This window comes from Haliotis cracherodii, unplaced genomic scaffold (assembly GCF_022045235.1).
Source record: "Haliotis cracherodii isolate W230 unplaced genomic scaffold, xgHalCrac1.p SCAF_7, whole genome shotgun sequence".
In the NCBI taxonomy this organism is placed as follows: Eukaryota; Metazoa; Mollusca; class Gastropoda; order Lepetellida; family Haliotidae; genus Haliotis; species Haliotis cracherodii.
Window position 1 is genome coordinate 58,639,583 of NW_027266330.1, and position 62,601 is coordinate 58,702,183.

The 62,601-nt window shown below is 41.7% G+C and overlaps 1 protein-coding gene across 1 annotated transcript; it reads right to left on the bottom strand.

Moving 5' to 3' along the window:
• Positions 1-5,609: 5,609 nt before the first annotated feature.
• LOC139447142 (importin-5-like) lies at positions 5,610-56,174 on the bottom strand. The gene is made up of 28 exons (XM_071228325.1): positions 56,065-56,174; positions 53,366-53,446; positions 52,039-52,231; positions 50,637-50,739; positions 49,038-49,134; positions 47,790-47,894; positions 43,055-43,180; positions 42,482-42,602; positions 41,801-41,891; positions 40,346-40,452; positions 39,998-40,122; positions 39,297-39,386; positions 38,038-38,211; positions 36,679-36,779; positions 34,846-34,963; positions 33,202-33,285; positions 32,153-32,285; positions 31,847-31,908; positions 30,550-30,706; positions 28,765-28,937; positions 25,231-25,342; positions 22,508-22,563; positions 21,150-21,272; positions 20,051-20,125; positions 18,102-18,246; positions 12,800-13,028; positions 12,232-12,373; positions 5,610-10,043 (listed from the first exon to the last, which is right to left on the bottom strand). Exons 1-28 carry the CDS (start codon positions 56,143-56,145, stop codon positions 9,957-9,959), a joined length of 3,291 nt encoding a protein of 1,096 aa, XP_071084426.1. The 5' UTR covers positions 56,146-56,174; the 3' UTR covers positions 5,610-9,956.
• Positions 56,175-62,601: the final 6,427 nt, after the last annotated feature.

Sequence of the window (62,601 nt, forward strand, 5' to 3'; positions counted from 1 at the left end):
ATCAATTCAAGTGAGTGAGTATTGTTTTACGCTGCTTTTAGCAACATTCCAGCAATATCACGGCAGGGGACACCAGAAATGGGCTTCAGACATTGTACCCATGTCGGGAATCAAACCTGGGTCTTCGGCGTGACGAGCGAACGCTTTAACCACTAGGCTACCCGCCCGCCCCTAGATCAAGTCTTACCCGGATCTTCACCAGTTTATATTTTGTGAGGGACTAAGAACAACAAGGAGTGAGTGAGTGAGTCTGGTTTAACGCCGCTTTTAACAGTATTCCAGTTATATCGCGGCGTGTCAGCTTAATGTGGGAGGAAAGCCAGAAGTGATGCAGGTCTCGGACGTTTACCACTTCGGTGAAAACCACGAGCACGGGTATGGTGCTGACAAACCTAGAAACATAATCCCGGTGAACCGGGGTTCGAACCCGCAATCATAGGTTTCTGGCGTGCCTAAGGGACGCAACTCTGCACAGTGAATGGCGGCGCCTTGGACGACCGGGCCCCCCGTGCCCCCAACCACTCCCCCCCCCCCCCCCCCCCCCCTCCCAACAAGGAGTGAACGGGAGCACCACGGTGAAAGGTTTGTGACTCGCCTAAGGGATGCAACTCTGCAAAGAATTGCGTTTTGTTCCTTATCAGATTGGGCGTTCGCGTAACGACAGTGGAGACCAGTTTGAGTTTTGCCCTTTGAAATCAGCTTGTTATACACGTGGCTTCTTGTTCAAGAAGACGAGAACGTCAAACTCAAGTGAGTGAGTGAGTGAGTTGGGTTTAACGCTGCTTTTTACAGTACTCCAGTTATATCTCGGCGTGTCAGCTTAATGTGGGAGGAAAGTGAAACAGGTCACCGACGTTTACCACTTCGGTGAAACCCACGAGCACGGGTATAGTGCTGACAAACCTAGCGAGTGATTGAGTTGGGTTTTATCGCCGCTTTTAACAGTATTCCAGTTATATCACGGCGTGTCAGCTTAATGTGGGAGGAAACCCCGAAGTAATGCAGGTCTCGGGCGATCACCATGTTAGTGAGTGGTATGGTGGTAAGGTGCTAACAAACCGAGAAACATAATTAAGGCGTATCGGCATTCGAACCAAAGATTATAGGTTTCTGGCATGCCCAAGGGACGCAACTCCACACAGCGAATTGCGGCGCCTTCGACGACTGGAACACACACACACACACACACACACAAACACACGGTCTCGTTTCCATAGCTGTCACTCGTTACACAAAGCGACATTAGCTACGACGGCCGTAAGTCTGCGAAGTAGGGGACTTACGACAGTCGACATGCTTAAGTCGCTTCGTGAAACCGGACCATAACATACTGGCAGTCATTTCGGACGTTCGTTCGAGAGGACCTGTAAATCTCGGGATGATTAATGGAAATATGCAAAGTCAGCGTACACAATCCCAAAACATCCTGTCTCAACACACCAGTGACTGTTTACACAAGGAAAATGTATCAATCAATGAAAATAACGCAGCATGTCAAGCCATGAACCGCGGCATCAGCTATTGTACATGCTGTAGGCGATCTCAACCTCCAGACTGCGCCTTGTAAAGTTGGACATAAAACTCCAAGCCCTAGAATTGATCCTCAAGTGTTTGTCGTTTTCGTTCTTCGGGGAACAATTCCAGAACCATCAGCGTCCATATTTCGGAGGAAAGAGTGTCGACTTGATTGATTAATTTGGTTGTATTTTGTCCGGCACCTGGGCCCGTCCTACGAAGCTATCTTAGTTTTATGACTGTCGGAGTGAGTGAGTGAGTGAGTGAGTATAGTTTTACGCCGCTTTTAGCAATATTCCAGCAATATCAGTGCGGGGGACACCAGAAATGGGCTTCACACATTGTAACCATGTCGGGAATCGAACCCGGGTCTTCGGCGTGACGAGCGAACGCTTTAACCACTAGGCTACCCGACCGCCCCTATGACTGTCGGAAGTCCAATAGTTAAACCACTAATGATACATACTGTAAGAGAGCGGTAAAGATCCGGGGTAGAATAGGTCTTCAGCAACCCATGCTTGTCGTAAGATGCGACTATGCTTGTCGTAAGAGGCGACTAACGGGATCGGGTGGTCAGGCTCGCTGACTTGGTTGATGCATGTCATCGTATCCCAATTGCGTAGATCGATGTTAATGATATCAATCAATGGGTTGTCTGGTCCAGACTCGATTATTTACAGACCGTCGTCTTAAAGCTGGATTATTGCTGGGTGCGGCGTTACACAACACACAAACAAACAACAACATACTGTAGGCGTCAACGACACAAGACAGAGCATGCTTCATGATTTGGCTGACCTGCTTGTCTTTCCTGGCCCATACTCCATTGTTATCAGGCCGCCGTAATCTTGATTGGGAATTGAAAATTCGGCATCAAAAACAACATTTAATCCCTCCGAAACTAATATCACTGAGACTGACATATTGTTGTATTTGAACGCTAAGGTATGTGTCAGGAATGTCGTACTATTTAATGTAAGCAGTTTTGTGGAAGTTACTATCCTTAGATGTTAGTTACCCATTCGTGACCAACTCGTGTTATTCCGGGACAAGCCGAATGGCGACTCGTGCCCCTCTCATGGCCCTTTTCGCGACCGGGCTCCGTCTTACCGCAAACGGGCATACCTAAAACAATTGTCAACTCGTTGCGTAATGGTTCACATATTATTTACCCATGTATTATATATATTTCAGATGCAATTTAAAGCACATTGGGACGTGCGGAATTATACAGTATGATTGAACACATTAAAATGTGTCTTGGGTATATTTTTAGATGCAAGACATATGTAAAATCAAAAATTTCTGAGGGATTCTTTGACGAAGAACTTGAAATCATACGCGCATTCTGATCGGTTTGTCGTATTTTCGCACATAACATTCATCGATAGGGGACGAGTCATCTTGCAGGTTACGGAAAGGGGCGAGTGGTGACGAATGGTTCGTTACATGTGTAAAACTTCCGGAAACCCGTCGTCTGTGATAGTGTGTTATAGAAACATGTGGAATATTCTATGTTGTGAGGGCACTGAGTAGAAATTTCCAGTAGCTAGTTATACTGTACATATAGAGGTCGTCGTTTATCGTATAATAAAACACTGCAGGGAGAATATATCATTTCTTTTTGAGATATCAACAATTTGTACAGCCCTTTTAACCATGTCAATTATGTGTACAAGCTTTAAAAACATTTACCCGTAATTAAATAATGATGACTCCCCGAATACAATCCGACCTCGGCAATGTCGGACAACTCCTAGTTAATTGGGGGCGGTCGGGTAACCAAGTGGTTAAAGCATTCGCTCGTCACGCCGAAGACCCCGGGTTCGATTCCCGACATGGGTACAATATGTGAAGCCCATTTCTGGTGTCCCCCGCCGTGATATTGCTGGAGTATTGCTAAAATCGGCGTAAAACCATATTCACTCACTCACTCTTAGTTAATTGTTGATTCACAAGTATGCCACTTCTTTGCATCCACTAAGTTCTTTTACGTACATATTTCTGGGTTAACATATTGTTTCAATTTCGGAATCGACACGTAACAGTTGTCATGTGCGTTTGAACGCTGCATGACAGTGCGTGACGGGCACCTGTGTCAGAAGTGTTGACAAAGAGACAAAGGTTTCCAGAGAACCATCCCTGTTAGGAGTCGTTAACCTCAGGTCGTGGCCTCTATAATACACTGTATTAATAACACGAGCTCCACACATTGCCCGCGGAAGGCCTCTCTGCACGACATAGACTCATTTAGACTTGGTCCTAATGGCTGCGTTAGGGCTTAGCTCGGATTTCCTATACCACGATTGTAATTAGTTCATCCAGAAGTTCATAGGGTGGCGAACAAAAACACATAATTGGGGTACAGTTTTAATATTCGTTGCTGTGCAACGACGTTGAGATATTAGTTTGTCTTCTTGCGTGAGGGGATTTATATCCAGTTTGAAGCTACCACAGCCGACAACCGCTGATATGCGTGAGGTGGGGGTTTAACATTGCTTCATACAGTATTTTAGTTTTGTTCCCGCTTGCCAAAAGGCAATCGTAACTCACGGGGGACACGGGTGGCTCAGTCGTCAAAGGCGCGGCGATTCGCTGTGCAGAGTTGCGTCCCTTGGGCACGCCCAAAACCTATGATGTGGGTTCGAATCCCGGTTCGCCTCTATTATGTTTCTAGGTTTATCAGCACCATACCTGTGCTCGTAGGTTTCACCAAAGTGGTAAACGTCTGAGACCTGCATCACTTTGGGCTTTCCTCTCACATTAAGCTGTAACGCCGCGATATAACTGTAATATAGTTAAAAGCGGCGTTAAACCAAACTCACTCACTCACTTTAGTAAGTGGACTAACGGATGTCGTAACGTTACGTGACGCCTTGTCAGTGAGTGAGTTGGGTTTAACGCCGCTTTCATTAGAATTACAGTTACGTCACGGCGTGTCAGCTTAATGTGGGAGGAAAGCCCGAAGTGATGCAGGTCTCACACGTTTACCACTTCGGTGAAACCAACGAGCACAGGTATGGTGCTGATAAAACGTAGATACATAATCGGGGCGAAGACGCCTTGCGGTTTAGGGTCACATTCCAAAAGAGATCTTATTGCTGTGATAATCATAACTCTATGCATAAACAGGCTTACGGTTGTCGTTGCGCTAAAAACGCTTTGCGGAACAGGGCCCTGGACAACAGAGGTCCAAAAGCGACCTTCTTGTTACGAAAATCGTTAACTCACTAAAACATAGTCTTTAAATATAGACACGTTTGTTTGTTTGTTGTTTAAGGCCGTACTCAGAAATATTCCAGCTACACAACGGCGGTCTGTACATAATCAAGTCTGGACCAGACAATACAGGGTTGACATCATGAGCATCGATCCACGCAATTAGGATACGATGACATGCATCAACCAAGTCAGCGAGCTTGACCACCCGATCCCGTTAGTCGCCTTTAACTGCAAGCATGGGTTGCTGAAGACCTATTCTACCCTGGATTTTCCAGGGTCACCAGGCAAACTGGTAACTGAAAACGTGCATACAAAATGCTCGAAGATCCGAACCCGCCTTTAGTAGGCTCTTACGGCAAAGCAATTCTTGTAAACCAGACACTGAGCAGACCATGGATCATACTGGACTCGAACACACAACAAATCAGTTCTGTCTAGCTGTGTTACCAATAGTAACAGTGTGCTTGTTATCTTAGTTACACATTGGTCACAGCTCTGCCGACTTTCCGGGGTAGAGGTGAGGTGAAATTTGGTAAAACTTCGCGTCCAAGATCATTGCACTTACATAGCGATGTGTCTGTGTGGCTGCTTGTGTTAGTCCGGACCGATGCCGATTTTATAGTACTAGCCCACTGAGATACCATGCCGCAGTTTAACATGAATACCACACACAGACACAGTACACTGACTCCAACCGACTAGTCCTTGTTTCAGCCCCTTAATGCTGAGCGCCAGGCAGGGTAACAACAAGGACCATTTTTATCGTCTTTTGGTATGAGACAGTCAGGGATCGAAACCCGGACCTTCGGCTCTTCGGGTAGAACACCACTGTTATAACATTCAAATATCAGAACAAAATAACAAGAATAGTGTAACTGAACTGGGATTTTTATTGGAGAACCAAGCATGTATAGCGGTTGTATTAATTGCCACGGTAACACAGTAACAGGCTTCCATACTCTGTATGGGGTGGTGGCAACAGCAGTAGTAGTAATGCCGTCAAAACTGCTAAAAAGATAGGTAGTTTGTTTTTATACATGGCTCCCTCCCCCCTCTTGATAATCAGTTCAAAAATATTTTGCTAGGTGGAAACAAGGTGACAACCACCAAAGGCAACATCCAGATGTCCTCAATAAAATGTTTATTAATCATTTTCATGTACAACCAAGCGATCAGATATCATCTCTGCTACAGTATCTATGATGGTGTGTTGATCATTGTTACAGTGAACAGTTCAGCATACTAGATCTGTGTTGATCTTTGTAACAGTGCAAAGTCCAGTACTCAATATGTTGAACATAGTAACAGTGAACAGTTCAACATACTAATTACTGTGTTCATCATTGCAACAATGAGCAGTTCAGTACACTAGATACTGTTGAACATTGTAACAGTGAACAGTTCAGTACTTGATAACGTTGAACATAGTAACAGTGAACTGTTCAGCATAGTAGACAGTGTTGATCATTGTAACAGTGAACAGTTCAGTACTTGATAGCGTTGAACATAGTAACAGTGAACTGTTCAGCATATTAGACAGTGTTGATCATTGTAACAGTGAACAGTTCAGTACTTGATAGCGTTGTACATAGTAACAGTGAACTGTTCAGCATATTAGACAGTGTTGATCATTGTAACAGTGAACAGTTCAGTACTTGATAACGTTGAACATAGTAACAGTGAACTGTTCAGCATATTAGACAGTGTTGATCATTGTAACAGTGAACAGTTCAGTACTTGATAGCGTTGAACATAGTAACAGTGAACTGTTCAGCATATTAGACAGTGTTGATCATTGTAACAGTGAACAGTTCAGCATAATTAACAGTGTTGATCAATTCAGCATCTGAGATACTTTGATACAATCGTCAGTTCAGCAATAAAGTTAGAGAATAACAGAGTATTTCTTTTTCAAATATTTCATATTCGAGACTTCTGTACAAAATTAAATTCCTCATAAAATAATTTAACAATTAACCTTAAAATGCTCCTCATTTTTAAGTAATTTTGCGAAGCTGTACATATGATACAAGAACCTACAACACAAATACTGCAAGCTAGCTGATGCTTCCTTACTTCATATTCAGCCACTGGTGAAATTGCTATAGAATAAAATGATTCACTCAAGTTGAACATCCAACTACCAATGCATCAGTGAAATGCAGCCAAAGGGGAATAACTCTTCCAAAATCCAAACAGAATCTATACATACGTTTATACAGACATCCATACAAATATGTAATAATTTACACTTCAGAAAATGTTTAAAATAAAATAGCATCCACACTCCCATATATTACAGGAAAAAAAGATTCAAACAAGCAATAATCAGTTGCTAGTTTTTGAAGGCCTCTGAGAAAAATGAAAGTGGAAAGAAATATAATAGTAAAAGAATCACATATCCTAACAGCAGCCTTAGAAATTTGTCTTCCTATTTCATAAGTCCTATATTGACATGACATGTATATATAAATGCTGTACCTGCTGAGATGAATAAAGAAGGAAAAAATAAAAAATAATAATAAAAAATTTCACAAGTCCTAAGAGTTCTACCAAGTCCTGCTTGAACATTACTAAAATGTTTACTGTTTACATTTTCTGCCTTTTATTCAGTTCAAACTTGTATCAAAAGTGATGCTTTGAGAATTATAGCCCTCAAATGCATGTCAATGAAGACTACAATCACTGGATATTTACATGACCTCAGCACAATTTAGTAGTCTCTGGCTATCAGACAAGATTGAGTGAGTGAGTGAATTGGTTTTTAATGCCATTTTGAACACTATTCCAGTCCCGGAATATCACGGCTTGTCAGTCTAATGTGGGAGGAAAGAGGGAAGAGATATGTACCACTTTGGTGAAACCCATGAGCAGGGGTATGGTGCCGACAAACGAAGAAACAATCCGAGTGAATGAAGATTCAAACCTAAAATCATAGGTTTCTGACATTCCTGGGAACGCAACCCTCTACACAGAAATGCTGTGCCTTAGACAACAGGGTCTACCCTGGCCTCCGGACAAGATTGAATTTTGAAGTGTACACAAATATAAATCATATTGTAAGAATACATACCAGTCTTAACAATGCACAAGCATGAAAGATAATAATGTTGAATTGAGGGAATTTTATTGATTGTAGCCCCAAACTTCTGCAATTTGTTTGGAAATACAAGTTTCCAGATGCCAAGACTAATCAGTTTGCCCAAAACAATTCCGGGAAACAGTTCCGATTCCTTAATATAGGATGTACAGAGAACTAGATAATTGCTTGCAAAAATGGGGAGTAGCCTCTGTTTCCTAAAAGACTAAAAATTAGAACAAACCCCAGTTAGATGTTAGAACTTATCACCATGCATTTCCAGTGGGATATTTTTACCTTCAAAAACAACCTGATACCAAACTTACTGCAACACTGCTCTAGTTAGCTTATTTAATGAAAAGGAGCGTCAGTTTAATGACATAACTTACTGTTACCATGCAATTCGCCATCTCATTAGCACAGACATCACTTAAGATTTGGGAAAATATTCCAGCAATATCATGGCAGGGGACACCAGCAATGGGCTTCACACATTGTACCCATGTCGGGAATCGAACCCGGGTCTTCGGCGTGACGAGCGAACACTTTAACCACTAGGCTACCCGACCGCCCCTGATTAGGGTGAAGACGTGATGAGCTGATTCTGCCACAAGAGTCAACTACCTTGTCTTACCTTCCACACCCATCAGGAAGTAGTCGGCCTATAGCAATTTTTAAATATTATATTTTATCCTGGAATCGTATTTCAGAAACCTGGTCCATCATTATCACAATCAGAGTTATGTAGTCATGTGATGATCGTTTTAATAATTTAATATAGGCTGTAAGCCACCGACAAAGTAAAATGGACCAAAAAATGCACCAAACAGGGATGATTCTGCCCATCTTGAAAACAAAAAATAGATTGCATAAAGACAGGATTGTATTTCATGCTGTCCAAGAACAAGTTGATATTGAAAATGATGTGTGTGTTAGTATGGACTGGGAGCGACCATGACCTTGTGTATGAAATCCCATACTTTGTACTTTGAAGACTTTTGCCAAGTAAGATTCACATGATTTCATTGGTCGGCTATGAACCGATCCATAACTTCTAAATATTAATCCATTAGTGAGTGAGTATGGTTTTACGCCGCTTTTAGGCTGGGAGACACCAGAAATGAGCTTCACACATTGTACCCATGTCGGGAATCGAAACCCGGGTCTTCGGCGTGACGAGCGAACGCTTTAACCACTAGGCTACCCGACCGCCCCTTATTAATCAATGAAGTCATGCCCCTGAAGATAACACTCTTTGGCCTAGCCTGCCACAACAGAATTGAGCGCTCTATACGAGAGGTTCGGCCATGGACTGGAGATCTGAGCAGGTCATCTTTAAAGTTAGTTCCATGAACACAAGTAAGCATTATGCACAGCTATTACATCAAAAACTCTGTACAACAAGATGCTGTTCTGAAATCTCACTTCATGTCCCAACGACATGCGTCACAAATGCAGAATATTCAAAACATTTACAATGTTCAAGGATCTGTACAATAAATTTAATATAGCTTCAAGAAAATATACATTAAATATTTCACACTGAAACAAATAACGTGTCAACATATTAGAAATCTGAATAAACAATTCAGTTTCTTTCTCAATTTTTACATAGAATGGAAAATTCAAAATTAGATCCAATGTAATCTCCTCAATAAAGTGCAATGTTTCGAGAATTCTTAATAAGGATGTTATAGAAACACGCTTTATCCTACAACTGTTGTCTACCAAGCCTACAGCAGCTCTCTCACACAACTAGGAACAATCCCATGGCGCGGATGTAAGCAGAAATTGTTCTCCTCTTAAGCAAATAGCTAGTCTTCAGATTGGTACACAAGCCATAACACATCTTCCGTCAGTTTAGCAGAAAATCTACCCAAGGACTGTTGCTCTACATCCACAAGTGTGAAATGCACAAGAAAGCAACAAGTTGATACACAGCTTCATCACAATGAGTCTGTCTGATGCTGTAAGATGCCTTCAAATAGTCTTGGGAAACAAGCACTGCACTGATTGGCTATTCAAAGAAAGTCAAACTGGCCAATCACAGCCCACAAGAATCATTCCAAAATGCCCTCAAAGGTATGCAATTCACACAAGTGCTTTTCTGATTGGTCAAGGAAAAGTTGGAACTAGCCAATCAGCATTTAGATAGTGCAACAGATAAAGCTTCCTGCTGTTCTTGTGACAAAGCTCCCACGCAAGCCTGGAACGCCTCCTCATTGGCCTGAAACAAACAGAGAGGAGTCAACTCAGCATTCGTACAAAACTTCAAGCACAAAATTTAACATCTTTTAAGATGATTTTAAAGGATGTCGACCGTTCTGAGCATTCCTTGCAAACAATAGCCGATAACCCTGTGGATCCCTCAGCCCTGCACCCCTTATTCGGCGAGAGAAGCTTTTGCACCCCTTATTCTGCGAGAAGCTTTTGCACCCCTTATTCTATGAGAGAAGCTTTTGCACCCCTTATTCGGCAAGAGAAGCTTTTGCACCCCTTATTCGGCAAGAGAAGTTTTTGCACCCCTTATTCTGCAAGAGAAGCTTTTGCACCCCTGATTCTGTGAGAGCTTCTGCACCCCTTATTCTGCGAGAAAAGCTTTTGGACCCCTTATTCTGCAAGAAGCTTTTGCACCCCTTATTCTGCGAGAGTAGTTTCTGCAGCCCTTCTTCTGCGAGTAGTTTCTGCACCCCTTATTCAGCGAAAGCTTCTGCACCCCTTATTCTGCGAGTAGTTTCTGCACCCCTTATTCTGCGAGAGTAGTTTCTGCACCCCTTATTCTGCGAGAGAAGTTTCTGCACCCCTTATTCTGCGAGAGTAGATTCTGCACCCCTTAGAGAAGCTTCTGCTCAACTGACCACACAGCAAAAGGCTCTTCAGGTTAGGAAGCGAATTTTTCTGTGGAATAACCCTGCCTTGTCATATGACCAAGGCATTCATATTGTAATCTAGGCATGGATAAACACTGGCTTCTAATCCATTCAAGCAGGTAATTACTGCCAGTTAGTATTTTGTAACTCATCCTAAGAGGACCACACAAGATTTCACTTCACTTTGCCTCTTATAAAAACATGGCAAAAGCCAGTTTATTCTGCGCAGTGCTTGGGTTATCCGCTTCACTGTGTAGAGCTCTATTAATTTGGTTATATTGAATTAGTGTGACGTCACTCTCAAAAATTATTTCATGCAAAATTTAAAAAACACCCAGAAACATCAACATCCTGGCACGTTATGGCAAGATAAATATATTTTCTGAGAAAATTATTCTGTATTCTTAAACAAAATAATATTCTATTCCAGATGCTTGAGCATAACTCATATATGTAAAATTCATTTTTTTTAATAGACAAATTACAGGTCCATATTTAACATTGCTTTTGGATCAGTTAATTCAAGGATGCAAATTGGCACAAGCCCAGGTCAGTCTGTCTCGCCACATTTCAGGCTTCAAGTTTTTCGGGAGTGTCCTAACATGTTATCACTAGGCTTGTAATTGTTTCGAGCTAAGTTGCCTCCCTTGTTAATTACAGGAGATCATGCTAATTGGTATTTTAGGCCATGGCCTTCAATTCTTCACCAACCTCAAGGACGCACGAAGCAGGATGCAAAATCCCGCATCCTACGTGCATAAAAATTGAAAACAGACAGACAAAAATACAAAGTACATCCCCTGGGATGCAGACAGTTGGTGTGCATGTTTCGTAATGATACTGCCATTTCTAAATTTGGTACCACTTAAAATTAAGTTTCAAATGAAATCCATTAAAAAGTACCATACACAGTTGAATGCTTCACTATTTTCCAGCACTAGCACTTCAGTTGGGGAGCACCAAATCTAATTTAATTAACGGCCTTGGATCATGTGTCATTTTAAGTCACCGAGTGCTGAATGTAAATTTTGACAATTCTCCGGGAGCCAAGCTTTTAACAAAGACCCCCATTGTTTTTACCTGGAACCCCCACAAGAAAAAGGCTTTGTGTCACTATGGATCGTTAAAATAAATATTCTAGATAAACCCCCATTGTTTTACCTGGCACCCCCAAAAGAAAAGCTTTGTGTCCTCTGGATCGATAAATAAATATTCTAGGTAAATGCCAGGGAATCAAGTGTCAAAATGTTTCCCACAATAGACACTGACATTTGCTCTATCTTCATAATTTACTGGGTAGTATTTGTAACCAATATTCCGAATTTGTATGTGAAAGTTAAATATCTCTTCTGCTTTCATGTCTCAGTCCTATCATTAAGCATCAATAGATTCAGACAATATAGGCTCTATGATATATCATCATGGACAATGAAAGCATGTCTACCCTGAGAACAGCGGTATAGCCCAGGACCTCCAACAGAAGTTTACTGACTTCGGGCTCAGGACAACCTTCTCCATACGTAAATACCAGAATTATAATTTTACCTTCACTTGATTCACAATCTGCAGCATCCTCCCAAAGACGGCTTGTGACGGTTCAATGACCTCTTTATATATTGACTCTGCGATGATTGCCACTATCCGCGGCAAGTTCTGACTGTTCTCTCCTAGCATGCCTGGGTGGTTCCTGCACACACAGCAAATACTTCAGTGTGTTTATGTCACATCACACTAGCGGGGCAATGAATTTGTTTGTTTGTTGTTTAACGCCGCATTCAGCAATATTCCAGCTATATGACAGCTGTCTGTAAATAATCGAGTCTGTACCAGACAATCAAGTGATCATGAGCATCAATACCCACTACTGGGATATGATGACATACATCAACTAAGTCAGCAAGCCTGACCACTCAAACTCGTTAGTCGCCTCTTATGATAAGCATAGTTGCCTTTATCAGCAAGCATGGGCTGCTGAAGACCTTTTCTACTGCAGATCTTCACAGGTCAAGAATGGGTTGCTGAATACGTTCTCTACCCCGGATCTTACTTACACTGTGAGCAGGTCGCAAATGTAGCCATATATATGAACGGATCTACCCTCGATCTTACTTACAATGTGAGCAGGTCGCACATGTAGCCGTATATGTGAACGGCTTCATCCTCATCCTCCGTCACAGGGAGCCAGAAGATGAATCGAGGGATCAGCTCCTCCACATTTACTTTGGAAGCATTATATTTGCATATTTTAGTCACTGCCGATATGGCATTTTCTGTCGCGTTCACATTTGATGAGCATTTCGATTCTGGATTTTCGATCATCTGGACTAGCCTCGGAACTGCCTCTGAAAAAGCCAAGGAAAAATGTGAAATATTCACCTGTTTTGTCTGAATAGTTTCATAATGCACATATCATTCATACCACTGTTCTAAATTCTGGGGGAACCTTGAGGTTTTCTTCTTTCTTTTCAGGACCCACTAAATCTTTATCGTTGGCATTACTTTCATATAAGGACTGATCCTACTAGACCAGAAACCATTTCACTAGACACAGGCTGTTTGAAGTCACACACTGTCTTACCTAATAGGTGAGGTGAAATAGGGTTTAACATCGCGTCCAAGATTATTGCACTTATATAGCGACGTGCATGTACGTATGTGTGTTTGTGTGGCTGCTTGTACTAGTTCGGACTGATACAGATTTATAGTGCTAACTCACTGAGATACCATGGCGCATTTTAACATGAATACCCTACTCAGACACAGTATACTGACTCCGAGTCGACCAGTCCTTGTTTTAGCCTCTTAATACCAAGCGCCAGACAGGGTAACAACAAGTACCATCTTTTAACGTCTTTTGGTATGACGCGGTAGGGGGTCGAACCCCAGACCTTCCGCTCTCCGGGCGGACGCTCTACCACTAGACCACGGAGGTGGTCCGTCTTACCTAATAAATTGTATGATTCAGATTCCCTAATACTATGATTAGGCTTTCATGTCTCAGTCCTATCATTAAGCATCAATACATTCAGACAATAAAGGCTCTATGATATATCATCACTGACAATGAAAGCATTTCAATATTCATCAATTTAGAGTGATTTCAGATCTATGATATTTTAACCTTCTAACAACGACCCGAAACTGAAATTTGACCTGAAGTAAGTTAGTGAGTTGTGTTTAACGCCGCCTTTGACAGTATTCCCATTATATCACGGCGTGTCAGTTCAAAGTGGTAGGAAAGCAGGTCTCAGACATTTAACCACTTCGGTGAAATCCACGAGTACAGCTATGGTGCTGACAAACCTAGAAACATGATTGGGGCGAACTGTGATCCGAACCTACAATCATAGGTTCCTGGCGTGCCCAAGGGACGCAACTCTGCACAGTGAATTGAAGCGCCCTAGACTTCTGGTCCACCCGTTCCCCCACTTGACCAGAGATAAGCATGAAACTAGTGACACAATATGAGCAGGAGTAGGAGCACAATCTCCATTTCAGCTGGCAAGTACCAGAATCCTGATGTACTGGGATCTACTTTTCGACAATCCCATTTTACTAGACACGGGCTTCAGACCAGTGTTTGAAGTCTCAGACTGTGTCTTAACTAACAAATTGTATGATTCAGATTCCTTAATACCATGATTAGGCTTTCATGTCTCAGTCCTATCATTAAGCATCAATACATTCAGACAATAAAGGCTCTATGATATATCATCACCGACAATGAAAGCTTTTCTATATTCGTCCATTTAGAGTGATCTCAGATCTATGATATTCTAACCATATCACAGTGAGTTAGTATATGAGAGTTCTGCTTATCGCCTCTTTTTAGTATTCCAGTTATATCGCATCAGTTTAATGTGGGAGGAAAGCCCAAAGTTATGCAGGTCTTAGACGTTTACCACTTTGGTAAAATCCACGAGCACAGGTATGGTGCTGACAAACCTAGAAACATAATCGGGGCAAACTGGGATTCGAACCACAATCACAGCATTAGAAATTGGCACTAGTCCTATAGTCCTTGCCAAAGTGGCCTAAGAGTTAAGCTATCATAAGGACTAGCAGAAATTTGCGCTTTTTAAGGGTTTAGTTTATGTTATCATTATAAGGACTAGTGGACTAATGTTAGATTCTATCGCTGCAATCATAGGTTACTGGCGTGTCCAAGGGATGCAACTCTGCACAGTGAATTGAAGCGCCTTAGACCTCTGGGCCACCAGTGCCCTCACTTGACCAGGAAAAGCATGAAACTATATGTTGGCAAGTACCAGAACCATAATGTACTGGGACCTACTTTTCAACAATCCCATGACAGAACATGAACATGAACTGCAACACCAGTGAGTGAGTGAGTTGGGTTTAACGCCACTTTTAACATTATTCCAGTTATATCACGGCGTGTCAGCTTAATGTGGGAGGAAAGCCCGAAGTGATGCAGGTCCCATTATATCACGGCGTGTCAGTTCAAAGTGGTAACCACTTCGGTGAAACCCACGAGCACGGGTATGGTGCTGACAAACCTAGAAACATAATCGGGGCGAACCGGGATTCGAACCCACGATCATAGGTGTCTGGCGTGTCCAAGGGATGCAACTCTGCACAGCAAATCGTGGCACCTTAGACGACTGGGCCACCCATGCCCCCCCCCCCCCCCCCAAGAGAACATGAACCTATTTAGCAGAAAATCACATTTTCTGTAGAACACGTGCAGAATTTTGCATTTATCTGCTGCAGAATTTTAACACATGAGTTGAAAGCTGGTTTTAAACGTTTAAATGGATATTTATGTCATTTTGGAGTGAAGGTGACTTTTGTAATACTGCTTACTGAAAATGCTCACTCGGCGTGACAAGCGAACGCTTTAACCACTAGGCTACGCAACCGCCCCCTAAAAAGGCAATGAGTGAATATTGCTAAACGGCTGCGTTAGAAACAGACACTAGTCCTATAGTCCTTGCCAAACTGCCCAATAGTTTAGGTACCTAAGGACTAGTAGTAATTTGCCCTTTAAAGGGTTTTGCTATATGTTATCACTATAAGGACTAGTGGATGAAAACTGTTAGTTTCTGCCACTGTAAATCCCACATGAAGGACAAGGAAAAGACCACCAGATTTTATTACCCATAAAAGAAACATGCATGTTGAATTAAGCATCAGCCTTGTGTTATGGAGGACTCTTCCCGAACACTGATCTTAATAGGCCCAATATATATGCATCTTTATTATTGAAGAGAATATATTCATCAGGTAAAGGAGTAAGTATATACTCCTAAACGTCTTCTCACTTCCTAATGCCTTTCAAAGACCTGATCTTTATTATTGTTTTCATATGTTATGAAATTAGGGTCAGAGGATCTGTGATGCAACAGGTAACAAAGTAATGGCCTCAGTGTGCTTTCATGTCTCAGTCCTATCATTAAGCATCAATACATTCAGACAATATAGGCTCTATGATATATCATCACTGACACTGAAAGCTTTGATACCCTGAGTGAGTGAGTGAGTGAGTGAGTGAGTGAGTGAGTATGCTTTTACACCGCTTTTAGAGATATTCCAGCAATATCAGTGCGGGGGACACCAGAAATGGGCTTCACACATTGTACCCATGTCGGGAATCGAACCTCGGGTCTTCGGCGTGACGAGCGAATGCTTTAACCACTAGGCTATCCGACCGCCCCTCTTTGATACCCTGAGCACAGCTGGATATCGAACCAATGATCTTGATCAGGGTGTAGCTCGGATTCCAACCATGACGACGAGTGGAGTGGAGTGGAGTGGAGTGGAGTGGAGTGGAGTGGAGTGGAGTGGAGTGGAGCGGAGTGGAGACATATATTATCGCCAGTTATGTTTACTTTTAGGTAGCCAAGCGGCGAGCAGTAGATAAATTTAGGTCACCAATCATAGATTTAAGTCGCATTTGGCAGAGGGCTGCATTTCACAATAGCCCGTACACCAACAAGACTTGACCAGGAAAAGTATGAAAACATTGCGACAACTTGAGTCGGAGCACAATCTCCATTTCAGTTGGCAATTACCAGAATCATGATGTAATGGTAACCTATTTTTGGACTACACAATGTCAGAACATTTACTCCATGTATTCGTACGGTAAAACGCTGATAACATATATAGCAGTAGTTTTAGGCTTTCATGTCTCAGTCCTATCATTAAGCATCAATACATTCAGACAATATAGGCTCTATGATATATCATCACTGACACTGAAAGCATTTCAGTTAGAATACCAGGACAGCTGTTGATGTTCATTAATCGGTTTCTGTAATGAACTGAAGAATCTATAATGAAATTCAGGATTGATTTTTTTCAACAATATTAAATCTTAATAAATTTGTAGGGGCAATAAAAAAATAGATTAAATGTGCAAACAGAAAAAAATCGAAATACGACTATGGTTTGAAGGCCTGATGCCATGTTTCTTCGTAGATGTGTTTTGAGTTGGAGAGAAGAAAATGTAAGAATCTTGCTATTATATTTTTTGTCACTTACATGAAAGATACTGATTTCTGATTAATCATCAATTGATCATCAATTACCGTATTCGGCGTAATAAACGCCCAGGGCGTTCTCGGAATTAGAAATAGGGGGTGCTTATTAGAATATGATTTTAGTGAGAGAAAAAAACAGAATTGAAAGATCATAAATTTCTTGGTTTGTTGAACACAGATAAAACCACCGCTCTCAGTATTTTACCCCTTCTGATATATATGTCTCATACAGATAATGCTACCTGCATGTTTGCACGTGCTGACTTACATATCTATGTATTTGTGATACTCAACTCGACATTAACAATGTGTAAAAATCATCGTTGATGCCCACTGTTCCATATGGGAAGTACCAGTAATCAGAAGGTTAAGTTTAAAATATCAGCAAACATCGCCATTGATGCTTAATAGAGCAGGGCGCTTATTACATTGAATACGGTACATTCCCGAACCAGTGTCCAGTTTCTACGTGTATTTGTACCAGGGGGGTCCAGGGGGGTCCAGGGGGGTCCAATATTTCATTTCAATATCTGATTTGATGTGTTGGGTCCAGCCATACTTCACAATCAATGACAGAGTTCAAATTCTTAGATACAACATTTTGTAACTTAACAAGTAATAATTCATTGTGTTTGTTAAGCAATCGGAACTTTTCAAACGACTGAAAAATAATGAAATAAATATATTTCATGAAGAATGCATCATTTTCTTGTGCCCCTCAGGATTAAGTAGATCAATTTCTGCATATTAAACACACGTTTTCCTATACTGGATGCACATTCACACATAATGTAAATACCTGAATGGTCAATCTAGACATCATAAACAGATCCCTACAGTAAGAGAAGATGTCCTTTTCAGGTTTTCTGGAGTCACCCCTAACACTATCTGTGAATACGTCTATCTTACCAGCACAAGCATCAGCATACACGTCCTGCCCGAACTGAGCCATGACCCCGATGCCATAGGCTGCAGCCTGCCGCACCTCCGTGCTCTTGTCCACCAGGGAGTCCAGCATGTTTCTCAGGAAGAACTCCTGGTACTTGATGGAGATCTGTCCAGAAGAAGTCAAGTCTGTGAGTTTAACACAGCATGGCAGTTTTTCTCTCTATCTTTTAAACGTTGCACAAATAATAGAGTCAGGACCATACAACCAGTGATTGACGTCATGATTTGGTTGGTTGGTTGGTTGGTTGGTTGGTTGTTTAACGCCGCACTCAGCAATATTTCAGCTATATGACGGCGGTCTGTAAATAATCGAGTCTGGACCAGACAATCCAGTGATTGATATCATGAGCATCTATCCACGCAATTGGGATCGATGATCCGCATCAACGAAGTCAGCGAGACTGACTACCCAATCCCGTTAGTCGCTTCTTACGACAAGCATAGTCGCCTTTTACGGCAAGCATGGGTTGCTGAAGACCTATTCTACTCTGGATCTTCATGGGTCAAGCATGGGTTACTGAATACGTATTCTACCCCGGATCTTACTTACAATGTGAGCAGGTGGCACATGTAGCCATATATGTGAACGGATCTACCCCACATCTTCACGGGTGTAAAGTTACTTTGCACTAACACAGGATGCTGGGAACCAATTCTAACGGGTTTCAAGTGTCAAACAAGCGAGTAGGCACAGCTGTCTCATCCCATAACAATGTTCCTTCGAGTTTGGGAGTGGGCCAAATGACCAGTGTTCTATCAATAGGTCACGCCACTCTGCCAGAATCGAAGCCGGAGTCTGGTCAAATTGGCACCGACTGTCACAACTGAGATTTGGTCTTCTACAGGGTCACAGCTTCACTGAGGATCCTACTCCGCAGCCACTGCAACCATCAACTACCCATTTCATGGTTGGCTGGGTTTGTGGTCTCGGAACATTTACCTGCTTTCAAGTCTCAGTCCTATCATTAAGCATCAATATATTCAGACAATAGAGGCTCTATGATATATCATCACCGACTTTGAAAGCGCTTTTAATTCATGAGAGAGACCAACACAACAGTCTGCACATCTACATTTGACTTTTAGTTTGTACAACAATCAGGACATCTCTAGCTCAGAGACTGATATTTGGTTCCAAGTCTGCAGCAGTCAGTAAATTAGGAATTACAAATGTAGCAACTCATGTTAAATAGTAATACTATTTCCATTGTTTGGTTTACCAGGCTTAGAAATTAACACTAGCCTGCTAGCCTAGGGCTAGAACAAATTCCTGTGGGCTTGTACAAAATTTCAAATTTCCCCATTGTTTTCACATTGCAAGGGCATTTTATCTTTACCCGGGCTAGTAAAGCTTTTGATTTTAGTTCTAACCCAGACATAATATCTGATTCTAGATTGTGTGTAGGTGGTTGAAAATAAACAAACAAATGAAAATCATCAACATTTTCCTAATATGTACAAGGCAGTTGAACACCATCAAGAGTCAAATTATAACTCAATACCATCGGCAGTCGTCTATGATGCCAAAATGTATTTTGTCCTCACGATAATCTGACACAATATGCCCCAGGGTCCACCTCAGTACTGACTTGGTGCAAAAACATTTTGTCCATTGTTCAACAGATGTGGAAAATTCTATTTATTTTTATTGCCACATATTTATTATTGCTGGAACCAAACCATCAATATAAAAAGCTTTAATGCCACATATTTGACTTCTAGTTGTTGTTAAACACCACACTCAGAAATAAAGAGGCCAGTAAATACTTTACTCAGGACCAGACAATCCTGTGATCGATATTGTGAGCAGCAATCAATGTCATCGGGGTACAAAGACATGCATAGTTTGCTGGGGACCTATTCAAACCCGGGTTCTCTACAGGCATCCCATGTTCGACAGTACAACTTACAGGTCCAGTGTGCTCCAGCACGTCATCCCACACACACAGTGCCCACTGCCTGTCCGGCCACGACCGAGCTGGGTTCTGAAACAAACAGATCTCTGTAAGGCTCTCATCATAAAGGTCATAATTCTCATATGTGTCCGAGTGTGTTTGTTCGTTTGCCTCACTCAGTAATATTCAAGCTAAATGATGGCAGTTTGGAAATAATCGAGTCCGGACCAGACAATCCAGTGAAGAGATCAAGGCAGGGTTTTACCTTGACTTTGTGGGGATGCAGAAGATCCCCAATGATTAATTTTAAACATCCTTGCAGACAACATGAGGGTCTTGTAAAGTAATGGCACAGAATTATAAGGGCAAAGTTCTGAACGGTTTCTGAACGGATACTCATATAGGTGTGATTTTTCTAAATTTGTTTATTTGTTCTTCAACCCTGAACTCAGCAATAATACAGCTATATCAAGGCCGTCTGAATTCAACTGAGTCTGAACCAGAAAATCTAGAGATGGACATCATGAGCATCGATCTACCCAACTGAGATATGACCTGCATCAGCCAAGTCAGTGAGTCTGACCATCCGATCCTGTTAGTCGCCTCTTGTAAGCATGGGTTGGTGAAGACGAATTGTAAGCCCGGTCTTCATGGGGGTATTTTATAAGTATGCAAGATGAAATATGAAATATACAATTACCCCTACTATCAGTTTATCATACTATGGACGGTGTGTGTAAGTGTATAAGGGTGAGCATTGATGATGACTATAGATATCTTTACTTGCCATTGATGCTCTGTCACCTGCCCATGGAGAATGCACTGACTGATAATTATTACACATCACTTAATGAAATGAAATGAAATAAAATAATAATAATAAAAACAAAAAATGAATAAAAAATAATTTGAAAAATAATTAAAAACATAAAATAAAATAAGATAAAATTTAAAATAAAATTTAAAATAAAATAAAATAAAATAAAATAAAATAAAATAAAATAACATCAAATAAAATAAAATAAAATAAAATAAAATAAAATAAAATAAAATAAAATAAAATAAAATAAAATAAAATAAAATAAAATAAAATAAAATAAAATAAAATCCTTACCAACAGTTTGACAAAATGTGGCATGATCTGTTCAAATATCGGCAAAAAGGCTTCTTTGTGTGTCCCGAAGAAGGAATGGATGATGTCGGATACCTTGCTGAGTATATACACATCTTCGTCATCCTGCAATCAAGGGAAACAGTGACTAGGAACAGAACTGTCTTTAAAATAAACTCAGAATGTTCGCAATAACACAACAATTTGAACATTCAATGCCATTTAGAAAGTGGTCAAATATAACCAGATAACAAATGTTATATTTGGGATAACACTTTCTTAGTAAGAGGGGTACACAATGTACTTAATCTAGACAACTAGTTGTCAGACTTTCATTTTTGTGGATATACTCTCTGGCACTGAGTTTGAATCCTGGATAGGACTCAATCCAAAAAAGTACGAAAATCTGTACTTTACTACGAAAGTTTTACGGTATCCCAAATATAACATTTGTTAACACAACAATTTGATATCTCACTGCTGGACAAGACAATCCGATGATCAATATTATGACCAACAATCCAGTTGGAGTATTTGACCCGCTATCAACTAAGTCACCAAGCATGACCACCCAATCCATTTCGTTGCTTCTCACAAACAGCAGGTTGGTGGGGACCAGTTCTAAAACGGAATCTCCACGCCTACTCTGTATATGAAAAACAACACAATCATATGACATCCAAACTTTTCTCTCCCTAGAAGGTGACATTGTTGAGGTTTTACACTTTTTTAACGCAACATTCCTGTTGGACTATGTCTGCAACACGATAGATGCTGTTTGAGTCCAATTTGTTTGTTTGTTGTTTAACGCCGCAGTCAGCAATATTCCAGCTCGATGACAGCGGTCTATAAATAATCGAGTCTGGACCAGACAATCCAGTGATTGATATGAGCATCAATCCACACAATTGGTGAGTGAGTGAGTGAGTATGGTTTTACGCCGCTTTTAGCAATATTCCAGCAATATCATGGCAGGGGACACCAGAAATGGGCTTCACACATTGTACCCATGTCGGGAATCAAACCCAGGTTTTCGGCAAGACGAGCGAACGCTTTAACCACTAGGCTACCTGACCGCCCCTCCACGCAATTGGGCTACGATGACATGCATCAACCAAGTCAGCAAGTCTGACCAACCGATCCAATAAGTTGCCTCTTACGACAAGCATAGTCACCTTTTACGGCAAGCATGGGCTGCTGTAGACCTATTCTACCCCGGATCTTCACAGATATGCTGTCAGAGCATGAGGACATGCTCTCAACCAAGTTGCCAAGCCTGACCACCCAATCCATTGCCTCTTAGAATCTGCGAAAGTTTGAACCCCGACTCCCAGGAGCTACTGTTTGACATACTGACTCACCTCATCCAACAGAGATTCTTCCACTTGTTCATCATAGTCTTCATCCTTTCGCTTCTCTGCAACACACAGTTAACATGTCACCACAGTTATAGTGGAAACACTTGTTGCAACCACCCTCATCCAAGTCAACACGTCCAGGGTTAGAAATTGGCACTAGTCCTATAGTCCTTGCCAAACTGCCCAATAGTAAGGACTAGCAGAATTTTGCCATTTTTAAAGGTTTTGCTATATGCTATCATTATAAGGACTAGTGGACTGAAACTGTCAGTTTCTACCACTGACTTCGTTCGTTTGTTTGTTGTTTAACGCCACACTTTTTTAAAATTATATTTTCAACATATATATTGTGCTTTCATGTCTCAGTCCTATCATTAAGCATCAATAAATTCAGAGTAAATAGGCTCTATGATATATCATCACTGACAATGAAAGCATCTACACAACTCCAGCATTATCAAATAGTCCTCTTTCTATCAATAGTGATAAGTTGGCATTGACATTAGATGATTAGTTCTTAGTACACATTGCAAAGGTAAAGCTTGCATGCAGAGAAAACCAATTTCAGTACAAGTTTGTTCATTTGTTTGTTTGCTGTTTAACGCTGCACTCAGCAATATTCCAGCTATATGACAGCAGTCTGTAAATAATTGAGTCTTGACCTGACAATCCAGTGATTGACATCATGAGCATCGATCCACGCAATAGGGATACGATGACATGCATCAACCAAGTCAGTAAGCCTGACCATCCGATCTTGTTAGGTGCCTCTTACGACAAGCATGGTCGCCTCTATTTCCACTCGGAACCTCCACAGCACGGCTGACTCAAAGAGTGTGAAAGTGAGTAGGGTGTACGCCGCTTCCAGCAATATTCCAGGCACATCACGATGAAGGACATGAAGAACTGGATTCACACATTTTACCCGTGGGGAATCGAACCTGGGGTCTTCGGTGTTGCCGCGCGAAAAGGCAAAGCTGTCAAGGCTAGGCCACCACACGACTCCAAGATGTGATCTGACATAAGTTGTTTGAGTTGCATTTGTTTGTTGTTTACGCCACACAAAGCAATATTCCAGCTATATGATAGCGACATGAAAAGACTGAACAGCATCACAGCCGCAAACGTGTAAAGACAACTACCACAAAGCCTCCAACATGTAAAGACAACTACCACACAGCCTCCAACGTGTAAAGACAACTACCACACAGCCTCAAACATGTAAAGACAACTACCACAAAGCCTCCAACATGTAAAGACAACTACCACACAGCCTCAAACATGTAAAGACAACTACCACACAGCTTCCAACATGTAAAGACAACTACCACACAGCCTCCAACGTGTAAAGACAACTACCACACAGCCTCCAACGTGTAAAGACAACTACCACAAAGCTTCCAACATGTAAAGACAACTACCACACAGCCTCCAACATGTAAAGACATCTACCACACAGCCTCCAACGTGTAAAGACAACTACCACAAAGCTTCCAACATGTAAAGACAACAACCACACAGCCTCCGTGTGAAGACAACTACCACACAGCCTCCAACGTGTAAAGACAACTACCACAAAGCTTCCAACATGTAAAGACAACTACCACACAGCCTCCAACATGTAAAGACATCTACCACACAGCCTCCAACGTGTAAAGACAACTACCACAAAGCTTCCAACATGTAAAGACAACAACCACACAGCCTCCGTGTGAAGACAACTACCACACAGCCTCCAACACGTAAAGACAACTACCACACAGCTTCCAACATGTAAAGACACTACCACACAGCCTCCAACATGTAAAGACAACTACCACACAGCCTCCAACATGTAAAGACAACTACCACACAGCCTCCAACATGTAAAGACAACTACCAAACAGCTTCCAACATGTAAAGACAACTACAACAAAGCTTCCAACATGTAAAGACAACTACCACACAGCCTCCAACGTGTAAAGACAACTACCAAACAGCTTCCAACATGTAAAGACAACTACCACAAAGCCTCCAACATGTAAAGACAACTACCACAAAGCTTCCAACATGTAAAGACAACTACCACACAGCCTCCAACATGTAAAGACAACTACCACAAAGCCTCCAACATGTAAAGACAACTACCACAAAGCCTCCAACAATGTAAAGACAACTACCACAAAGCCTCCAACAATGTAAAGACAACTACCACAAAGCTTCCAACATGTAAAGACAACTACCACACAGCCTCAAATGTGTAAAGACAACTACCAAACAGCTTCCAACGTGTAAAGACAACTACCACAAAGCCTCCAACATGTAAAGACAACTACCACAAAGCCTCAAATGTGTAAAGACAACTACCACACAGCCTCCAACGTGTAAAGACAACTACCACACAGCCTCCAACATGTAAAGACAACTACCACACAGCCTCCAACGCGTAAAGACAACTACCACACAGCCTCCAACGTGTAAAGACAATGACCACACAGCCTCCAACGTGTAAAGACAACTACCACACAGCCTCCAACGTGTAAAGACAACTACCACACAGCCTCCAACATGTAAAGACAACTACCACACAGCCTCCAACGCGTAAAGACAACTACCACACAGCCTCCAACGTGTAAAGACAATGACCACACAGCCTCCAACGTGTAAAGACAACTACCACACAGCCTCCAACGTGTAAAGACTCCCCCTCCCCCACCCCCCCCCCCGGCTGGAAGAAGTGGCCTCACCTTGTCGCTCCTCCTGCCGGGACGAGTGATCCTTCAGCAGTTTGTCTAAAGACTGCACCAGCTGTTTCATGTACTCGTCCGTCAGGCAACCCTTACCCAGCTTCTCCACACACTGAAACAGACAGGAGCATCTCAAAATAGATATCTATAGTCGGACTAGATGTCAATTCGGTGGATTATCATTAAGTAGCTTCACTCAACATATCTGAATAAATTCTTTTAGTTGGACACAAGCTTAAGAACAGCCCAATGAGAAAACTTACTTTAAAAAAATCCACATTTAATCTCAGAACCTAACTAACTACAACTTCCTGAGGCAAGGGATTTAACTGACAATAAAAGTGTCGTTTCAACCTTTTCCGAACTAGGTTGGAATTACTGGGCTCGATCCAGCGCCACCAGTGGTTATGTCCTTTCTATGTCCCTCCTACTGACCAATCTCTGGATCAATCATATCACTTGTATTTACTTCAAACAAAATGGTGGCGCCTAGTGAAGACGATCTGATCGATAATAAATGTCTACATTGTGATAAAACGGGTCTTACTTCACAAAGTGCATCAAATCATGTAAACACCTTGATTGAAACCATGAAAAGTTTTTGTAAATATCTATTGACGCTAAGTTGACGAACCGGATGACGATTGTGTTACGCGATTTTGATTGGAATGTGCATAGTCCAGCCAAAACATAACTCCATAATTCCAGCCTAGTTCGGCAAGGGTGGAAGAAGGACATTTATAGTCATTTAACTCCCTTGCCTTGGGAAGATGAACTCAAGACCATTAAGGCAAAATACAGCAACTGTCAATGTCAACATAGGATAACTCAGTAAACATGGCAAACTGTCATTTACTATTTACAAGAAAATGGAATTGTTTAGAGATTATTAGCCGAGTGTTTCCATATCGACAACATCATCTGTCAGGAATAAAACTTGTATTAGTGAGCCTTTGGGGAGCCTAACACATACTTGTTATTCCTAACATATATCGAAATATACGAGGACAATAATCTCTATCATATCAAGTCACTCTATAATTACTTGATGCTCATGTATTTTCACTCAAAGAAATTCCTTAAGAAACTGCATATGAATACAATGTTTGAGAGATTGCCTACAGGAACACCCTAACACTGGGAAAACACTATCGGTTTTGCTTCCTTGTTTGATTTTTAATGCCGCACTAGCTTGTCGCCTCTTACAACAAGTAGACACCTTTTACGGCAAGAAAGGGTTGCTGAAGACCTATTCTACCTCGGATCTTCAAGGGTCTCTAAACTTACTGAAAACCTTGGTCAATAATGCATTGATCAAGATTGGATTGTTGTACTAAGTCATGTAGGATTGGTGTATTGCATCGATAACACGGTCCATTGTATGACAAGCATACATGCAATGTGAATACAATGTGAACAGAATTTGTTTTTAACTATATTTTCAACATATATATTGTGCTTTCATGTCTCAGTCCTATCATTAAGCATCAATAAATTCAGAGAAAATAGGCTCTATGATATATCATCACCGACAATGAAAGCATCTATACATCTCCAGCATTATTAAATTGTCCTCTTTCTATCAATAGTGATACATTGGCATTGACATTAGATGATTAGTTTTCAGAACACATTGCAAATAAAGGTAAAGCTTGTACGTGGAGAAAACCAATTCCAGTACAAGTTTGTTCATTTGTTTGTTTGTTTGCCGCACTCGGCAATATACCTGCTATATGACGACGATCTGTAAATAATCAAGTCTGGACTAGACAATCCAGTGATTGACATCATCATCGATCAACGCAATTAGGATACGATGACATGCATCAACCAAGTCAGCGTGACTGACCACCTGATCCTGTCACCTCCTACGACAAGCATAGTCGCCTTTTATGGCAAGCATGGGTTGCTAAAGACCTATTCTAGCCATTATATTCACAAGTCCAGTATAAGTGCTTAACGTCAGTTTGAACAGTATTTCAGCATATCATGGAAAGTCAAGCTTGTGTGATAAAGCTGGAAGTGATGCCGATCTGAGAAGTGTACAACTTTGGTGGATCTCATGACTGTGATATAGACAAACCAAGGCTTGAACCTACATCATTGGTTCTGGCAAACCCAAGACTCCACATGCTCTTCTCAGCCATCGAGGACTTACTTGTTACCATTAATATTGGGTATTGATAGTTTTCTTTGGGTATTCAATATATCTTAACTCCCTTGGGTCTAGTCTGCTAAGAAATCATAAACCGATAATAACCTTATATTGATTTTGTATAAAATGCTTTTTCAGGTTAAAATTCAGAATCCATGTCGACATGATGCCTGCCCCTAAGGAAACATAGGCACACAAACTGAACAGCCTACTTGGGTACATGCACACAAGGTTATACCTTTGGTTGTTTTATTTCATTTTTTATTCATATTTTTGTACGCAAAACTAGACTTGAACACAGCATTAGAAATTGGCACGGGTCCTATCGCCCTTGCCTACTACCAAACAGTAAAGGTATCATAACCAGTGGAAATTTGCCATTATTTCGGGTTTTGATATGTGTCATCATTATAAGGACCAGTGGACGAAAAGTTAGTTTCAATCACTGGAACTGGGTATTGGCGATTAAGCACTGCACATATCATGCAAATACCCAGCTTACCTGGAGTGAGTGAGTATGGTTTTACGCCGCTTTTGACAATATTCCAGCAATATCATGGCGAGGACACCAGAAATGGGCTTCACACATTGTACCCATGTCAGGAATCGAACCTGGGTCTTCGGCGTGATGAGCGAACACTTTAACCACTAGGCTACCCGACCGGCCCAGCTTACCTGGAGCTTAGCCAAAGTGAATTGTTCCAGGACTTAATGTTTTCACGAAGTATATCTTAATACAAAAACTTACTGAACACAATCTTATGGCCATAAATAAAACTAAATTATTTATCTGGTTTATGTTTTTATACAATTGTAAATGATGAACTGTGGGTATCAGCCTATCAATAACATAGTTTAAAATCTATAATGCGCTTTCATGTCTCAGTCCTATCATTAAGCATCAATACATTCAGACAATATAGGCTCTATGATATATCATCACTGACACTGAAAGCATTTATATTTCTTAAGCATTTCAAATTCATATGAACAAGACATATTTTCGTCTCAAGATATGAGATGGTTTTACAAAGTTATAAAGGGAAGAATGATAGTGTGAAATAACTTTCCATTATTTGCACATACGCATTTTAGCCCTTCTCAATGCCCATTGGTCAAATGAAGCCACATAGCGCCACAGTGAGAAAAATACAATATCACGTCACCCATTGTTCACACAAGGCCGCCTTCAGTGAAGTTTTCATCATGTTTTTCTCTAAAATGTTAATGTGTAATACATAGAATGAACTACTCAAATTATGAATTAGCTATCCCCATGAATAAGAGCTGTAACATTCGGGACAGATAATTCGAAATTACTCAAGAATCGTAGGTGATTGTCTAAACTCCTCACAGCTTGTTATTCCCTGACTACTGACCTTCGCTAAGGAGTTGAGGTGTTCTGGCAGGACTGTTTGCTCGGGCTCGATCTCGATGGCTTTGAGCAAGTTCGGACAAATAAAGTCCCACATCTGGGCAAGGTATTCTGGTCCACGTATACTAGCACATCCGATCAGGAACGGCAGGCTCTCCGACGCAGCGATCCGAACATCTTACACGCTAAGGATCCATTTTGAACACATTATAAAACAGCATCACAACTCAGGATTGTTTAAAGTGGGATCCCATGATGAACAATTAAAATTAGAGCCACGTTTCTTAACGTTATCTCCAGTGACCTTGACCTTACACAGGTGACCAAATAGACCCACCTTTAAGATCATGCTTTATATAATTTGTAAGTTATAGCGTACACACACCTTTTTATGCCTAGATCACATCAAGTGACCTTGACATTAAATGTCATCCAATCGTATGTCAGAATGTCCCTACGGGTCTATAGAAGGTATATTCAGGGATATTTTCCTTTTCAGTTGAAACCTCTTTGCAATGGAGCGTCGGCCATAACTAGGGGGTTCAGGGGGAAGCCATGAGATTTTAACAAATTTGTGGTCACTAAAATTCGCGGATCCGTGGAAGATTCTTACCCATGTCTATTAGGCATCATTTTCTAACATTTTTCTTAAGTGTTTTGTTAAAAAAACTAGTTGTGGCAGAAGAGCTCAAATTTGAGCACAAGTACATATAATTAATGGTATCGAGTGCTGATTCAAGATTTAGAATGACCAACAGGAATGGAAATACCCTGAAATGTTTATGAGGCCCATAGTCATAACACAAAAGAACACCCCTAAAAATCGTGACATGACATCCATGAACTCTAAGTGGCATGTGACGTAGACAAGGTCGTCGTGACACCTATTCGTGTTTGAAGTTGACATTTAATATCATGCTTTCAATTGTCTCAGTCCTATCATTAAGCATCAATAAATTCAGACAAAAAAGGCTCTATGATATATCATCATGGACATTGAAAGCAATGACACCTGACAAAGTTTAAATGTGGTTGAAAATATCTGTAGAGCTTGGGATCCCTAAGATTGTTTTTTGTTTGTATTTTGTTTAAAGCCGCACTTAGCAATATTCCAGCTATATGACGGCAGTCTGTAAATAATCGAGTCTGGACCAGTCAATCCAGTGATTGATATCATGAGCATCGATCCACGCAATTGGGATACGATGACATACATCAACCAAGTCAGCGAGCCTGACCACCCGATCCTGTCGCCTCCTACGACAAGCATAGTCGCCTTTTACAGCAAACATGGGTTGCTAAAGACCTATTCTACCCCGGATCTTCACGGGTCGGGATCCTTAAGAAGGCTGGATCAGCAAATACAGACACTTGGATCTATATGACATCTTATGGTCTCTGTTCCACAAAGCGATAATAACTCCCATACTTTAACATAGACTAACATCAGTCATGACAAAACCAGTGCCATGTGGCCCTGAACCCTACACATTATTCCTACGAGTACCACCATCAAATATTAATTGTTACTCCCTTTTTCCCCTATTTTATCACAGACTAAGGCCAGTTCCGGCACAGCAATTGCTTTGTGGAACAAGGCCCTGACTTTTACATATTATCCCTACAAGTACCGCCATTAAATATTAATCCTGACAATCTGATCAATGATACTTTAAGTTTCTTTTCATGCAGAAATTGGTCTGTGTTCTCTGGTGTCCCAAATTTGCATGTAATCCTGTTGCTGTAGACAAAAGCAGCAGTATGTTCCCAGCTCAGTGAGGAAGGATACCGTCGTGAAAGTAGAACTTGAGGAGCGGTACTAGCGTCTTGACAACCTCCTCTGTGTATGGAGCAAATGCCTCATCCAGCTCCCTGGCATAGCACACCAGCATCTGACAGGCCGTCGCCTTCTCTTCCAGACCCGCCGTCCGAATACCAAAGCTTTGCTGCAAGAGAGTGCATGTGTAACTTGAATTCAATACACAACTGTTGACATTGTAAGCAAGTGCTTGTTGTTTAACATGACACTCATGATCCAGTCTGTACCAGACAATCGAGTGATCGATATTGAGAGCAACGATCTACGTCATCGGGGTATGATGTGTCATCTACAAAGTTACCAAAGCTGACCACCCGATCCATTTGGTCACCCCCTGAAGACCAGCACAGGTTGATGGAGACCAGTTCTAACCCAGACTGCCCGTCACATAGCTGGCATACTACTGAGTGAGTGAGTGAGTGAGTGAGTGAGTGAGTGAGTTGTTCGAAACTGGAGCCAGCAATATCTGTATGTCAGCTGTATGAGTGAGTGAGTGAGTGAGTGAGTTTGGATTAACGTCATTTTGAACAGCATTCCAGTCATATAACGGTGTCTCAGCTTGAAGCTGGAGGAACGTCCAAAGTCATGTAAGTGAGTGAGTGAGTTGGGTTTAACGCCGCTTTTAACAATATTCCAGTTATATCGCGGCGTGAAACCCACAAGCACGGGTATGGTGCTGACAAACATAGAAACACAATCAGGATTCGAACCCACAATCATAGGTTTCTGGCGTGCCCAAGGGACGCAACTTTGCGCTGCGATTTGTGCAGGCTGTCATCATAGAGCTAGGGGGCACAGTAGCCCAGTCGTCCAAGGCCCCACAATTGGCTCAGCCGTGCCCCCTAGCTATATGATGACAGCCTGCACAAATCAGTGACTGACAGCAGCAGCATGTATCAGGACATCCAATCAGCCAAGTCACGGAGTCTCACCAATCAATTTCTTACAAGCATAAGTTACATGGGACAAATTCTACTCTGGAATATCCGAGACTGAGTTGGTAGAGTGTGTGTTTGTTGCTTAATACTCCAGCCATATGACAGCAGCCTGGAAATAAGAAAGTCTGGACCAGACAATCCAGTGATTGATATGATGAGCAACTATCAATGACATCAGGGTATGATGACAATCAACAAAGTCTCCAACTCTAACCACCCAATCCTTTAAGTTGCTTGAGGGACTAGGAAAGACTGCTGGGGACGAATTCAAACATGGAATCACTACGGGTTTCTGGTCCGGATGGAGACAGAATCCAAGTTCATCTCACCTGATCCCCGAGAGTGACAAACTGCCAGTCCGAGTCGTTCTCCATAGCCTTCATGTCTTCACCTGAAACACGGCACACCATTACTTCTCCAGCAATGCTCATTCGAACTCTACATTCCATCTCTTGGATTAGATATTTTTCTGTCAAAACCATGGGTCAGTACTTGAAATGAAATTGAAATCATAAGACCCTTCAATTATTTTATATCATAAACAATAAATTCTTGTGCTGTCATCTGTACATCATGCATGCCTTGCGACAAATACCTGAGACTAAGACTGACTAACTGACCAGAAAGGTACGTACTATCGACAACCGCGACCTCGGGTTTTAGAGAGGCTGCCTTGAGCACTGGCCCCATCACAAGGGGCAGGTACTGCTGGAAATCCTTCCCCAATATCTTGCACATCCTTGCCCACGCCGAGATCATGTAAGATATCTGGAAATAAATATATAACCCATATGGACTGCCTTTTTTCATCAACAGCCTTGGATATTCAAGATTTGCCAACATCTGATTAACAATCACAGTATACCGCCAATGCATGAAACTCATGGATCCCCAAAGTTGTTTTTGTTTGGTTTGTTGTTTAACGCCGCACTCAGCAATATTCCAGCTATATGACAATAGTCTCTACATGATCCAGTCTGGCCAAGACAATCTAGTGATCGACATTATGAGCATCAATCTACACAATTGGGATACAATGACAAGCACCAACCAAGTCAGTGAGCCTGATCACCTGATACAGTCAGCTCTCACAAGCATGGGTTGCTGAAGACCAATTCTAACCCTTCATGGGATCCTGAAACATGTCCCATGCATAAAACCCCACTGGCCATCCTATTCAGATACTTACAATGTTGTCACTCCTGATAATTTTCAGAAACATTTCATCCAAGTCTTTAAAAGATAAAATCGCTGACAGTGATCTAATTATCTAAAGGTTACTCTTGTTTGTCAACAACATGTAAGGTCCTATCATTCAAAATAATGAGTGAGTGAGTTGGGTTTAACGTCGCTTTTAACAGTATTCCAGTTATATTGCGGCATGTCAGCATAATGTGGGAGGAAAGCCCGAAGTTATACAGGTCTCAGACGTTTACCACTTCGGTGAAACCCACGAGTACAGGTATTGTGCTGACAGACCTAGAAACATAATCGGGGCGAACTGGGATTCGAACCCATAATCATAGGTTTCTGGCGTGCTCAAGAGACGCAACTCTGCACTGCGAATCGCGGAACATTAGACCCATGCCCCCTCATTCAAAATAACAGATGTCAGATGATACAGTTCTGTAGTGGGGTCAAGTGGAAGGAAACATGGGATAGTGCAAGGGAGACAAATGCTGACCTGTGGGTCGTCATCCGCCATTTCCTCCTGGTCCATCTGCGTCTTCAGCAACAGCTGCATCACGTCGTTACAGTCCTGCATGAACTGGAGACCACAAATGCACATGTGGCATCACTGATTACTATTCATTATTAAATCTCCCCTGGTTACTATTTCAGAAAACGAGTGAGTGAGTGAGTATTGTTTTACGCCGCTTTTAGCAATATTCCAGCAATATCACGGCGATGGACACCAGAAATGTGCTTCAGAAAATGAATCATGTCACTGTTTTCACAATGTTGCTGCCACCAGACACGGGAACAAAGTGAGGTTTCCAAACATGCGCATACGCAAGCAGCCTGCAAGCAAGATACTATTACTTGCACAACTTATTATGGATAGTTGACACTGATGAGGACTTCTGTTGAAAATCTGAAGATTTCATTGCGATGACAGCCAAAATACAGGATTTCTGTCACTGATGTAACCGAGGTTTCGTATTTGTAAGATTGTATGATTCTTTTTTTAATTTAGCCATCTCATTGAATGGCTGAACTTGTTAAAACCAATTCACAGCATGTATAGATGTAATGGAGGTTTGTTGTGAAGCCACGCACTCCTCTCGATTGTTCACAATGAGTTGCTACATTGCTACAAGATACAAGATAGATCAAATTGTCCTGGTGGACTGGCAACTCTAAACATTACCCCCTAATTTAGGTTTGTTTGTTTGTTGTTTAACGCCGCACTCAGCAATATTCCAGCTATATGACGGCAGTCTGTAAATAATCGAGTCTGGACCAGACAATCCAGTGATTGACATCACGAGCATCGACACACGCAATTGGGATCGATGGCATGTATCAACCAAGTCAGCGAGCCTGACCACCCGATCCCTTTAGTCCCCTTTTACGACAAGCATAATCACCTTTTACGGCAAATATGGGTTACTGTAGACCAATTCTACCCCGGAATTAATTCTACTCCCTAATTTATGTCAGTCACGACTTTCAACAAATAATACAACGTCTGAAAATTACCTGGTTATGATTCTATCAACATCATAACTTCTTTGAGAGGCATTTAGAAGTTGGGAGTACTAACTAAGGATAAGAATTTATGGATGAACAACTTCTTTATTACAATTAAGGGCGACGTTTCGGTGTAGGTTCTAAAACCATTATCAAGCAAGTGCTCAACATCATGTTCAATGTAATGACGTCATCTCTGAAGTAACTTAGTTCTATACGTCATTCACACAATGTTCAGGAACAATTTTCTCTTTTTTTAAAAATATTTCCAGTCCCAAGTCGCTACAAATATATATTTAACATCAAAGCAAAGCAAAATCTTATTTCACTGCACTAACAATCTACAAGGGGAAACCCTGATGGTAACAGACAAGCTGACTTTGTTCGAAAAAATATACTTATATGAATATAACAGATTTATAAGCTACTTTATTTGCTGGTCCACAGGGACTGGCAGTCACATGAATTACCGGTCCAAGCCTAATTTTACTGTTAAACAACTGGTATTTACCAGTAAACGGGAACGCTGGGACTAGCTACAAGCTCTGAGGACCAGTGAAATACGGTCTTCTTATCCTCTGGACTAGTCTTATAAGAAACAAATGTACAATGCTGTGCTAGATGTACTACTCACCCTCTCCCTTCCAACAGCCAACCCTATAAGACTGATGCACTCAATGGTCTTCCCTCGCAGCAGGCGTAACTCTGTCGTCGTGGCGTTCTGAACGATGTACTTCAAACACGGCATAAACCTGTAGAAGATCACATACATTATAATAATGTTCTTTTCTTTGAAATCAGTTGAAGTTTGTTTGATCAAACAATACCATGCGATCAATGTAAGAGAAGGCAATAATAATCTTTAAAATCAGATCTTAGTTTTCGCTATCGCTACGGGTCACGTCAGAACGACCTTTCGCGAACTTTGACCAATCAATGAATTGACTGACAATTAGCCAATCAGAAGGCAGCTTTCTCGAGCTTTACGACACTAGTTTCAAACTAGTGACTACACTTCGAAACATATTTTGACATATGCTTGATTAAAAATTTTAAAACTGATAAAAAGAACACTCTGGAATGGCTTACATATGGCCTAGATTGTATAGATATTATAATCATAAAACCCGTAACTGTCGTTCGGAATACCCTCTGTAAAATATTTCGAGGTTGCATGATCAGAAAACACATTCCGTCTGTCAATTTCATGATCTGGTAAGCGACTCTCTGATTGGTTGGATGAAAGGTCATTCTGACGTGACATGTAATTGGATGTCCTCAGATCTTTGTTTAGCAATAGCGAGAACTAAGATCTGATTTTAATGAGATTCCAATAATAATATGCTGAATATTAACAGCTTTCAATGGTAGTGTTTTCCATGTCAATGCATACCTTGACATTTCGAACAGAAACCACCCCTCAGACTATCAGTCTCAGTCAGAAAATTCAGATAATAAGACAAGGGAAAGTGAAGCACATCTTATTGCTTATTTGTAAACCTTTGAGAATACCATTTTTGTTGTATCAATCAAGTAAACTGTTTGTTGTTTAACGCCACACTCAGCAAGATTCTAGCTATATGACGGCGGTCCATAAATATATCAGGCCTGGAGCAAACAATCCAGTGATTGACATCATGAGCATCGATCTACGCAATTGGGATACGATGACATGCATCAACCAAGTCAGCGAGCCTGACCACCCGATCCTGTAAATCGCCTCTTATGACAAGCATGGGTTACTGAAGACCTATCCTTCCCCGGATCTTCACAGGTCTCATATATACCGTATTCGACGTAGTAACCACCCCGCTCTAATAAGCGCACACGGCATTATTTGCTAATATATTGGCTAGTGAACAATCCCATTTAGCACCCCTTCCGATTGATCAATGTACACAAGACTTATTTATTTGCGTATAATACACACTCTTGTGTTATATGCATTCTTAATTATGGGCAATTAAATTCTGGAAAAACATATCTCTCGCATATAAACATTTCAGTCTGTCAGCATAAACCACGAAATTTATCTTTCAACTCTGTTTTTTCCCACCAAAATAATATTCTAATAAGAGCCCCCTATTTCTAATTTTGAGAGTGCCCTGGGCACTTATTACGTCGAATACGGTATACATACACACTACTCAAAACAAGTTAATTAAGACCAATTCTAACCCCCGTCTTCACAGTATTTCAGCAATATTACAGAGACATATAATTCTGAGTCTAGCAAACAAGCAATTATTGTATGTCTGACTAGCCATTATTGTACGTCGATGAGCTAAAAATCGTATGTCTGACGAGTCAATATCTTATGACTGAATAGTCAATATCTTATGTCTGATTAGCAAATATTGTATGTCCAATAAGCCAATACAACTACACACTATTATTCAGGTCATATGATTTTCTGAACAGCCAAGAGGCATCGACTGAGCTACTATCGACACACTGATCTTCTCACCTATCATAATACTGTAGGAACTTCTCCTCCGCTGTGTCCGCCACAGACGCTAGTGTTGTGACAACTTGTTCTAATACAAGCTTAGTACCCTTCTCCAACAGCTGAAACAAATGCACATCCATGTTGGTTCCATCCATGAACAAAAACATTTGTAAAACACAAGAGTATCAAGTTAGAACTTACCATTAGCCTGGAGTTAGTACAAATTCCTGCCGTCTAGAACAAACTTCCCAATTTTTCTTTTCACAGCCATTTTGCAGAGCTGCAGATAAGCTTTTGGCGTTGTGGGTATTTTACCCATGCATTTTAAAGTCATTGGGTATCAGTAATTCTATCTGGGTATTCAAATTTCTGTTACCCACTAGTTTTTACACATGTGGGTATTTAAGTTAAATATTTAAAAACACTATTCATCTAGTCCCTGCAAACTGGTGTCATGTGGGTTTGAGAGCTTTATAGGACTCAAAACTACCACGATACTTCCACAAGAAAGTGTGATGGCAAATGATCATGATGTAACTGTCGTCGTGGAGTTTGGCATGGTTGACGGAATGTCCGTTTATAATTTCAAAATAATGTGCTGATTTGCTAATCGAATATGAAGGGTCACTTCACAATATCTTAATGATACACACTAGTTTTATTTTTGTAGCGTATCTGTTATGTTCGTTGCATATTTGATATGCTTGGATTTTATTTTACTGCATATTTCTGCATTTCTGATGCATATTTTACACCAATACGCAGCTTACCTGGAGCTCTGATTTTGCCATAGGGGCTGATACTCTGGTTGATAATACTGTCATATTCTTAGCAAAAGTCAAACCAAATAGTGGTTCAAGTAATTTACATCTACATACATTCCTTAGCAATATAAGTATAATTTAAACAAGCATAAAACACCCATATCCCCTGCCAATAAATATTGGAGAAGAAATACTGCACGTTTTTCAAGATCTGCTCCGGAAAACAGCACTACAGCCATTTTCAAACAGTCAAATGTTGTTGCCATGGAAACTCGAAAAATATTTTTTTTTAAAATCCCAAACTATCAAAAGGCACCAGTTCACCACTAGACCTATCTATGTGCCAAGTTTGGTTAAGATGCTTTTTTAGTTCTGCTCTGAAAATGAAACGGGACAGACGGCACCCATTCCTATCTCCCCCTTCAACTTCATGATGCTAACAACATGCATAGAAACAAAACCTTACAACATCATCCTTCAATAATTGTTAATACATGTTGACAAACAACAAGATCCTCAATTTAGGGCTTAGAAATATTTTCAATCTCCCTGACATGTCCAAGCAGAACATTCCTGGGTGAAGTGACTCAAATCGAGTCCTACAGCTACTCACTTCTTTCAGTTTGCTGGTGAGGACCTGTTCCAGCTTGTTAACAATGACATCGAGGTATGTTACTAGTATATGCTTTGGACAGTCTTCGCTGAAGTTGACGAGGGCCGCAGCACCGTGCGCCTGCACACGAGGGTTAGCCTCATCGTCCATGATCTGCAGCAGCTCAGATACAATCTGCAACACAACAACGCACCATCATCTGTCAATTATATTCTCATTACCTGTGACTATAACATTACGTTTTAGTTGTTGTTGGTTCGTTGTTTAACGCCGCACTCAGCAATATTCCAGCTATATGACGGCTGTCTGTAAATAATCATGTCTGGACCAGATAATCCAGTGATTGACATCATGAGCATCGATCCACGCAATAGATTCGACGACATGCATCAACCAGGTCAGCGAGCCTGACCACCCGATCCTGTTAGTCGCCTTTTACGACAAGCATAGTCGCCTTTTACTGCAAGCATGGGTTGCTGAAGACCTATTCTACCCCGGAATCTTCCTGAGTACTACATTTTAGTGAGTGAATGTTGATGTATGCTGCAGTATATTATGCTTGACCACTGCGGCCTGTATGACCTAACAAAAAGGTTTATCATGAATATTTGAGGGGATATTTTATGGAATGGTATGCTCAGTTATCTACAAATAGAATATCCCCCCAAATATTCATGATCCCTAACTTTTTTGGTTAGGAGAATCCAGTGGTTGATATTATGAGCAACATCCCCATGGCTGGTTGGTTTGTTGTTTTAACGCCGCACTCAGGAATATTCCAGCTGTATGATGGCGGTCTGTAAATAATTGAGTCTGGATTAGACAATCCAGTGACTGATATCATGAGCATCGATCCACACAGATGGGTAAATGACACTCAACCAACCCAATCAGTTTCAGTCGCTTCTGTCAACAACCGAACTTACTCAGTACTCAGGTAGATACGACTGGTTTTCAAGGAATCTCCCTTGATCAAATTATTATATGTCCATCTATGCTGCCGTGGCTTACTTAACGGATGATAAGAAACATTGAAGTTGACATACGCTTTTAAGGTTTGAGTCAAACAGTAAATTTCTGCATTAAGTGGGTGGTTTTAAGCCAGTGACAAAATACCAGGTATATCACACATTGTGAGAACTTGGGCAAGATGAGAGACAGCTCTTACCTCATTGTTGCTGCTCCATCTTAATATCCTTAAATACTTGTTAAAAGTATTTGAAAAAATAAATAGGTTTGAAATAGGTAAATATTCTTACCCGCTGGTGGAACTTTTTCTGAAACGTTGGACCAAAGTCTGTACACAACTGCCCAATAGCATTACATGCAGCGTACCTCACCCTCGGATGCTGAAACAAAGGGATGAGGTTTGTGGTCTTACGAGACAATATTCCAGCTACAACAACTGCCTGTTAATACTGTAAATCGTGAAATAAATGCGTCTCCAAAAGAATGCGACCACTGGACACTAGCCAAAAATGTGACTCAATATGAATGCGACACCCCCTCCTCTAAAGCATCAGTGGATTTCTATCTAAAGAAAATGTCCTCAGTCAGGATTAGAATTCTCACCTTAATCCAACCTTACATTAATCCAATCACACACCAAATAGCACCGCTTATTAGCGCTGAGTAAAGTACTTCCGCAAAGACCACTCGCATTTTTCGCATTTAATTCACGCTCGCGTTAATTTGAAGATTTACAGTATATATAATCAAAATGGCCAGAAAAAACAACTATCGAGTTAGTGAGTGGATACCATTGAACAACAAGTCTGCAAATACCAGATATATCAAAAAGACCTGTGAAAACAAGAATGGGCCCAAAGTGCAGACAGTGTGCCATTGTCAGGACAATGCCAATCTCAGTGACGCCACACATTGTAAGCCACACATTTTGCCCCGGAATCGCCAGGAATTATTCTTGAAACAATGGTAATGACATCATATGATTACATACAGGGTCCTTTGTTTGTGGCATGACAGCATCCATGATGTTTCCTAACATTGTCTCCATCTGTAGATGACAGCCCTCGGCACATGCGGATATAGCCATGAGCGCCGCGTGACGGTACCGCCAGTCGTCTACAAGGCAACATAGGCAATTATTGCAACATAAAAAGGGCAGATGTACAACTCGTATGACCTCACTATTTTTACAGTGTCAAATTATTCTTCCCTTGAAACATGTAAATTCAGAAGGGCATGTTTAAAATTCTTTTGAGGGCCCTATGACATGCTTGATAAAAAAGTACATTTCTGTGATGATAGGTGACGAGTTTCTACCAGCTGCTGCAAATGCACTCACCGTGAGCCATCATCTGAGAAATGTTCGTGACGATGTGTGGCAGCATCGTCTTACCCCCCAGCGCACACGCCAGTCTGTCGAGAGCACTCTCACCCGCGATGGCATTGCTGAAATACACAATCACCAATTACAGCCGACAGATTTGTAAGCTTGTTTGTTTGTTTGTTGTTTAACTCCGCGCTCAGCAATATTCCAGCTATATAACGGCGGTCTGTAAATAATAAAGTCTGGACCAGACAATCCAGTGATTGACATCATGAGCATTGATCTTCACAATTGGGATACGATGACATGCATCAACCAAGTCAGCGAGCCTGACCACCTGATCCCGTTAGTCGCCTCTTACGACAAGCATAGTCGCCTCTTAGGGCAAGCATGGGTTGCTGAAGACATATTCTCTCCGTGATCTTCACGGGTCAGTGTTTTTTTCATTTCACCTAAAAACAGAACATTTGTATGTCAAATATTCTTCTCTAATTACTTTATCACCCAAAACTGGCTCCCACAGGAGATATGACTTGGGTGAGATCAAGAGATATCTATATTATAGATATAGCTGCAATAAAATTGCATCACAATGCTTTGCAGACCATTGTGACATCATTGGTTACCATGACGTCACAATCAAATGACATCACTAATGGCTCTGCTACTGAAGCTGTAAGCATTACTTTTTACACTTAGACACTGCTTATTACTGTCGACCAACTGAAAAAGTTGGAATCTCATGATCTCTATTTCAGCGTTTTTTTTGGTCGAAAACAAAATAAGGTCTTATCAAAGCGACCTTGAACTAATCATGGGGATGCCAGTAACTAGATGACAGACAATGGTGTCTGATGACGGCATTTAATATCATGCTTTCAATTGTCTCAGTCCTATCATTAAGCATCAGTAAATTCAGACAAAAAAGGCTCTATGATATATCATCATGGACATTGAAAGCAGTGACACCTGACAAAGTTTAAATTTGGTTGAAAACATCTGTAGAACTTTGGATCCCAAAGAAGGCTAGATCAGCAAATACAGACACTTGAATCTTTACGACATCTACTGAACTGTAGGAGTGAGTGAGTATGGTTTGACGCTGCTTTTAGCAATATTCCAGCAATATCACGGCAGGGGACACCAGAAATGGGCTTCACACATTGTACCCATGTTGGGAATCGAACCCGGGTCTTCGGCGTGACGCTAAACTGTAGGAGACCATAATCATTTTCTCAGGGCTCGAGCATATGTTTTTTCACATAATTCACCACAAAATGAGGAAAATGGAAGCAAAGATTTAATCTTGAATGCAGGAAAAGGCATTTCAAAGGGTGAGGAGTTCTATGAGTTTCAGAGTCCCTCTAGGTGGCTACGCGGCCTCCATTTATTGTAGGCCAGGTGACGGGCAGTAAGTGTTAAAAGGAGCAAGCCCTGCTGGCTACAATCAACCTCTGTATCAGGTCTGACCTGTCAGCCTCGTCCTCATCTTCATCTTTGTCTTGCACTGACCAATCAGGATCATTCTCCAGGTCAACCATCAGCGCAAGCACCTGGGGCACTACAAATAGAATAGTAAACCAATCAAGGAAAACATATCAGATTTCTTCCATGAAGGGAATATATCAACCAACACTGAAAATATCTGAGGACTAAAGAAATAAGCGTCTAAAATGTCTGATGTTTGCAAACATTTTACTGATGAGGATCATTTCCTGATGATAGTAGTATTCACAATTAGAAACTGTGAGTGAAGATACAATTACAATAATTCAGAACTACAGATAAGCTGCATATTTGCGTAAAATACCCCCCAAAAACAGCACTCGTAAATTCCCAATAAAGCTTTTTCAGCATGCGTACAAGGGAGCTAATTTCCGAAACACAATTACGAGCTAATTTACTTTCCGAGTCAAGCCTATATTTAGAACCGTTATATACATCTAAAACATTGTTTCATCTCTTTTGAAATCTCAAAATGCTTTCTCATATTGGGAAAAAAAAAAATATAGTGATGAACAGATGAGTGAAATAATATTGGTTACACAACGAAAAATGTAATAACCCAATTAAAATAGAAACCTTTGAGTAAAAACTCAATTGCTCAAAAAGTTACCTGGAGCTCTGAATAATAAAATATGCAGAACGTACCTAGTAGAGGAATAAATTTGCTGAACTTCCTGACCATGGCTGGCGCCGTTTCTGAAAGAGTTGTGATGACCTCCAGACCAAGCTGGCGCCAAGAGTCAGGTAAATTGGCATCTGATACAACCTGCAAAAAAAACAACCAATCACCACGTATTTAGTACTTCTCACAGACTCAATATTGTATCTTGTCATTAGGGCCACAAAACAATGGAGCAACAGCCTCACCGTGAGAATGACAAAGAATGGTATGCTGAAGTGTGATAAAGGATGAAGGTTGACTGCGACCATAGCTTGATTTAGCTACATAAAACATGCACAATGTAAACCTAATTAAAGTTACTCGAAACTGATGTTGAATCTAACACAAATTTGCTATTAAAGAGAACATCATTAACATGAAAAATAATAATTTTGAAAACACATCAAACTACAATACTTTTTATTGGTATTGACTTGTAATTTCAGTCCTTTTCAAGATAAGCTTGTATTTAAGGTCTTTTCCAGTCAAACATTGGAATTCCAGTAAACCAGTTCACACTGAATAAGTTGATAAGTGGCATGCTTGGACTGACTGACCTTGAGACACAAGGGAATGATGCTCTCCAGTTGGGGCCTCAGGTACTTGGGAACGTTCTCCGCCAGCTCGATCATACACTTGAGTAGCGCATCATCTTCCTGTTGGTTCACACTCTCCACAACACCCTAGACACAGAACACAGGTTTAGAGCAAAACACCCTGGAGACAACACAGGTATATAGCACAACGCCCTGGACACAGAACATAGGTTTATAACACAACGCCCTGGACACAGAACACAGGTATATAGCACAACGCCCTGGACACAGAACACAGGTTTATAGCAAAACACCCTGGAGACAACACAGGTATATAACACAACACCCTGGACACAGAAAACAGGTTTATAGCACCACACCCTGAAGACAACACAGGTATAAAGCACAACGCCCTGGACACAGAACATAGGTATATAGCACAACGCCCTGGACACAGAACACAGGTTTGTAGCACAATGCCCTGGAGACAACACAGGTATATAGCACAACGCCCTGGACACAGAACATAGGTATATAGCACAACGCCCTGGACACAGAACACAGGTTTATAGCACAGCACCCTGGAGACAACACAGGTATATAGCACAACGCCCTGGACACAGAACATAGGTATGTAGCACAACGCCCTGGACAAAGAACACAGGTATATAGCACAACGCCCTGGAGACAACACAGGTATATAGCACAACACACTGGACACAGAACACAGGTTTAGAGCACAACACCCTGGAGACAACACAGGTTTATAGCACAACGCCCTGGACACAGAACATAGGTATATAGCACTATGCCCTGGACACAGAACACAGGTTTATAGCACAACGCCCTGGAGACAACACAGGTATATAGCACAACGCCCTGGACACAGAACACAGGTTTATAGCACAACACCCTGGAGACAACACAGGTATATAGCACAACGCCCTGGACACAGAACATAGGTATATAGCACAACACACTGGACACAGAACACAGGTTTATAGCACAACACCCTGGAGACAACACAGGTATATGGCACAACGCCCTGGACACAGAACACAGGTTTATAGCAAAACACCCTGGATACAACACAGGTATATAGCACAACGCCCTGGACACAGAACATAGGTATATAGCACAACGCCCTGGACACAGAACACAGGTTTATAGCACAACACCCTGGAGACAACACAGGTATATAGCACAACGCCCTGGACACAGAACATAGGTATATAGCACGACACCCTGGACACAGAACACAGGTTTATAGCACAACACCCTGGAGACAACACAGGTATATAGCACAATGCCCTGGACACAGAACATAGGTATATAGCACAACGCCCTGGACACAGCACACAGGTTTATAGCACAACACCCTGGAGACAACACAGGTGTATAGCAAAACACCAGTGTTAGAAACTAACAGTTTTTGTCCACTAGTCCCTATAATGATAACCCTTAAAACCCAAAACCCTTAAAATGGGCCAATTTCTACTAGTCCTTAGGATACCTTTACTATTGGGCAGTTTGGTAAGGACTACAGGACTAGTGCCAATTTCTAACACTGAAAACACCCTGGAGACGGAACACAGGTAAATAGCACAACGTCCTGGAGACAACACAGGTATATAGTACAACACCCTGAAGACAGAACACAGGTATAGTACAACGTCCACAAACATTATGTGCTTTTAGATTTGCTGGCATTATTGAGTATTTCATGCCCAAGTCTTTCAACATTTGAAACCTTTGGCAAACTGTGTGCATTCCAAGTGACATTTCTGAAAACACATAACTTTCTATCCCCTAAATATCACACAGTGTCAGAAACAAAGCAGGGTCCTAGGGTCCTTGATAGTTGCTGCTTGAGACCCTAAATCTTTCCCTCACACTCAGGACACCTAAATCTTTCCCACACACTCGGGACACCTAAATCTTTACCTCACACTCAGGACACCTAAATCTTTCCCTCTCACTCAGGACACCTAAATCTTTCCCTCACACTCAGGACACCTAAATCTTTACCTCACACTCAGGACACCTAAATCTTTCCCACACACTCAGGACACCTAAATCTTTACCTCACACTCAGGACACCTAAATCTTTCCCTCACACTCGGGACACCTAAATCTTTCCCTCACACTCGGGACACCTAAATCTTTCCCTCACACTCAGGACACCTAAATCTTTCCCTCACACTCAGGACACCTAAATCTTTCCCACACACTCAGGACACCTAAATCTTTCCCTCACACTCAGGACACCTAAATCTTTCCCTCACACTCCAGACCCCTAAGTCTTTCCCTCACACTCAGGACACCTAAGTCTTTCCCTCACACTCGGGACCCCTAAATCTTTACCTCACACTCAGGACATCTAAATCTTTCCCTCACACTGGAGACACCTAAATCTTTCCCTCACACTCAGGACACCTAAATCTTTCCCTCACACTCAGGACACCTAAATCTTTCCCACACACTGGAGACACCTAAATCTTTCCCTCACACTCAGGACACCTAAATCTTTCCCACACACTGGAGACACCTAAATCTTTCCCACACACTCAGGACACCTAAATCTTTCCCTCACACTGGAGACACCTAAATCTTTCCCTCACACTCAGGACACTTAAATCTTTCCCACACACTCAGGACACCTAAATCTTTCCCTCACACTGGAGACACCTAAATCTTTCCCTCACACTCGGGACACCTAAATCTTTCCCTCACACTGGAGACACCTAAATCTTTCCCTCACACTCAGGACACCTAAATCTTTCCCTCACACTGGAGACACCTAAATCTTTCCCACACACTCAGGACACCTAAATCTTTCCCTCACACTCGGGACACCTAAATCTTTCCCTCACACTGGAGACACCTAAATCTTTCCCTCACACTGGAGACACCTAAATCTTTCCCTCACACTCAGGACACCTAAATCTTTCCCACACACTCAGGACACCTAAATCTTTCCCTCACACTCAGGACACCTAAATCTTTCCCACACACTCGGGACACCTAAATCTTTCCCACACACTGGAGACACCTAAATCTTTCCCACACACTCAGGACACCTAAATCTTTCCCTCACACTCAGGACACCTAAATCTTTCCCTCACACTCAGGACACCTAAATCTTTCCCACACACTCGGGACACCTAAATCTTTCCCACACACTCAGGACACCTAAATCTTTCCCACACACTGGAGACACCTAAATCTTTCCCACACACTGGAGACACCTAAATCTTTCCCACACACTGGAGACACCTAAATCTTTCCCTCACACTCAGGACACCTAAATCTTTCCCTCACACTCAGGACACCTAAATCTTTCCCACACACTCAGGACACCTAAATCTTTCCCTCACACTCAGGACACCTAAATCTTTCCCACACACTGGAGACACCTAAATCTTTCCCTCACACTCAGGACACCTAAATCTTTCCCTCACACTCAGGACACCTAAATCTTTCCCACACACTGGAGACACCTAAATCTTTCCCACACACTGGAGACACCTAAATCTTTCCCACACACTCAGGACACCTAAATCTTTCCCTCACACTCGGGACACCTAAATCTTTCCCACACACTCAGGACACCTAAATCTTTCCCTCACACTCAGGACACCTAAATCTTTTCCACACACTCGGGACACCTAAGTCTTTCCCTCACACTCAGGACACCTAAATCTTTCCCACACACTCAGGACACCTAAATCTTTCCCTCACACTCAGGACACCTAAATCTTTCCCACACACTGGAGACACCTAAATCTTTCCCTCACACTCAGGACACCTAAATCTTTCCCTCACACTCAGGACACCTAAATCTTTCCCACACACTGGAGACACCTAAATCTTTCCCATACACTCGGGACACCTAAATCTTTCCCACACACTCAGGACACCTAAATCTTTCCCTCACAGTCAGGACACCTAAATCTTTCCCACACACTCGGGACACCTAAATCTTTCCCACACACTGGAGACACCTAAATCTTTCCCACACACTCGGGACACCTAAATCTTTCCCACACACTCAGGACACCTAAATCTTTCCCACACACTGGAGACACCTAAATCTTTCCCTCACACTCGGGACACCTAAATCTTGCTCAGACACTCAGGACACCTAAATCTTTCCCACACACTCGGGACACCTAAATCTTTCCCACACACTGGAGTCACCTAAATCTTTCCCATACACTCGGGACACCTAAATCTTACCCATACACTCAGGACACCTGAATCTTTCCCACACACTCGGGACACCTACATCTTTCCCATACACTCAGGACACCTAAATCTTTCCCACACACTCAGGACACCTAAATCTTTCCCACACACTCGGGACACCTACATCTTTCCCATACACTCGGGACACCTAAATCTTTCCCTCACACTCAGGACACCTAAATCTTTCCCTCACACTCAGGACACCTAAATCTTTCCCACACACTGGGGACACCTAAATCTTTCCCTCACACTCGGGACACCTAAATCTTTCCCTCACACTCAGGACACCTAAATCTTTCCCTCTCACTCAGGACACCTAAATCTTTCCCTCTCACTCAGGACACCTAAATCTTTCCCTCACACTCAGGACACCTAAATCTTTCCCTCACACTCAGGACACCTAAATCTTGCCCATACACTCGAGGCCCCTAAATCTTTCCTATACAACTGAAGGGTTCTGACAAGGACGCCTTACTACCCCTGTACAAGTTGTTACCGCTGTACGTACCTGCACAACCCCGGGCAAGAGGTCCCGGAAGTGGTTCAACAGGCCCTGCTCCTTGTCATTAGCATTGAGGAATGCTGTAGTTGCCTTGACTGCTTCAAACCGCACCTGTCAAGACCCACACGATGTTAGGCTTAACACAAACTTATTGGCTTACTTGAAGGTATGTCAACTCTGACAAGTACAGTAGTCAGGTGGTAGACAACCGATGAGGGATAGACACCTTCGGTCTTAGTTACCTAGTCCACAGCTCATTTTGACTATTAATATATGTTTGCTTTGTTTACTGTTGTTTAACGCCTCACTTAGCAATATTCCAGCTACATGACGGCGGTCTGTAAATAATCGAGTCTGGACCAGACAATCCAGTGATTGACATCATGAGCATCGACCCACGCAATTGGGATCGATGGCATGTATCAACCAAGTCAGCGAGCCTGACCACCCGATCCCTTTAGTCGCCTTTTACGACAAGCAAAGTCGCCTTTTACGGTAAGCATGGGTTGCTGAAGAATTATTCTACCCTGGATCTTCATGGGTTGACTATTACTTTAAGTAAAACACTGTCGCTCTAGATTTTCACAAGTCTCAGGCAAAAAGACTAGTGCCTGTCTAAACCATAACATAAGCTCACATTGCCTAAATCATAGCTGTTGTACAGCCAGGTGACAGCTAATCCCCATATATACCTTCAAATTGGGAAAGACAATGCACATAAATGCCACTGTACACTATAGGCCACTGCCTGTCCACATAGCCAATCGAACTGTTCAGCTTAGCTGAAGCACGAGCAAGGCAAATCTATACAACTACATTTATAAGAATCGATATGCAGTCAAGTGTGTGCTAGTGTCAATTCTAGCTCAATGGAGAAAAATATTTCGCTGGTAATGAGTTTTTGTTTGGTGTAAGAGTTACTAAAGCAAACATTTAATGTAAGAAGTAATATTTTTCATCTGGTGGATCAACATCCCACCACAGTTTAAGACTGCACAATATTATGAGATGGATATACATACACGTGAAAATCCAGGTTAGGACAGGTCTTCAGCAACCCATGCTTGCCGCAAAAGGCGACTATGCTTAGCGACTAATGGGTTCAGGCGGTCAGGCACGCTGACTTGGTTATACATGTCATTATATCCAATTGCGTACAGACACCCACCATGTACATGATATAGCTGGAATACTGCCGAGTCTGGCTTTAAACAACAAACAACAAACAACAAACAAAACACCAACAACTTATACCTGAGCGTGTTCCCTGTCCAGCAGACTCTGCCCGAGCATCTGTTTGATGACCTCAATGTAGTGAGCCTGTTGGTTCCCAAATACTCCCGGTACCACACTGCAGTAGAAACAAACAGAACTGTAATTATGCACTTTGTTGCCATGTAATGTGTCACATCTTACATGGAAAGTCAATCCTACCATGCACTGAACCGTACAGAAGTCATGGTAGTACTCCATCTTCAAATATTATTCTTAAAAGTTAGTGCAGAGGTGTATAAGTATAATAACATAATATGTTCAGCCATGTTAGAAATTGGCACTAGTCCTATAGTCCTTGCCAAACTGCCCAATAGTTAAGGTATCATTAGGACTAGTACTAGTAGTAAAAATTGGCCCTTTTTAAGGGGTTTGCTATATGTCAGCATCATAACATCTTCCCGAGGCAAGAGAGTTATCTGACTATAAAAGTCAAGTTTCCACCCTTACCTAACTAGGATGGTATTATGGAGTTACATTTTGGCTGGACTAACGTGTCTATGCATAGTCCAATCAAAATTGTGCAACGAAATCGAAATTCGGTTTGTAAACTGTCGTGCAAAGTTCGGTCTATTGCAGGATTGCAAAGCATGTGCACCACCAACTTGTCAACAGATATTTCCCCAATCTTTTCATGTTTTTAATCAAGGCGCTCATGTGATTTGATGCATTTCGAGATGTAAGACTCGTTTAATCACGAAATAGTCCTTGATTATCAATCAGATCGTCTTGACTGGGTGCCACAGTTTTGTTTGACTGGGAAACACCATTTGTTTGAAGCAAACGCAAGTGATACGAGAGATGGAATCTGATTGGTCCATAGTAGAGGCATAGAAGGGACATAACTCGTAATAGCCACAATCGAGCCCAGGAATTCCAGGCTAGTTCGGCAAGGATGGAAACTGGACTTTTAAAGTCAGTTAACTCTCTTGCATCAGGAAGATGGCATCATAAGGACTAGTGAAAAAAACCTGTTAGTTTCAGCAGTTGTAAATAAAAGAGTTCTTATCATCAGTGCTTAAGAACAGATGGATGGACATAAAAGAAGTCAAGGTGAACTAAAAACTAAAATATTCCTTTAGACCACAAATTTGCTGAGGATCATATAAAATTTGGAACCACTTGGGGATAGAACAAATACTTTTCTATTACTGGGTAATGTAAGCAACGGAGATAATGTGGCCATCAGGGGCTGTTGTTTTGATTGAAGACCTTTAATTAAACAATTAAAAGTACTTATTATTCTAATGTTTGGTAGACTTAATTATGGTAGAGTATCTGAACTGACTAATTGTATCACTGAATGATGTGAAGATCTGGGCTAGAGTTGGTCTTCAGCAACCCATGCTTGTTATCAGAGATGACTAAAGGAAATGGGTAGTCAGGTTCATGCATGTCACTGTATCCCTATTGCCTAGATCGATGCTCATGATATCAATCACTGGATTGTTTGGTCCAGCCTTGATTATTTACAGGCGTCCATCACCTAGCTCGAATATTGCTTAGTGCGGGTTGAAACAACAAACAACAAAGAAATCACAGATTCTCTTCTATAAAATGGAGGTACATGCCATAACCTACGTGAATATGTGTAAAGCGCTCTCTCTCAAGCCAGGGTCCTGTGAGTTGGCGCACTCAAACAGAAACTTGAGGAAGTCCGGCCACAGCATGTTGTTTTCCTCATCTAAAACAGAACATGGGGGATTTACTGGAATAGTGAGTGAGTGAGTTTGGTTATACGCCGCTTTATCAATATTCCAGCAATATCACGGAGGGGGACACCAGAAATGGGCTTCACACACTGTACCCATGTCAGGATTCGAACCCGGGTCTTCGGCGTGACGAGCGAATGCTTTAACCACTAGGCTACCCGACCGCCCCGATTTACTGGAATAATGGACATAGGTCAACAGTGAGTAAAACCGTCTCAAAATATTGTGGGCATGCTGGCCTTAAAAGTTACTAGCCAGTTTCAAATTTCACTAGCTTAAATATGTGATTTTATTTTCCCAGAAATATGATTCCGCAAAGTTGATCTGTAAATTGGGTTTATTTTATTCATGATAAAATAACAAGGGAAACATAAAATAGATCCAAATTGCAAATCATGAGTCAAATATTAATAGGGGTGGAGTAACTCTGATCTCGATTCACTGGGGATATTAATTTTTGATTTTTCAGTTTTGACGGTTGTATTGGTCTACAGAAACGGTTGAGGTGTTCATGCCAAAAAAGAGTGAATGTCTCAATAGCCAGTCGGGCTACGGACATTTCTGAATCTTTAGCCCTGCCCAAATTTTGCTGTGGGCAGGCAGCTTTTTCACACACTGGGTCAAGCATCACATTGTGAGTGAGTGAGTGAGTGAGTGAGTTTGATTTTATGCCAGTTTTAGCAATATTCCAGCAATATAACGGCAGGGGACACCAGAAATGGGCTTCACACATTGTACCCATGTCGGGAATCGAACCCAGGTCTTCGGCGTGACGAGCGAATGCTTTAACCACTAGGCTACCCGACCGCCCTGCATCTCATTGTGAAAATGATGGCTCAAGTCCAAGAAACACAGAGCAAACAATAGGTACCCAGGGACCCACATCGCACAAAACTGGCCCCTTCCTAGAGGAATGTCATGTAAATGTCATGTCATGTCATATGGGTAAATACACAGAGAAATTGGTGACCCATGAAGATCCGGGGTAGAATAGGTCTTCAGCAACCAAAGCTTGTCGTAAAAAGGCGACTAACAGGATCGGGTGGTCAAGCTTGCTGACTTGGTTGATGCATGTCATCGTATCCCAATTGCTTGGATCGATGCTCATGATGTCAATCACTGGACTGCATGATCCAGACTCGATTATTTTCAGACTGCTGCCATATAGCTGGATTATTTGCTGAGTGTGGTGTTAAACAACAAACAAAGATAAATTGGTCAAATTCCCTAAACATTGTCTTTAAACTGCCATAACGTCAAACTCTGCTCACCGATCATATTCCTGGCCAGCTCAGCCAGAGCATCACAGACTTTTTTCCTGACAGGGGGAGTTAACTCTTCTTGGACAGCGAGCAGCATTTCCTTCTTGATGGCATTTTTAAGGTCTTCCGTCACTTGGGGCCAAAACTCTTCAAAATTGGATGTGAACAAACGTCGCAGGAGTACATTTGCCAAGCTTCTTGTCTACAAAGGGGTACAGACATGATTCAGCATTATCTCTCAGGGTAACCATAGTAACAAAGTTAACATAGGTTAGACATACATACTTGTTGCCTGGCAACTCACCAACTCTTTTCTCAAACTAGCTTCCCAACAATTTAATATGATCAATACTACAAGGATCAATGTCCATGTCTTTCTTCACTAACATCAACACTGAACCATATACACTCACCAGAACTACAGATAAATCGCCCCCCCCCCCCCCCCCCCCCCCCCCCCCCCAAAAAAAAATTATTCAAAACCAAATTACTTTAACTGGCATACAGAAATGCATGCATTAAATGAAATACTCAAATGTATAAAAACAGCTCGCGTAAATTCCCAATGAAGCTTTTTTGGCATGTGTACAACTGAGCTAATTTCCGAAAACACAATTACAAGCTAAATAACCTTCTGAGTCAAGCCTATTTATTTAGAACAGTTATATACATCTAAAACATTATTTCATATTTTTTTAAACCTTAAAATGTTCACTACTTTTGGGAAGAAACCAATAGAGTGCTGAATAGATGAGTGAAAAAATATTGGTTACCCAATGAAAAATGTAATAATCCAATTAAAATAGAAACCCTAGAGTGAAAACTCAATTGCTCAAAAAGTGATCTAGAGCTCTGACTCACCGACAAAATGAAACGCGATTACTATACATGTTGGTTAATATGTCAAGAATTGCCTCATATTCAAGAGATATTAGATTGTTTTGATACACAAACTAACATACTGTTATGTTGTGTGAACCGATGCTCATGAACGCATAACATGTGGTCACAGATCAACGACTCGAGACTCGGGCAGTATTAGTGCGTAAAGTTTGAAATCATGTGCAGCATATCGTGATAAGAATAAAGACACTGTGGAAACACTTGACCGAGTGTTAGTTTTGTCATTAAGTGGTTCACATTGGAAACATCTCTTCTTGACATACATACTTCTCTTTATGTTCTTATGGTTGGCGTTTCTTATGCAGTGAGTATATAATTGGTTCATAAATCATAAAATATATATTCACAGATTATTGAAACGCACACTGTGTCACTGTGTTTATGTTACAGGGTGCTGTTTTAAACATATTTCATGATTGTGTCATAAACTCACCTCAATGGAGGTGTCTGCGTTTCGTACAGTTCGGATGAGGAACTCCAGTCGACTTGGGATTGGGATACCCTCATAGGCTTGCTGAAATGGAATTTATTTGTAAGTAATTAGAGTTAGACAGGTGAGGTGAGGTGAGGTGAGGTGAGGTGAGGTGAGGTGAGGAGAGGTGAGGTCAGGTGAGGTGAAATGGGGTTTAACATCGTCTCCAAGATTATTGCACCTATATAGCAATGTGCATACACATGTGTGTGTGGCTGTTTGTACTAGTCCGGAATAATGTCAGTTTTATAGTGCTCGTCCAGTTGGATTCTGTGGGATACCATGTCACAGTTTACCATGAACACCCAACTCAGACACAGTATACCGACTCTGAGCCGACCAGTCCTTGTTTTAGCCCCTTAATGCTGAGCACCAGACAGGGTAACAACAACCCCTGACCTTCCACTCTCTAGACAGACGCTCTACCACTAGACCACAGAGGCGGTCAGACTTAGATGACGCCTGGTTCATTGACCAGGTTAGGTGAAATAGGACTTATTGTCAAGTTCAAGATCATTGCACATGTGTAGCTATAGGCATACACGTGTGTACAATTAGCTATCTCATTAAAATCAGATCTTAGTTCTCGCTGCTGCTAAACAAAGATCTGAGGACATCCCATTAGGGGCACGTCAGAACGACCTTTATCCGACCAATCAGAGCGTCGCTTACCAGATCATGAAAGTGACAGTCGGAATGTGATTTCTAATTCTGAATGAATAGTTACGGGCTTAACAACTGAATCCATACAACGTAGACCATATATTAGCCATTCCAGAATGTTCTTTTGTTCAGGTTCCAAGTTATAATCGAGAATTTGTCAAAATATGTTTCTAAGCGTAGTCGCCAATTTGAAATTATTGCTGTAAAGCACTAGAAAGGTGCCTTCTGATTGGCTAATGTCTACTTCTTATCAGTTATTCCATTGGTCGGTCAAAGTTTGTGCAAGGTCGGTCTGACGTGACCCGTAATGTGATGACCTCAGATCTTTTTTCAGTGGTAGCGAGAACTAAGATCTGATTTTAATGGGATTGGTACAGTTAGTGGTGTAACAATATGGTGATACAGTATTGTATCCCGATACATGACCCATGATACAATATAGGGCTGGGGTCGAATGGGTACTGAGTAGGACCTGGGATCCTATAGGACTTCCCAGACCCATGGTTAGTTTCATGATATATTGTTATGAAAGATGAAATTCTTCTTTACCAGAATGCGGACACATCAGTACTAAACATATGCCCACTCAGCATGCCCAGGTTGTGGAATGACTCACTATTCAGGCCGCAAAGTTGCGACTAAAATGGTCGCCAATGTGACCTAAATTTCAGTTTGTCTACTGTCTTAAATTCAGAGGTAACCAAATGTGGACCTCTGTGTGTGTGTGTGTGTGTGTGTGTGCATGTGCGTGTGCGTGCGGCTGCTTGCATGAGTCCAGACTAAAGTTGGTTTTTAAATTCAAACCCCTTGCGATAGCATGCTACAGTTAAATATGGTTACCCAACTCAGACACATTATAATAGCCAACAAGTCCTTCTTTTATCCTCTTACTTCCAGGCCAGGCAGGGTATCAAGTACCATCCTTAATGTCTTTTTGGTTTGATGTGGACAGGGGATCGAACGGACCAACCTTCTGCTCTCCAGACTGACACTCTATCAATTAGACCACAGCCACATTAACCAGAAAACTAGGACTGTCAGTAACAAATGCTTACGCGCTAAATGGCTTTTCAGTTTCAACTCCATACAATATTGATGGTCTGTCTTGATAAAACAGTGAGATGTAATTCATCAAGAGTTTCATACAAGCTCAAACACTCACACTTGAAAACCAAGGGATAATGTAATCCCCAATCAATTTTTTATCAGTTTCATTAATAAGTACAGAGGCAGTAGCTATTGACAAGGGAATTGTGTTTCACTCTGATCACAACATCGAAAACGTGTCGGTTATTGCAAATTGTAATACAAGGCACTTCATATCTGAAGATTGCCATGTGGACAATACCACTTAAATAAAATATTACAATCATAAAATTTCCTGTTCATGTTTGGCAAAACTGTTTTTTAATGTTCAACTCTGCAGATACATTTGGAAGGAAGTCAAAATGCAAAGTGATGACGCATAGAGCTACTCCTAAAAATTACTTGGCTCATACAAAGTCTTTTTTTCTCCCTTGTTCATACATATTGCGAACTATACAGACCAAGGTGTTTTTTATCCTTGATATATATGCTATCCCAAGATAATAATACCCTACTTTCATCCAGACATGTGTGACCAGTTGTTTTATTCATAACCACAGAAAAAAAATCACAACACCAATTTGTAAGCAAGACACGAGTTGATCGAGCCGAATTCAGTTAGGCCTACTTTACGGTATCAGTTAACGACCTAAACAATATTCGTTTATTTGTAATTATATGTACACACGGTGAAAGTCAAAGCTGAACTTCAGAGAATCGCAACTCCCTCCAACACGCACACGTGTGTCTGCCTTTATTATGACCACATGGCAGAAGGCTGGAGTCACATGGAGAAGGATCGATGAGACAGAGGCTCACACCACCCAGCGTCTGGTGCCGCGATCTCTTGTTTGGGGCAGCTCTCAAGATATTTAATTGGAAGACACATAAACAATCTTCAAAATACATACCTCTGATTGTGTTCTTGTGTTGTTATCAGGGCTCAAAAGAGACTGAAGTAATAAATCGAATTGTGCCAAATCGGCAGCCATTTTTACTTGGCATGTACTGTAACCCTTGACCTCGCTTGAATTCCCGCGTGAAGAGCGAGAAAGAGAGTGCTCTCCCTTTGCGTGGAATTCTTTACACTTGTTCTTCTTATCAGAAAAAAAATTGGGAACAACTTTGATGGACATAACAAAAATCTATATTTTGATATTTACATTTGTAGTATGCCGTTGCATGTGACTGTCAATGTATGCGCATGTTATAGAATTAGTACACACACACACTCTCTCTCTCTCTCTCTCTCTCTCTCTCTCTCTCTCTCTCTCTCTCTCTCCCCTCTCTCTCTCTCTCTCTCTCTCTCTCTCTCTCTCTGTAAACGCTATAAATGAATATAAAATTACACATCTGTGAGTTGAGTTGAAAGGATGTTCAGGCATTAATATGTGAACATCACATCTCGTATCGACAATTAATCTCAATGTCCGCTCTCAAGACCAGCGCACGGGCCGTTCCACAAAGTCACCTTAGCGCTGCGGCTGTCACAACGCCCATATTTACGGACCCATGAAGATCCGGGAAGAATAGATCTTCAGCAACCCATGCTTGCCGTAAAAGGCGACTATGCTTGTCGTAAAAGGCGACTAACGGGATCGGGTGGTCAGGCTCGCTGACTTGGTTGATGCATGTTATCGATCCCAATTGCATGGATCGATGCTCATGATATTAATCACTGGATTGTCTGGTCCAGACTCATTTATTTACAGACCGCCGTCATATAGCTGGAATATTTCTGAGTGCGGCGTTAAACAACAAACCAACCAACCAACCCATATTTACGACAGCCCAGCGCAAAGATCGCTTTGTGCAAATAATCTCTGTGGTATACGTTAATGAAAACGGATCAGTTTACAGGATAGAAATTAGCCTCATTTGGTTAATTCCATATCATTTGATAAACCGACCAACATTCTATATGGTCAAACGCCAAACTTGCCATTCGCATTGGACAGCGCACGCGCCGGTTATTGGAATAAGCCCAAGCATACGTCCACACAGGTTAAATTACGTGTTGCATATAACTGCCTTGAAATTCCAACGTGACACAAAGCCTATATATCACATTCTTTCAGGCGCATGAGTCATATGATGATCACGTGACTAGTGAGCTCAGCTTCTAAAAGAAACTTTACGTCATTTTTCAAAAACGTGCGTGTCTGTATGATGTCCCGGATTCCGGATTAGAATAGTCCCCAACAACCTAAGTTTGTCTCCCCGTTGGGATTCCGGATTAGGAAAGTCCCTAGCAACCTGTGCTTGTCTCCCCGTTGGGATTCCGGACCATTTCCTACACCAGGAGATCTGACTTGATTGTGGTTCAGGGACATTTGACAGCAAATCGCTACATGAATCAAATTCTTCAACCTCTGCTTCTTCCAATCATTGACCGCCAGAGGGAGTTGTTTCAACAGGACAACGCTCCACCTCACACAACTCGAGTCACGGTAGGCTACCTTCATAATGCCCACATCAACATTTTGCCCTGGCCGTCGAGATCTCCAGATCTCAATCCAATCGAATACATCTGGGATGAACTCGATCGACGTGAACGTCAACGTCAGAACACGCCGCAGACACTCCCACAACTGGCCAACGCGTTACAAGCAGAATGGCACAGAATTCCGCAAGACAGAATTCGTACACTTATCCAGTCAGTGCCGAGGAGATGCAGAGCCGTGATTGCTGCCCGGGGCGGTCACACGGGATAATGAATTCAGCGCTACCTTGTGGCCTTATGTGACATGACAATGTACAGTTTTGAATGCCCTTGTACAAGGACAACATGTGACTATCGAGCTCCAAAATTTCATATTTATATCTATGATATTAAATTAAATATATCGACTTTATTAGACATGTACAATAAATTTACTAAAAATCTACCTGTGCGTTTCTTCTTTTGAAGAGTGTGTTAACAAAATGTGAAATTCCAGGTCAACAACACAAGTCGATTAGTTAGAAACCATTCTCTAAAAAATCGAACCCAAACAGCCAATCAAACCGCTGTACACTTGCGTCAGGCCAACGGAGTTCAGATTACTGATTGGAAAATTAGAAATCGTCTGCATGCAGCTAATCTTATGATCGGCAACCAGGTGTTGAACCACCGTCAGGAAATCGACACATTCTAGCCAGACGCCAATGGTGTTCAGAGCGAGGATACTGGGTGAATCGCCGAAGGTCTCGTATAATGTTTTAAGATCAGTCCAGATTCGCTCTGGACTTTATTGATAGGCATGGACGTGTCTAAAGGCGTCCTCACGAACGCCATGCGAACGTCAGCGTAAGGCAACGTAACACATTTTGGGGATGGGATGGGTGGTTCTGTAAAGATATAGGTCGGGATCACTATAACTACAAGAGGGCCACTGTTTATTGTCCATGGGTGAGTGAGTGAGCTTTTAGCAATATTCCAGCAATATCACGGAGGGGGACACCAGAAATGGGCTTCACACATTGTACCAATGTCGGGAATCGAACCCGGGTCTTCGGCGTGACGAGCGAACGCTTTAACCACTAGGCTACCCGACCGCCCCTTTAGTCCGCGAAAGATCTCCTGGACAGAACTTGTCTGTCACACAGATCCTGAAACAAATATATCGAATACAGCCCATGCAAGTCTATAATGTTTGTCAAGTCTAGATTACTGCAGTATCAGGTCCTTGCTTTGACCCCTTAATGCCGAGCGCCAGACAGGGTAACAACAAGTACCATCTTTTAACGTCTTTTGGTATGACGCGGCCGGGGATCGAACCCCGGAACTTCCGCTCTACGGGCGGACGCTCTACCACTAGACCACGGAGCATAGAGATGGAAATCACTGTTTTCAACAACAACAGTGTCTCAGACATGAGCTTTGAAACCAAAGTGATGACAAGGATTGATTCAGCGCCCGATCATCCCGTTTATCTTGGACACGGGTCTTACAGACATTAGTATCTGTGATACTTATATTTTTGGTTATTTTCGCTTCATGTTCTTAGTATGATCAACAGTGGTGTTTTTTACCATCTAAATTATATTTTGTTGTGAGAAAACGGTGCATATTGTACTATAACTTTGTACTGTTGTTAGTGTTTGAACCATTTATTAATAATTTCAAAGTTACTGATATTTCGTTGGACCTTAGACAACAGAAGACAAGGATCGAGATACTGTAAATCTTGACATTAGTGAGTGAGTGAGTATGGTTTTACGCCGCTTTTTAGCAATATTCCAGCAATATCACGGCGGGGGACACCGGAAATGGGATTCACACATTGTACCAATGTCGGTATCGAACCCGGGTCTTCGGCGTGATGGGCGAACTCTTTAACCACCAGGCTACCCGACCGCCCCTCTTGACATTAACGCGAGCGTGAATTAAACACGAAAAGTGCGAGTGGTAATTGCTCGCATTAATTAACTTCGCATTTATGTCTCCAAATGGCTATCAACAATAGGGCGAGGCGTATTGATATGGAGACGCATTAATTTCCAGATTTACGGTACATATATCTATTATAAACTCCATATTTTATTTACTAGTATATATGAGTTTTTGTACACTTTGACCTTGACATCGGGAGTGATCCTCATTGGTAACATTGCCATTGCTGCCTATTCGTAAATCTTGCTAAAAACAATTTTTCTCTAACTGTACAAATAATTTGTCCAGTCTAGTGAGTGAGTGAGTGAGTGAGTTGGGTTTAACGCCGCTTTTAACAGTATTCCAGTCATATCACGGCGTGTCAGCTTAATGTGGGAGGAAAGCCAGAAGTGATGCAGGTCTCAGACGTTTACCACTTCAGTGAAACCCACGAGCACGGGTATGGTGCTGACAAACCTAGAAACATAATCGGGGCGAACCGGGATTCGAACCCACAATCATAGGTTTCTGGCGTGCCCAAGGGACGCAATTCTGCACAGCGAATCGCGGCGCCTTAGACGACTGGGCCACCCGCGGCCCCTGTCCAGTCTAGAGCTGCTTATTGCATACGTAGTGTAGATGTTGTTCCGAACTCGGTACAGTAGTTTTCAAGTATCAAGATCAAGGGAAAGTCTCCCAATCTCGAGTGGTTCACTATGCATGGGCTCTTCCCACGGCAAGAGAGTTAACTGACTATGAAAGTCCAGTTTCCACCCTTGCTCGACCGTAGCGCCACCAGTGGTTATGTCCCTTCTACGCCTCTCCTATGGACCAATCAGATTCCACGTCTCGTATCACTTGCGTTTGCTTCAAACAAATGGTGTTTCCCAGTCAAGACAATCTGATCGATAATCAAGGTCTATTTCGTGATAAAACGTGTCTTACATCGCGAAATGCATCAAATCACGGGAGCACCTTGATTAAAAACATGAAAAGATTTGGAAAATATCTGCTGACAACGAGTTGGCGGTGCCCATGCTTTGCAAATCCTGCAATCGACCGAAATCTGCACGACAGTTTACGAACCGGATTCCGATTTCGGTGCGCGAATTTGATTGGACTATGCACAGACTCGTTAGCCCAGCCAAAATGTAACTCCATAATACCAGTCTAGTTCGGCAAGGGTGGAAACTTGACTTGTATAGCCAATTAACTCTCTTGCCTCGGGAAGATGTATGCATGGTTGGCCCCATACAGTGGTGTATTACCTCTTGAAGTATAGATGCTAAGATGACAGAAGTAGCACTTGAAATCTGGCTTTAACAGTTAAATTTTACTTTGAAATGAGAAGAAATAGTATTTTGTAAACTATAGGTGAAAATATAAAACCCTCGTCCAATGTGTAATTCGTTCCATTCCTTTTACTGGTATACCTCTTTCTGTCCCCTTTTCTACTTCCCGAGAACGAATTGAGTTTTCTTACTTTTGACGTCTTTCAGTTTTGAGTGAGTGAGTGAGTACTGTTTTACGCCGCTTTTGGCAATATTCCAGCAATATCACGGTGGGGGACACCAGAAATGGGCTTCACACATTGTACCCATGTCGGGAATCGAACCCGGGTCTTCGGCGTGACGAGCGAACGCTTTAACCACTAGGCTACCCGACTGCCCCTTTTCAGTTTTGAATGAGGATTATTTTTATTTAGAAAATATATGTTATAATGAGCAATATTATTCTCTCTGTTTTAAAAATGATGATGTCGCATTTCAGTGTATATTTTGCTCAATTTTACTGGTAACTTGCCCTTTAAATAACACATTTGATAGATATCGCGACAGTATAATGTTGGATGGTTGGTGGGTTTGTTGTTTGATTAAAATCATGAATATTGATCCACACAATTGGGATCGATGACATCCCAAATGCGTCCCCAAACGGTCCCAAAATGCAGGAAATGGCATTTAAGAGCATCTAATTTTCTAAAATTTCTGGGAAAGCATGCCCCCAAATCCTCCTAGCGGCCTTCGAAAAATTGGTTATGCCTTACACTTAAAATCAGCCTAGTTGCGCCCCAATTATTATGAGCCCCGGGTATTATGGATACCCCGACATAGACCCTGACTACCTGGGTCCCGATGTACTAAACAACTTAGCGCTACGACTGTCGTAAGTCTATGTTATGCTATGGGAGTTTGATCACTTTAGCGCTAAGATCGTTTTGTACAACTGCACATGGAGTCTTCTGGTACAAGAAGCGTAGGTTACTAGTGATCAATTCTAATCTAGAGTCCACTCTGGGGTAACACCAATCTCATTATAATCAGATCTTAGTTTTTGCTACCGCTAAACAAAGATCTGAGGACATCCCATTAGGGGTCACGTCATACCGAGTTGGCAATATTCCATATCAAGCTATCAAGAGTCTGGACCAGGTAAACCAAGCTGACACTCCAAGAGAGAAGGTGGGTGGGTGAGTGGGTGAGCTAGTGAATGGTTCGTTGGTTTCTTGTTTAAAGCTGCACTCAGCAATATTCCAGCTATATGACAGCGGTCTGTAAATAATCAAGTCTGGACCAGACAATCCAGTGACTGATATCATGAGCATCGATCCATGCATTTGGGAAACAATGACATTCATCAACCAAGTCAGCGAGCCTGACCACCCGATCTCGTTAGTCGCCTCTTACGACAAGCAGTCACCTTTAACGGCATACATGGGTTGCTGAAGACCTTTTCTACCCCCGATCTTCACTGGCCTAGAGTTATTTTTGAGTTAGTTTTCAGTTAGTGAATGAGTTAGTTTTGCAATATGACAGCAAGGGACACCAGAATAAGGTTCACACCTAACAAAGTGGAGAATCAAACCCAGGCATTCGGTCAAATGAGCAATTGCTTTAACCACTGGGCTACTGTATCTCCCATGAACAGAATAGTTTGTTTGTTTGTTTGTTTATTTGCAGCACTCAGTAATACTCCAGCTATATCACTGGGGCCTGTAAATAATCAAGTCTGGGCCTGACAATCCAGTGACTGATATTATACTGAACAATCCACACCAATTTCAACCCTGAATCCCCATTGGGGTGGCTAGCAG

Excerpts from the sequence above, each read along its gene's own strand:
- LOC139447142 (XM_071228325.1), bottom strand. The coding sequence starts at position 56,145 with ATGGCTGCCGATTTGGCACAATTCGATTTATTACTTCAGTCTCTTTTG. Across the intron at positions 22,564-25,230 it reads CCGGCAGGAGGAGCGACAAG|AGAAGCGAAAGGATGAAGAC; the intron begins GTGAGGCCACTT and ends TGTGTGTTGCAG. Across the intron at positions 10,044-12,231 it reads AGATTGTGAATCAAGTGAAG|GCCAATGAGGAGGCGTTCCA; the intron begins GTAAAATTATAA and ends TGTTTGTTTCAG.